The sequence below is a fragment of the Nicrophorus vespilloides genome, unplaced genomic scaffold (assembly GCF_001412225.1).
Source record: "Nicrophorus vespilloides isolate i.1.1-1 unplaced genomic scaffold, Nicve_v1.0, whole genome shotgun sequence".
Classification (NCBI taxonomy): Eukaryota; Metazoa; Arthropoda; class Insecta; order Coleoptera; family Silphidae; genus Nicrophorus; species Nicrophorus vespilloides.
In genome coordinates, this window is record NW_017096647.1 from 21,346 (window position 1) to 93,434 (window position 72,089).

At 31.1% G+C, this 72,089-nt stretch overlaps 1 protein-coding gene across 1 annotated transcript; it reads right to left on the reverse strand.

Moving 5' to 3' along the window:
* Nucleotides 1-11,761: 11,761 nt before the first annotated feature.
* Nucleotides 11,762-52,500, reverse strand: LOC108557763 (hemicentin-1). Its single transcript, XM_017914416.1, has 10 exons — nt 51,904-52,500; nt 20,124-20,301; nt 18,934-19,208; nt 17,824-18,006; nt 16,226-17,380; nt 15,350-15,918; nt 14,851-15,268; nt 14,410-14,784; nt 13,997-14,347; nt 11,762-12,959 (listed from the first exon to the last, which is right to left on the reverse strand). Exons 1-10 carry the CDS (start codon nt 51,947-51,949, stop codon nt 12,793-12,795), a joined length of 3,717 nt encoding a protein of 1,238 aa, XP_017769905.1. The 5' UTR covers nt 51,950-52,500; the 3' UTR covers nt 11,762-12,792.
* Between the last annotated feature and the right edge of the window lie 19,589 nt (nt 52,501-72,089).

Genomic DNA, 72,089 nt, shown 5'->3' on the forward strand with positions numbered 1-72,089 from the left:
CATATTTCGCAGCATGAAAAGAATTAAAAGAAATAAAAAGTTTCATTGTTAAGTTTTCATTTTGCGGGGTAATTGTGGAATTGCTTCGATACAAATTTTAATTAAAAACCGCAAAAAAAACCGTTTTTTAGTTCTCATTTAATTTAGTGTATTTGCTCTCTTTCGTTCTCTATAACTATGTATGTCTCTATTATTCAAGTGTTCTTGTAACGCTGAGAGCTTTATGGATGTTTGCTGCAAACGTTGAACAAAAGACACATAATGCTATTGAATGTGTGCAACGTAGTCTAAATTTTGCAATGCTTTGTCGGAATTGTCTATTTGTTTGGTAATTCCGTTACACAGGATATTACGTGTAACGGACCCGGCGCATCCGCCGATGTTGTATTAGTTTCTGGATTAGCTCGGACGTTTATTCGGTTTGTGCTTTAACGGACCGATGTTTATTCAGATACACATCCTAACTGATCATTATTTACTCAGAGAATGAATCTTTACATATTTAAACAATAATTACACATTTTTTAACCGAAAATCTCCATAGTCAAACATTAATATTAAACAAATTTAATACTACTTCTATTAGTAAAGATTTTTTGCTCTGAGTAAATTGAATTTCATTTATCCATTAATTAAAAAAAAAACATATTTATTTGTCCACTTAAATAATAGAATATTCTCATTAAAGACAAAATAATCAATAAAATGTAGTATTTTTCATTTTTTTTATTTGATTTTTTTTTGAAAAATTTATTTCATTATTACATACTTATTAGTAGATTTTCTTTTAAATTAGATATTACTATGGTTATAAAGTACACTTTATAATTGTAACAAATTCAATAAATAATATATAGTATTGATGTTTTTTGTTATACAATTATGTTTAAAAAAAAACTGTATTTATTACAAATTTTCTTTACTTACATCATAGAATTCGCCAGGTTATGACTTAATAAGGGGAAAACTATTGAAAGAACTCACATTGAAAGAAATTATTTTGATCACTCGAATATTTAATACTATACTATGTACAGGTTACTAAACCAGGAAAACTTGTCGAAGAAATCAAGTCGTACAAACCCATAAGTCTTCTACCGATATTATCAAAAGTTTTCGAAAAACTTCTTGCTAACTGATTGCAACCTATTATAGCGTCAAATAAGCTGATACCAGATACCATCAGATTGGATTTCGTTGCAAACATGGCACAATAGTGCAAGTAAACGGATTAGTAAATATCATCTACCAAGACCTGGAAAGTAAAAGATACTGCTCGGCTGCCTTTTTAGACATAACGCAAGCTTTTGACAAAGTTTGGCATCACGGACTACAATACAAAATAAAAGGTTCCAATCAAAATGCATAAGAAAAATTATTAGGGCTCCATGGTTCGTCAGGAATAAACAAATACACGAAGATCTTCATATAGATATGGTCGAGGATACAATAGCAACATTTAGTAGTAGATACCAAGAAAGACTGGAATCACATACTAATGTTCTGGCTATTGGCCTATTCGACAACAGTGAAATCACAAACAGGCTGAAGCGTTGCATACCACTAGATTTAGTATATAGATTTAAGTAATTATTAATGTTTAAATCATCATAATGGTAACTATCCACTATGTCAACCGCAATGTTAAATTTACTCAATGTTCACATTGATCTGCTACAATTGTGAGATTTCTATTTTGTTATGAAATTAGTTTACAATGTTCAAAAATGTATTACAATATATTTCATAGTAATTTTTTTTGTAACTTATATATCAGTAGAGTTTTAATTTACACTTTTAGAATATAAAAAGTTCAAACAATAATACTAATTGGTATTCATGTATTTTTCTAATTGTTTGCGATTCCACTATTTCATTTTACTGTGAATTTGCTACTATCCTTGACATTGTCATTGTCCATCGACTTGGCTGAAGGTCCATATGCTGAACCTCATTCATTTCACTGTCCATCTGTGATGAACGATTGCCCTATTGCTGCAAGCACCAAGAGGGCTCATAAAGGGCCTGGCTTTTGATCAGGATTTGAACCTATGACCATTGGCACGTGGGTAGGGCGCCCTTCTTTCTTTTTCAAATGTCTAAAAAAATAATTATTTTTCTAAAAAAAATATATTTATCACAAATATTCTTTAATTAGATCATACAATGAAAAATAAATCAATGTAGTATCCAATAAGTCTACTGCCAGATTTGTGCAAATATTTAATTGTTTGCTAGAATATTTTAGAAAATTACATAATTATAGCTATTTTAATCTTCATCATTTCATAAAACAAGTTCATTAAGTAATATTAATTAATAATGGTGATTTTTCTCTTTTTTTTGCAATTTTTATGGTATTTCTTAAAAAAATAAACTTTTACATTTTATTTTCCATTTGCTATAAATTCAATAAAAAATCCAAATTATTGTAATAATTTTATTATTATTTTTATTATATAATTTAGTTTATGCAATAAATTTAAACTAGATTATAAAGATAATTCGCATCAAGTTTTCCTGATGTTAATTACAAAACTATTTGTTTTGTTTATGCGATTGCGGTGATAAATTGCATGAGAAAATCTGGCTGCAGAAAGCACGAACAAAGATTACGTTTAAAGCAGTTTCGCTCCAACTAAAACTCTGCCACCGGCTAATTCCGACGCTTCTGAGACTAATCCAAAATAATTACATGAACTTAAACGTTTCACTTTAAGAACACAAGAAATAAACTTATTATATGTACACATACTCATTTATTAAAATGTAAATATATTAATAAAAATATTATTTTTTTTACAAAATAAATGTTTAGTTATTATAATAATTATATAATTACTTACATAATTACAGGAAAAAATATATAAGAAAATAATTAACATCAATATGTTTTTCTTAGACTCTTTTCCTATGAGTAATAATAATCATTACAATTTGTAATTCAATAATAACAAATTTATAGAAAAAAATCACAGGAAAAATTATACAATTATATAAAAACAATCAGTCAAGATAAATGAGAGAAATATTTTTCTTAACATTCATTTTATTAGACACTATATACGGTTTGAATTAATGAGAATTGTTTAGTAATGAAATTGATTACACAATTGCATTATTTGTTTAAATGAAAGTAAATGTGAAAACTTGTTGCTATATTTACACTATTTCCTATATTTTTTTTAATAGGATTTTATTTGAGTTAATTTTTTGATAAATTGACAATAATTATTTAATAATTCAACTATTATATAATTACATAAAAACAATATGAATAGAAAATAATTGTTTACTAATGGTATAATTGCATAATAACATATATTTTTATAAAATTTTAATTAATTTTAGACTTTTTTTGTTAATTAGATAAATTAATAATAATTGTTTAGTTAAATTGAAAAGTTTTTTATTAATACATTTGTTTAGAGGCTTTAATATATTTCAAACAGCGAATTGATAATAATCATCTAGTAATGGTAGAATTACACAATTTCCTTTATTTTATTTTCAAATTTGATTTAATTTTAGACGTTTTTTTTGTTCATTAACAATAATTGTTTAATAATTCAACTATTATATAAATTTAAGAAAAATCAATATTAATAGATGTTAAGATCCAAAAAAATGTTTAGTTTTTACAACAATTATATAATTACTTACATAATTACAGGTAAATATATAAGAAAACACTTAATATCAATATGTTTTTGTTAACAAATATTTTTCTTTAACTCTTTTCCTATGTGTAATAATAATCATTACAATTTGTAATTCAATAATAACAAATTTATAGAATCACATGAAAAATTATACAAGTATATAGATAAAATCAGTCAAGAAAAATGAGAGAAATATTTTTCTTAACATTTATTTTATTAGACACTATATACGGTTTGAATTAATGAGAATTGTTTAGTAATGAAATTGATTACACAATTACATTATTTGTTTAAATGAAAGTAAATGTGAAAACTTGTTGGTATATTTACACTATTTCCTATATTTTTTTTATAGGATTTGATTTCAGTTAATTTTAGACGTTATTTTTTGATAAATTGACAATAATTACTCAATAATTCAACTTTTATATAAATGAAACAATATGAATAGATGAGAAAAACCTCTAAATAAACTAAATAATAATAGTTAAGTTAATGGAAAAAGTTCGTTATTTATACATTTTTTTAGAGGCTCTAATATATTTCAATAAGTGAATAGATAATAATTGTTTACTAATGGTATAATTGCATAATTACATACATTTTTATAAAATTTTAATTAATTTTAGATTTTTTTTGTTAATTAGATAAATTAATAATAAATTTTTAGTTAAATTGAAAAGTTTTTTATTTATACATTTGTTTAGAGGCTTTAATATATTTCAATGAGCGAATTGTTAATAATTATCTAGTAATGGTAGAATTACACAATTTCCTTCATTTTTTTTTCAAATTTGATTTAATTTTAGACGTTTTTTTTGTTCATTAACAATAATTGTTTAATAATTCAACTATTATATAAATTTAAGAAAAATCAATATTAATAGATGTTAAGATCTATTGTTTTAGTATTTGATGAAATTTTGATTAATTTAGGGCGTCTATGGAGTGCTCGCAAATTAATATGCATCGTCGTAGGAGGCGATGCACCCGGCGCATCCACCAAAATTCCGAAATTAGTTTTGACGTATCCTCGAGAAGTTTCTAGCAATGAGAGGGAACACGTGAGGGGATGAAGTTCTGATGAGGTTAAGACCGACGGACGATTGAATTTCAATAATGCAGCGTGGTGTGTGTTGTTTGCGTGCAGACGTAGAGGGGTTGTTGTATGAAGAGGGAGAGTTGGGTCCAGTGTTATGAATAGAATGTAATTTGATTAAACAATGGAATTGGCTGCGGAACGCGAACGCAACTACATTAAGACCATTTATCCGTGAAACCACTTTATTAGCAAACGCTGGTTTTCATTCCCATTACCGGAACACCGTTTCCGTTTGGGGGGTTGGAGGTTTCCAAGTGGAGTTTCCAAAGCTCACTGATAACAAAACAATTAGATGATTAATAAATAAACAGAGGGTGAGATATGCCGGAGGTTGGAGAGGAAGAAGCGATTACTTGATGCTAATAAGCGACAGAGATTGCAGCGTTAATGCGTATATACACAAAGATTAATATGCAATTTAGAGTCTCTCTCTCGATACCATCATCATCATCATCAGTAGCAACAGCAGCATCATCATCATTATCATCGGCAGATGCGCGCAACATCGTGATCTCGAGTGCAGGACACGTCGACCTCATCAATTATTATTGTTGTGCCATCGCCGCCGCCGCCGCTTAAATAATTGATCCGTAATTGATCACATCTGGAGGATGCGGATTATTTATCTGGGCGCACGGTGTCGGGGCCTAATTAACATTGCAATTTGATTCGGCGACCGGATATCCGTTATCTGGACACGCCGTTAACAAATAACTTTAACTAAATACAACCATCAAACATCCTTCCTCTGATTCATTGCTCTCATACGCATTGGACGCTGTATTTATCCACTGTATTTTCAACTATTTTTGAGCATCAGAACTACTACTGCATAGAACATATGTATTAAAGATTTGGAGGTAATTTTCTTTAATTATAAAATGTTGTAACATTAATTGTATGTTAACTAAATAATAACATATAATAATCATATATCCTCTAATTCATTACATCGAGCTATACTCATTACTGCAATTTGAACTAATTTTGAATATCAGAACTACTGCTGCATCAAAATTTTACAATAAGCGAATAATTTTTTTCTAATGATCAAATTATGAAATATTTTAATATTAATTGAATGTTAACTTCATCCTCTGATTCATTACATCCATTCACATCGAGCTATATTCATCACTGCAATTTGAACTAATTTTAAACATCAGAAATACAGCATAAATATTTTACAATAAACGATTTTTTTTAAATTATCAAAATATGTAATATTAATATTGTAATATTAATTGAATGTTAACCCTTGTGGACGCGCGCGAATTCTTATTACATGAAGACTCGCGCGCGTCCACACGGGTTAACTAAATACTAAAACAGGATGTTCAAAAGAACATCAGACTACAGTATTAAAATTTTACAAAAAACGAATACAACAAATTTTTTAATTAGCAAAATATGAAATATTTTAATATTAATTGCATATTAACCAAATATTACAACACATACAATTATTTGTCTTTATACTCCTATACCTTCTGATTCATTATATTCATTGACATTGAAACTGCATTGACTTAGAACTACTGCATGAAAATTTTACTAAAAGTGAATAAAAGACATTTTTATAATTAGCAAAATATGAAATGTTTTAATATGTAATTGCATATTAACTAAATATTACAACACATCTAATTAGTTGTCCGTCTTACTCCTATATCCTATATCATTGAAATTTGAACTAATTTTGAACATCATAAGTACTGCATGAAAATTTTACTAAAAGCGAATATAAGAAATTTTGTAATTACCAAAACATGAAATGTTGTAATTTTAATTGAATGTTAACTAAAACATCAGGATGATTTGATGTCTTTTTATACTCTTACATCATCTGATTCAAACATACATACGTCGAGCTATATTCATCACGGTAATTTGAACTTATTATGAATATCAGAACTACTGCATGAAAATTTTACTAAAAGTCGAATATAAGAAATTTAGTAATTAACAAAACATGAAATGTTGTAATTTTAATTGAATGTTAACTAAAAATCAGGATGATTTGATGTCTTTTTATACTCCTACATCATCTGATAGATGAATATAGCTCGAGGTGGATGTATGACATCGAGCTATATTCATCACTGCAATTTGAACTAATTTTGAACATCAGAACTACTGCATAAAGATGCGAATAAAAATATATATAAAAATAACAATATTTGTTTTCAATGTACAAATTGTTCAAACAAACCTAGTTAAACCTAATCAATAGGTTTAAATAATATTCAGAAACGTATACCAAAGAAAAATCTAAAAAATGAACACAATTACTCTTTTTACTTGAAAAAAATGTACTTAAGCTAATGAATATAATAAATTATAAAGTGTATTGTGTGAAGAATACTATGAATGCTGTATTGAAGTTATGCATCATGTGATTAGTTAACTTAGTATCACTTACCTTTTAAAATGTCAATGTCAAACTAACAAATAATTTTGTAACAAATTAGTTCATTCACACATAGCAATGTATCATAAGATATATTGATAAGATTTCATTAATTAGTAGTTTTAATCATTTAATTTGAAATATTTTCATATGAAAAATAAGTACTTTTCATCTTGATAAGTAACAATAAACTAAAGTGAAATACTGTGACAGTTAATTTGCACCTTTCAATCTGTTACCTTTTGACGGTTATTGCTTAACTTTGTAAAACCTCAACGTTAACAAAAAAAAACATTTTTATTAGCAAAATATGAATTGTTGCAACTAAATATATTATAACCAATGTTGTCGTTTCTCGCACATCTTCATACTTTGATTCATTGAAAGCAAACGTTACAAGCATTCTATTTGTTATAAACTTTTGAACTAATTTTAAACAACTAAACTACTCGTAGATACGAATACTATGAATGTTTGTTGTAATTCCATTTTATTCTTTTTCAGATAGTTTTAGCTCTTTCAAACCATGTTACAAGCTTGTAATCCTTGAATTTTGAAATAATTATGAGAATCGGAACTTATACAAAAAATTACCTTCATTTCCCAATATAAATATAATATTTTATTACGTTAATTTTAATTATTTATGTAAATGTTGTAATAAATATTTTGATGAGGAAATTACACAAAATATTCTAATTATAATTGTTTTGTAAATGAACTGTGTGTTTGTGCATCTGTATTTTCGTCGGTGTCGCGTTCGTTTAGTCGAAGGGGAGCGACGAACAATGAATGAGGCGGAGGGAGAAAGTTGCTGAGAAAATTTTGTAATTAGAAACTTTAAAAAAGAATTTAATTAATGTTTGCCTCTTAAATTACCCGAAGGATGTAGAAGAAGTAGTAGTAAGAGGAAGAGGAGGATGGAGAGAAACGATCCGAAACACCTGAGGACCTAAATAAATAATGGAACTCGATGAATGCAACTGGAGGGAATGCATACACTTTTCTGTTATGCGTCTCATTAAAATACGTTTTCCGCTCCGAGGAAAACGTCTTGAAATCTTGTTAAGTATCTTTAAACACTAATCATTCCTTTTTCTCAAATGTACACTTTTATTTCAATATTATTTTTTTAATTTAACCAAATTTTATTGGAATTTCTCAAGATCTTCTTCTTAAAATTATTTTTTTTTTTGCTTTAAGTTAATAAGATTTATTATATTAACTCATAAAGTATCGAATGCGTTCAATTTTCTGTTGCATAAAGCCATAAGAATAATTGACATATGGAAATTTTACAATCTATTGTCACGTCTTCACGTTTTATTTAATTACTCGATAACCACGTACTCTAATTAGAACATTGAATATACAAATTTAAGAAAAAACTATGGTCTTTCCAATGAGCCTACTTCCAGATGCGTGGTATTTAGTGTTCTTTTATAGTGAGCTGTCAAATTGGAAAATGCGCAGTCTTCACGTTTTATTTAATTATTCGATAATCACGCTTGTCAATTACATCATCAAATAAGAATATTATAAATTAAACTACAATTTTTTCAATGTAGCTACTGAAAAGTATGAGTCTTCTTCCAGATATGTGGTATTTAGTGTTTTTTGTAGTGAGCTGTGAATTTGGAAAATGCGCAGTCTTCACGTTTTATTTAATTATTTGATAACCACGCTTGTCAATTACATCATCAAATAAGAATATTGTAAATTAAACTATAATCTTTTCAACGTAGCTACTGAAAAGTATGAGCCTACTTCCAGATATGTGGTATTTAGTGTTCTTTGTAGTGAGTTGTCAAATTGGAAAATGCGCTGTCTTCACGTTTCATTTAATTATTTGATAACCACGCTTGTCAATTACATCATCAAATAAGAATGTAAATTAAACTATAATCTTTTCAACGTAGCTACTGAAAAGTATGAGCCTACTTCCAGATGTGTGGTATTTAGTGTTTTTTGTAGTGAGCTGTCAAATTGGAAAATGCGCAGTCTTCACGTTTTATTTAATTATTTTTAGATAACCACGCTTGTCAATTACATCATCAAATAAGAATATTGTAAATTAAACTATAATCTTTTCAACTCAGCTACTGGAAAGTATGAGTCTACTTCTAGATCTGTGGTATTTAGTGTTCTTTTATAGTGAGCTGTCAAATTGGAAAATGCGCAGTCTTCACGTTTTATTTAATTATTTGATAACCACGCATGTCAATTACATCATCAAATAAGAATATTGTAAATTAAACTATAATATTTTCAACGCAGCTACTGAAAAGTATGATCCTACTTCCAGATGTGTGATATTTAGTGTTATTTAATTATTTGATAACCACGCATGTCCATTACATCATCAAATAAGAATAATGTAGATTAAACTATAATCTTTTCAACTCAGCTACTGGAAAGTATGAGTCTACTTCTAGATCTGTGGTATTTAGTGTTATTTGTAGTGAGATGTCATATTGGAAAATGCGCAGTGTTCACGTTTTATTTAATTCTTTGATAACCACGCATGTCAATGACATCATCAAATATGAATATTGTAAATTAAACTATAATCTTTTCAACTCAGCTACTGGAAAATATGAGTCTACTTCCAGATCTGTGGTATTTAGTGTTATTTGTAGTGAGATGTCAAATTGGAAAATGCACAGTCTTCACGTTTTATTTAATTATTTGATAACCACGCTTATTAATTACATCCTCAAATATGAATATTGTAAATTAAACTATAATCTTTTCAACGAAGCTATTGGCATGTATGTGGTACTTTCCACTATCTTGCAATAAACTGTTGAAATAAAGATATTTTTTGCAACCTCAGACTAAAAAAAAAAGTTAGTTCCGTGTCAATATCGTGATAAATTTAAATACAGGAAATAGTTGAATTCAATTTGGGAACTTATCGAGAGATTGGGGTGGAGAGTTGGGTGGAGGTGACACGAGAATTCCGCATATTGTTTCTCGCCAAAATTGGAATCGTGGAATCCCCAATTAGTTCCGCTTTGTACGTTCGCATCTAATTTCTTGGGTCCGAGCCGAGTAGTTCAAATTGCAGCAGACACAATACCTGCGCTACGTACAAGTAAAACCACCGAAATCCTCAGGAAGGAGATAGGTGAAAATTTAACGTTCCGAGCGAAAATCTCGCCTAATCCAGGATTTGCGTTACGTAATGCCAAGATACAATGCCCCCTCTATACACACACATAGAGAGAGAGAGTTTAATCCTTGTCTTTGTATGCAGAATGAAAATTTCGAACAACTCTTTATAAGTTTGCATAAATAATTTGCGGAATAAGTGAAATAAGGAGATTTTCAAGTTCACTTTGCGGCGCTTTATCGGACATGCTTTATATTCCGTTCCGTCGTTCGTTACGTGCCGGAAGCGGAGCAATAAATAATCCCCCCACAGTTACATATTTATGTTGCCAAAAAAGAGCGGAAAATAGAAGAAAAACAACGAACAGGGGGTGATGGGGGATGAAGCAGAGAAGCAATGAAACATCCCTTAGCAAAAAAAAAACGGGCCATCGCTTCGCACGCGACCGTCCTCAATCCGACAAAGAGATATGAACAAGACCATTTGATATTTATATTCCGCTCTCTTCCTGCAGACATTCCATTACATCTTCTTAATTAAAACACGTCCATCCATCCAAATTAACCCTCGCACGATCAATCATCGTCAACTTGAGTCTCCCTTATTTTCAATATTTACCTTAACCGAAAAGTTGTATTCAACTTCTCACAGTTTTATCTTTCACATAATTTATCCAATTTTTTTTTCTATAGTTTCAAGGGAAATGTTTCAAATAAAATCTCAAAAAAATAAGTTAAGTTTGTTCATATTAATTAATAATTTTTTTTTTAATAAACGTACATTTATTTACAAAAATCAAATACAATAAAAATCGATATTCGTTTATAATATATTATTTACAACATATATAATATAGAAATTAATGTTATCCATTTTCTTTATTATTTTTTTTTTTCATATACTTATCTCGAAAAAACTTACGCTTAAGTCTCCTAACTATACAAAAATAATAGAAATTAACCATAGTAAAAGTAGTATAGTCTTATTCGATTGATGTTCGGTTGTTTTCCTCTTCATTCCCTCTTGGAGAAACAAAGAAGGACAAAATATTGTTTTAAAAAAAAAATAGAAATTGAAAAGAATTTCCGCTTGGAAAATGCTATGTACAGAAAACAATTATTATACACGTTCAAATAACTAATAATAATAATAATAATATTTATATAATAAAAAAAAATAATTCATCATTATTTCTTCCTTTCAATTCTGTTTTTTTTGTCATTTGTTTATTATATTTAATTAAAAAAATATATTTAAAAAAAAACAGCGGTGTTCTATTCTTGTTTTTTTTATCTTGTATTCTTTTGTTTTAATTGTTTTGAGATCATTCGTATTGAATATTGTTTGATGCGTTCAATCAATAAAAAAAAAGTTTGTTACTGTTTAAAAAAAAAAACAAAGAGTGACGCGAATAAAATAAAAACAAAAAAATAATGGCAGTCCAAGAGGTTTTTGTTTTGTTTTGTTTTTTCTTCTTCTTTAACATTTCCTCTTCTTCGTATGAGACGGAAACGATTCGAAACACGCATTTAAGTACTCAATGCGAAGGAGGGAACGACTCGTCCGGTCCGGAGTTTTGGCACGAAAATAAAAAAAAAAGTTGAACTAAAATCGAACTGTCGAATTTTCGGAATCCTGCGACGCGGATTCGGCGTCGCAGGATTCCTGAAAATCGTTTGGATTTGGAACCGCTCGAGCCGTTCGTCCTTCGAATTAAACATAATAATATTATATATATATATATAAAAACCAAGACAACGATTGGTTTCTATACAACAAATTACTTATTGCAAGTATAATCACATTTCCATGGAAACAAAAATTAATAAACAATTGTTCGTATTGCTATGTAATTGTTCGAGCTCGCTCCACGTTACACGATTCATTTATATAAATTGATAATAGTTATAATAAAACATACAAAAATTCTCACACTCTTTCGGACGAATCGAGCAATGGCAAAAACATCCTTTTTTCCTTTCACATTCTTCATTCACCTCGCGTATTATTACAGGTATATCACTCACAAAATGGCGCTCCGAAACAACAAAAAAAAACAACTTCCATTCGAACAGAGAACATAATAAACATCCATTAAAAGAAATAATAATAAAACAAACAAATAAATAATATAAGTGGTTCCCTCAGGTACACGTGAAGAGAAATCAATTTTTATCCTTATGTTTTTTTTTATCTTGCAATTTTTTTCCCGTCCGCCGAAAAAATCTCCACTTTTCTTTCTCGGAAAGCACTGTCTCTCTCGCTCTTAGGATCCTACACGATATTTTCATAGTAATTAATACAAATTAGTTAGAAAATGAAACGTCCGTTTGGTCGTCTTCTCCTATCCACGCTGATATTACATATCTATACATATATATTCTTTATTCCTTTTCCTCGTTACTTCTGCATCTTTTTTTTCCGTCTTCTTCTACCACGTCTTCTTCGTTCTGTTTATTGTTAAGTGTGATGGTCTTCCTTCCGCCTTGAGCAGTTCGCGGATTTAGACGATTATTTCTCGGATGACCCTCCTCGTCCTCGAGTTGGGGGTGGAATATCCGCTCTCCAAACTTTCCTCGTAGTTCAGGGACATGTGCTGAGGTGGCTTTTCATCCTCCAATTGCTCCAAGTAGGGATCGGGCAGGCCGCTGACATCGTGATACGGCGAATCTGCAATTTAAAGTCCCGAATAAAATTAACATGTTTTCTTCTTCAGTTTTCTTTTCTCTCTTCCAGATAGAAATATATATAGAGAGAGAATCCTGCAGCTCGTGTGTGCGCGCAATTATGCACCATGCACGGAAGGATACGGGTGGCTCAGGTTTTCAGCCTTTGAAAACTCCCGTATTACAAATTGTAATGCAGAAAAAGCAATGTTCTTGTATTCTTTGCCGCGGTATGTTGAAATATATAAGTTTTCTATATTTTTTTTTGCCGACTTTGAAACCAGATCGCATTTTTATATAACTTCATCTCAAAACCTGCTGCTGCCGCTTCTTTTCATCATTTTATCCTCGGGTTTTACAAAATGCAGTTTTATACTAATGTAATTGAATGGTTGTTTTTTTTTGTCGGTTTTGTTATTATTTATAATTACTAGTAAAAGCTTTCACCCTGAGCTCTAGTATTACATGGAATTACGGCCGCATTGGGAATTTAACAAAAAAAAAAAAAAATAAATGTAAATAAAAATAATGCAGGAAAATGCGGAGCAGCGCGCAAATGGAGAAATGCAAAACAGGAAAACCGTTTGCATATATATTTAACGAGATTAATTCTACGTTATTGAAATTATTGCAAACGATTTTAGCATTTTATAGATTCGTTAATCCTGATTAAACATTGAAAATATACAACAACAAAAAAATTAAACAGCATAGAATTTGCAAATAGGGGGAATTGATTTAACGGGAGTTTACATTTAGCAAAGTTTGTAAAATATTTGAATGCACTAGATGCATACGTTCCAAGTGCAAAATCGTGTTATGTGAAGTGACTAAGATTTAATTGAGAGTTACGTTATAAAGTTGTTAACTAATTGACAGTTTAGTTGTTACCATATTGATTTATACTTAAGTTTTGTTTTTAATTCAGTATTTAATTAGTGTTTTAGATGATATTAAGGATTATTGAACTATTTTAGTTAATTGCAAAATTAGTTGTAAAACTCGTATAAAGATTGAGTATTTCATGATTGTTGAACTTACCGATATGCTGTTCAATGCGTTTCTTGGGTTTGTGGACGGCGGCGTAGGGATCACTGCAGTAATCCTGTCTGGATGGATTGTTGCTGTTCCTCATGTACTCATCACCGTGGTTGCTCTGCGTCGTGATGTGCGGATAGGGAGCGTAATCGTCGACGGCGCCGTAACCACCGTGGGTGATGGGATCGTATCCGTAGGAATTCTGACGATCCACGTTCATGTGCGGTGGCAATTGGTTGACGGAATTGTTTGCGGCTGCGGCCATCTTCATCTGCCACAGGGAATCTTGAGAGTTGACGCTGCCGCCGTTGTTCGAGTTGGAGTAGCTGTTTTCCAGATAGCCCATGTTCGCCCCTGCAGAAGTAAAAGAAAATTACATGAATTGTTTGGAAATCAATGGATGGGAGTGCACGTACAATCGCCGTTATTGATGTTTTGTCTGCCTTGGATGTCGGGATTGGCGACGTGATAACCATATCCGTTCTGCGTGGCGTACACGCTCTTCTGATCCTCCATGGTTAAGGCCAAATCGAGTGAATGCTCGAGCGCTTTGTTCTCCATTCCCGTTGAGGGATAGTACGGTGGAGGCGCCTGGTTCTGTTGGGTCATCGTCGGTCGGACGGAGTCCATCTCGTAGTCCTTGCTCTGGGTCTTCTTGGTTTGATTACGTTTGCATCTGCAGAACATCAGAAGGAGTCCTACAAAGAGAACGAAGACTATGCACGAGACGACTATGGCTATTAAGGTTGGTGTAGCTAGAGCTGAGGCTTCCTTGATGTAAGCGTGACCGACTGTAATTAAAAAATAAAATTGTTAAATTCTGATTCATCTTCGATGATCTGCTTTAAAGAACTTACGTTCTGCGTCCACGAAATTGCCGCAATGTTCGTCGTGCGTCCTCAAGCAGAACTTGACGCGGATCTTGGATGAGTAATCGTCGTTGACGCCGATGGGTTCGTCCGCAAGAGATCTTCCGCTGACTTTGTAACTTCTCGCGATGAGCTGCTCCAGGTTGGCTTCCTTATAAGTCGGCGTGAGTCCGGATACTTGTAAGGGAAGAGTATCGATGACCTGCCACGAGGGTATTGGCAAATCGTGTCCAAGGGATTCGACAACGGCGACTAATGGAAGGCAAGTTATCGGAATGTTAATGGACAAAGCGTGTGTGGCCGGGTCATAGGCCACTCGATCCGGCAGCGGGATCCGGTCCACTCGGGTCGTCGCGCTGATTTCCTGCGAGTTCTCGCTCTGCCCTTGCGTGTTCAAAGCTTTCACCTGGGAGAAAAGGAGCAAACGAAAAAAGAAAAAAAATGTAATGTAATCGAGTTAATAGGACGCACGTGGCTCGCAAAATACCTTAAAAATGTAGCTCTGATGTTGATCTAAATGGGACACGTTGCACGGGACATTCTGGTGGCAATCCGCCTCCGACCAATCCGCAGCCTTCGTGATCGTTCCGCAACCCTCCACGATGATGTTATCATTTCCGGGCACCTTCTTGTACGAGACAAAGTATTTGGTGTTCGCAATGCCTCCGTTGAATCCGGGCTCCCAATTCAGTGTAACGAAATTATGTCCGACGTGGACTGCAGTCACCTGCGTCGGTTTCTCCGGCGCGCCCTTCTTCTGCAGACGAATCCTGGCGTCGATGCTGCCCAGATCGTTCACCACTTGGCAATTGTATTCGCCGTAATTGTGGTTCTTTATGTCGGATATCTTGAGGACACTCGTGTACACGTCATTGGCATCGATCGAATTGCTGATCACGTAATTGCCCTCGGAGGACGTGGTCAGTGGGTACTTGTTGGAACCGTAGTACCATTTGAATTCGGGTTTCGGGTATGCCTGAATCTTGCACACGACCTCAGCCGTCTCCCTTACATCGTAAGCCACTTTGTTGTATTGATGAAGGATTATCGGTTTATCTGAAATCCAATTACCGTTGCAATTACTACGTTTAGATTACATGCCTAATCAACAATAAGCAAAACATCTTAACTAATTGCATCTGAATTAAAGTACAATTAAATTCTTATAAAATTTTCAAACTTTTAAACAATTTCAATTAATTATATTTAAAAAACTAATAGATTCTTAATGGAAATTTAAAAGAAAATAATATTGTGGAAAGTTTAAACTAACATTATGTTTTGAGATAGAAGCAATTTCAGTGAGTTGAAATACGGGAGGAAATAAAATGAGTGGCAATATATAAATGTGTGTTTGACTTACGTTCGATTCTCAAGTGCATTGTGGATTCGGTCTTCTTGACTTCGTTCTCGAAGGAGCAGGAGTACGCTCCGCGATCGGATGGAAGCAGTTCGTTTCCGCCCGGCCGCGCTTTTCCTCTGAACTTCAAGATGCTCTGCACGCTGACCGCTCCGTTGCTGGACTCGGTGAGTTCGGGGATGACCTCGTAAAGATTGGTGTCCGCAGTTAATTCTTCACCGTCTTTCAGCCACTTGACGAATGGTTTCGGTTTGCCTTTAGCGCTGCAGGCGATGGAGAAGTTCTGGTCGCCGACTCGTTTCGTTTCGGATGGTTTCAGCTTGAATTTGAAACTCGGTGGTTGGTAAACTTCGAGGCTGATGGAAGAGATCTCGCCGGGTCCGAGCTCGTTGGTGGCTTGACAGTGGTAGGTGCCTTCGTTGGAGATCTGAGCGTTGGAGATGGTGTATTGAGATCTGGTGCTGAGAACGGTCATCTGTCCGTCGTTGTTGGCGCGCATCCAACGGTACTGAGGTTTCGGCCATCCTGGAGGAGTCGCGGTGCAGCTGAGAGTTACGGGTGATCCTTCCGTCGTGACAGGTTTGTCGGGTGTTATCCTGGCTTTCCCCGGCTTGTGGCGGATGAGTAAAGCTATAGATTCGTTGGTGACTTTCTCGGTTCTTCTGGTCGGGAAAGCGCTGGGCGTGATGACGTTGACGGCGCGACAGATGTAGGTGCCGGCGTGGTCTGCGGTCACGCTGTTCAGATGCAGAGTGTCTCCGGATTGCCGGAAATCCGGTTTTCCTTCGAGCACCCATTCGACGGTCGTCGGTAAGGGATTCGCGGTCACGTTGCATTTAATCGTCACGGCTTCACCCTCTTCCGCCTCCTTGGTCTTCGCCTCCAGAGTGATGATGGGAGCGAACAGCACGTCCAACTCGATCTCCCTCTCACCGATCTTCCCCAAGTTATTGTCCGCGCTGCACGTGTATTTACCCGCATCCTGAATGCTGACCCTGTGCAGGGCGTGTGTGTACGAAGTGCTGATGACGCGTCCGTTCCTGGTCCAACGAACATCCGATACCTTTGGTTTAGCATCGACGGTGCACTGAAGCGTCGTCGGAGAGTCCCTTTCCACTCTCAGAGGATTCTCGGGTCCGACCTCGACGCGCGGAAAATCTGAAGAAAACAGTTTATTTTAACTCTAAAATATCAGAACAGAGTGCGATGAGTTAATGAACTGCACACACGGCAGTGAATTCTCCGCAGCCTGCGAAAACAAACAGTCACGAACAAGACGCATCCGGTTTTCGGCGACGGGCCGAGAGAATTCGCCAGATGTTGGATAAAGAAGGCGCACAAATCAAAAATAACTTCTTCAGAAATAGATTCAATTACCAGCCAGAAAGAGAGAGAGATATATATAGAGAGTGTGCAGGTTCATTAATTGAACTGTATAAAATCTCGGCGGAAATATCCAGAAACGCGCGCTCCATAAATCATGGATTTTAATGCGTTTCGAATGAGAGAAGGAGAGAGAGAAATAGGCAAAAACGGAAGAGAAGGAAACGGTTAATGATGGCGTTGGGAGAGTTCCTAAAGATACTTTTGGGTTGACTTACAATTGACGCTCAGCGTGACGTTCGTCCTGAACTTATTCCCTTCGGGCATTGCCCTGTTCCACACCTCGCACCGAAAAACTGCATCATCGTCCTCCTTTGTGGGCATTATAGACAGAGTGGCCGTCGTCGGATGGTCCCTAGATCCTCCATTCTTTAACGATGACTCCAAGGGATACGTCGATCCTAACGGAAACAATTCAAAAAATATTCAATATGAATTAATACATTCACAAAAACACAAACTTAATAATTATAAGATAATATCATTAAATTCAATTACAGGACATTTTTATCACAATTAGCAATAAATTAAATCTATGTGGCAAGTCAGAAATGTTACGCTTTTTATGTTTGTGTTGGATTATTTGGATGTGATTGTAGTCTTCCTTAGTACCTTTCCTATTCAGGACAACTAATAATAATTGCATACATAAAAGATATACACAATGGGCATTGACAAAAATAAATTAATTACTTGAATGTGAGGAAATTTTCAAGGACGCAACATTTTATGTTGTCATCACTCCGTTTCCCATATTCAAATTTATGTAAACCAGCTTAATCCTCGATGCCCGGCTTAGGCTGTGGAAGGAGGAGGACCTTTCCTCTTCCACACATGGTAATTAAATGAATGTCACATGCAAATGTCAATTAGCTAGGAAAATTTCACCGCTTCGTTCTCGCACACTATTTACAATTTGCATTTTCGGTTAAGTTTCGATCGGAACGCGTAAACCATCCAACCAATTCCCGTGGAAAGGGCTCGGTTAGATGGATGGAAAATATTTGATTGGGAAAGTTTTCCGGCAGCTGAACTCCATTTTCTTCCTCTCGTTTTTTTTTTACTTACTTTCAAACACAAAGACGCCAGACGAAGGGAAAGCGCGAGAGCAAAAAAAAATAAAAATGTATGGAAAAACTTTGACGAGTGCAACAAGTTCGACATGTTAAATTTACGAAATGAATTACGTGGAGACATGAATACAAAGACTGTGAGGGAGGGTTGAAACAATTATTATGCCGGAATTAAAAGTTATTAATTCCGTGGAAGTTCTGCCATTATAGAAAAAAAAGAATGTGATTGGAAAAGTTTTTGGGATTTTGGCTTACCTTCTCTGTACCATCTGACTACTGGGTCCGGGGAACCGCCGATGCTCGAGCACGTCAACTCCATCTTCTTGCCTTCGGTGGAGGTCACGTAAGTGCCCGGGGTCACGGTGGGAATCTGGGGTGCTGTGAGCACGGTGAGGGTGTAGTTTTGGGCGTGAAGATTCGCGCCGGAACCGCCCGCCTTCACTTTGCATTCGAACTCGCCGTTGTCGCGATCGTAGCTGGTGTTGGATATCAGTAAATCGTAGATACCCTTTTCAGGCTGAAAGTTCAATCTGCAAAGAAACAAAACAAATGCATTCTTTAATACAATATTAACATTGATTTGTTTTATAAAAAATAATTGGATCTTGTCTGTTGATCTCTGTCTTCGTTTTTAAAGATTAATCGGCTTTTCTCGTGAAACTACCAGCAGCATCTTCGAAGAAATAGGATCCAATTAAGCCTCTGGACCAAATTCCTAAACTCTACCATCATCATTCTGCAAGATTCTTAAACTTATTTATGAATCATTTATAAGATTTATAAAATTAATTGCTCATTTATGAATAAATTGAAAACTATTTTTTGTCAAAATTGAATGAAAATAAGTACATTTTCATTAATCTTAATTAATTGCTCTTTAAGAATGATGCAACGTTTATAACATACTAAACTTTCTCAATCTAATATTCAATGAACATAAATCTTCTCAAAGTTGACAGGATGATGCGAATCTCGAGTGGAGTGAATAGAAGTTTCTTAATAAAAGGGCAGTTGTACAGAGTCGAGGCTGTGATTAATTCATTTGCGCCAGGAAAGATCAAGAAAAAAATTATTTATTTATCCGTCTGCAGACGGGCAACATCCGTTTCCCACGACCATTCTCTCTCTATCTTCTGGTCTTAAGAAACAATGGGCGACGTGAGATCTGGAAGAATTCGTCTTTAAACTGACTTTTTTTCTTCTCTCTGTTTGTACTTTAAATATTCGGAAAACGTTCGGTCGATTGTTTATTCAGAGGATAAGCGAAGGCAGGATGAAAAAAAAAAGAGTATATATTGTACACGTTGTAATGTAATTGTGAAAAGCGGAGGGAGAAGTGTATCGCGTTTCACACGGCCTTTTTGAATACTGATATTCTATACGGAATGTGTGTGTGTGCGCTAAAATGGAATAAAAATGAACGTGAGGAGCGAATTTTAAAATACCTGTAGTTGTTATCCAGTGGAACCTTCTCGATTGCGACGTTGTCGTAGACCTGTTTGATCGTCCTCGCCCAATAGTAAGTCACCTTTCCGGTCTGGGGCGTCGGAAATCGACACTCCAGAGTCACATCCTCGCCCTCCCTCGTATCCTTTATGTTCACGGTAAACGCAACAAGGACATCTGCAATAAGAAAAAGAGAAAACGTTAATCACTGTTCTTATTATTATTGCCAACAAACTAATTTTACTAATTTTGACGTTTGGTGACAGTTGCTACAAGTTTTGGTTTAAAGCTCCATCTATAAAACAGCTTGAAACTTGATGAAATATGATAGCAGTTGGTGCACCTGAGTGGCAAATATCAAGGATGCAGCAAACAAGATGCAAACAGTTATTTGGTTATAGTTGCTACAAGTATTGGTTTAAAACTAGATCTATAAAACATCATGAATTGTGCGAGCTAAGTTATATAACTTCCTTTCACTCGTTTCGGAGTGGAAGGAATAGAACAGAAAACATCATGAAACCATGTGTACAGAGTAATTGATTAGTCTGAAAGGCGTCCATGTCAAAAATACCAAGGATGCTACAAGATTTGGTTTAAAGCTCCATCTACAAAACATCTTGAAACCTGATATAATATGACATGTGTACATAGCAGTTGCTATACTTGAGGGTTTGGGTTAAATATCAAGGATACAGGAAGAAAAATGAGCAAAACTTTAAAACGTTAATTGGTTACAGTTGCTACAAGTTTTGGTTTAAAGCTCCATCTATAAAACATCTTGAAACCTGATGAAATATGACATGTGTACACAGCAGTTGGTGCACCTGAGTGGCGTTCATGACAAATATCAAGGAGGCAGCAATCAAGATGAGCACAGATTCGAACCGTTAATTGGTTACAGTTGCTACAAGTTTTGGTTTAAAGCTCCATCTATCCAACATCATGAAACCTGATGAAATATAACATGTGTACACAGCAGTTGGTACACCTGAGAGGCGTTCATGACAAATATCAAGGAGGCAGCAATCAAGATGAGCAAAAGTTTAAACCGTTAATTGGTTACAGTTGCTACAAGTTTTTGTTTAAAGCTCCATCTATCAAACATCATGAAACTTGATGAAATATGACATGTGTCAGAGCAGTTGGTGCACCTGAGTGGTAAATATCAAGGATGCAGCAAACAAGATGAGCACAGATTCGAACAGTTATTTGGTTACAGTTGCTACAGCTATTATTTTAAAACTACATGTATAAAACATCATGAATTGTGCGAGCTAAGTTACATACTTCATGAAAACATTAAGAAATCTGATGAAATATGACATGTGTAAAGAGTAATTGATTCGCCTGAAAGGCGTCCATGTCAAAAATATCAAGGATGCTACAAGTTTTGGTTTATACTTCCATCATGTATCCTGATGTAATATGACATGTGTACATGGCAGTTGCTATACTTGAGAGGGTTTTAGTTAAAACATCAAGGATACAGGAAGCAAAATGAGCAAAAGTTCATTAATCCGTTAATTGGTTACAGTTGCTACAAGTTTTGGTTTAAAGCTCCATCTATCAAACATCATGAAACCTTACAAAATATGACATGTGTACAGTTGGTACACTTGAGAGGCGTTCATGTCAAATATCAAGGATGCAGCAAACAAGATGAGCAAAAAAAAATCGAACCGTTATTTGCTTATCCAATTTAGCAGATAGAAAAAAAAAACATAGAAAATAAAAGAAGGGCGCTTCGTTACCGAGTGTACCCTTCCGTTCATTCCATCCCAATACGGCTTAATTGGAGCATGAGGTTTTTAATTCCTTTCGCTCGCCTCCATTTCGATCCGTGCTTTAGTTTTTACTACTATTTTTTTTTGTCCAACTCTCTTTTGGTGACCACTTTTTGTATCCAATAGACTTTTGTTTCTTTTTTTTTGTTTCGTTCGAGGATGCGGATGGCACGGGTATTATTCATTTTGCGCTTCGATTGCCATCACCATCCATGCACATCGTTGTAATAATCATGAACACGCGCAAACAATAAGCAATGAAGAAACGAGAAGAAGAAAAAAAAATAAGAGTAGATGTAGCAGTTATTGTGGTGGAGCGAAGATTCAGCAAATGCCAAAAGGAAAAAAGAAATAGTACGGAATATGGAAGAGGCATGAACACAGACAGAGGGGGAGTGTAATGAATCAAAAACCCGACCACAAATTTCACACACCGCCAATTCCGAATGGCGATTCGCGTTGCACTTTCACATCGTGAAATGCACATCATAAATATGTATGATCGTATTGATATTTAAAGTAAACGACGTAAAAAATAGGAAAAAGAAGTAGTTTCTGGTGCTTTGGAAATCCTCTTCATGATCCATTGGAGATGCGCGAGTCGCTCTACTTGAACTCAATCTCATATTAGATGCATATGGAACAATGCATTGAACCTATGCATCTTTTATAAGCTTTCAACGTCACTATGAAAAAAATTGACAACCAGAATCCATTAATATTGAAATCACTTGATATTAGTTCAATTTACAACTTAAATCCAAATTACCAGTATAAATAATATAAAGATTCCATCCGAAAAGCAAATTATATTTGTATTTTTGATATTAGATCACTTGAAGACAACTTAAATTCAAATTACAAATTCCATCAAATAGTGATCAAATTATATTTGTATATACATTTATCTGGTATTTTTCTATCAAGATCATACATTTAATAGATCAAACTAGTTCTGCGATTTGAATAATCTCAAGGCTCGGAGGAATTGGATTCGAATTAATTAACGCAAGAATCCGAAGGTCTCTCTCTACTCTCGTCAACGTAACTGTAAAATAAACTGGGAGCCGTTTCTGAAGAGTTGCGTACAACGAAGTGGATGAATATTAATTCGTGTTTTTTTTTTATTTTCGGGACGCGATGCATTATGCAACGCCACCGCGTCCAGAAAACTATTTAATATTCCCGCGTCAAAACCCGATCTTACATAAAGAACGCATCGGAATAAATAAATAACAACAGCAACAGAAAACAAAAATCCATTCCGAAAATTTGTAAACGTCCGAAACGTCAGCTCAGAATACTCAATTTACTAATAAATAAACTTTCGTTACCTAAGCAACATAATGAAATGGTTCAATTACGAAATACCAACTTAGTAATACGTTGTTTGCATAGCAACATAATAAAATTTTGTTACCTAATCGCTAAGCAATGGAATAAAATGGTTGAAGTTGTTGCTAAGGAATTAGGCCCTTTGTATTATTGAGTCGCTTCGCATACAAAAGCATACATTTACCTTCCTCAATGTATGCGAAAAGTTTTCTTGTTGGAAAGAATAATAATAATAGAAAGAGAACTGTTACAACGCAAGAATGGGGGAGAATCCAACTTCCGGTCTGTTTATTCAGCGGGTGAAGGAAAAGCCCCCACATCTACCTTCTTCTTCTGTATACATATATTTTTGGTTGTTGTTTCGCATCAAGTTTGGGAATAAATAAATAACGAGAGAATCGCAAATGGTATTTGCAGAAGATATGTAAGAACAAAGACGCGGATTTGACGAGGCTTCAGGAGCATCCGATATCGGGATATGAGATTCTACTTGTATTTTTCTTTTTCTTGTGGTAATTCTCCTCATGAGCATCGTTTCCGGAACAGTTCGGGGGGGAAAAAGGCAATTTCTTTTCGAAGGATTGAATATTTCAATGCTCCAACAAATCGTGTTGTTTTGCACAACAACGACATCAAAAAAACCTCGAACGATTTACATTCAAGGACTTGCGTTATCTGACGTAATCCGTAACATTTAATACAAAATGTATCGAGCTTGTGATTTAGATTATTCGGGTAATTAATCGCTTTGTAAATGGTCGAGAGATTGCGAGGTAATCAAAGAAAATGCAACAGGTTCCAATTAGAAACGTTTGAAGCCGTTAGTCGACCTGCGGAGTCCGGCAATATCCTCAAGATTCCGAACGAATTATTTAAAAAAAAAAATCATTAGTTAAATGATGAATTAATTTTGTTTTGCATCAAACTTGTTTCGATGTTTCCAACCAAAAACGAAATCGTTTTTGTTTGATTGGATTCACGAAAATCGTGAATAATGTATCAAAAATCATAGCAGTCCGGAAAATATACACCGGGTAAAACGTGATTTATTTGCGGACAAATTGGATTTACGTTTAGTTCGAACTGTTTTATTGACGTTTCAGTTGTTGCAACGAATTTTATAATGAAGTAATTTAATTAAACAAAAAAAAATTACTGTAAGAAAATGCACTTAAACACTCCAAATACTTAAGAGCTATGATTATCATTATGAAACCATTAGTTTAATTATGATTGAATTAGATTGAAATGTAGAAGAGTTTTTTTTTTCTATATATTTATATAAAGAATTTTCGTTTCGCTATGTGAAACTGCGAGGGAAGGCTAATGAAAGGAAATGAGAAATCGAATCCAAGGATTTGCGTTTTTCATCCGATTTCCACTCGGCAATCTCTACATCGCGTCTTGCATGCACTTCTTTTCGCTCATTCTTTTCGTTTCGTACGGGTAACATCAGCAGTAGCAACATCTATTCGGAAAATGTAATTTTGTACATCCATGTGGATGTGTGTAATAAGAGAGATTTCAACGGTCGCAGCAGCGAGGCACAAGCTGCCGTCAGTCGCCTCCGGTTGGTTTAACGTCACAACCGGTTTCTTCCTCGAAGGATAAAAATGCACACCGGGAGAAGGACGTAGAGGAGGAAGGAGGGGAGGCGGTCGTCCGGTGTTGCCGTCTCTTCGACTATAAAGACACCTGCTCGGTGCGTTTCAGGATGCGATGATTTAAAAACGGTTTCGCCATTTAAAGGGGGACCGACCGACAGCAGATGATCAAAAAAAATGAAGCTATACATATACAGATTTACAGCATGCACTTATATAGTTTGATTTATTCAGCAATAAATATGTGTAATTTTTAAAGATTTTGTTCATACTGCATAAATACACCTGTTTTTTTTTTGTTTAATTGCAAACGAGCTACAAATTAATCTATTTTTAGAAGTGAAATTGGATTATAAGATTTAACATGCTTAATTAATCCTACAAATATATATTTTAAAACAATTTAACAGACATTTAAATCTACATGAATCTTTAATTGAAATTATGGTTAAATTATTCAACATTGTTGAATTGTTGATGAAGACTTTTAAATGTTTGTCTTGTAAATTGTATTTGGTTTAAATTGGTCAAGGCGATGTGTAATAGTCAAGGTTTATTTGTTATTGAAAAGTATATTAAAGTTATGTTAAAAGTTTCGAGACGAGAAATCAATTTTAGGGGTTCAAAAAAAATGAAATTTGATCTCTCGTGTGCAGCTGCAAAACTGGGAATGGAAAAAATCTTCGGTGGGCAGACAAGAAAAACAGGCTGCTGAGTACGACCATCATGGTTCAATGGTACCTTCTGCCGTTGGTGGCCTTTTAAAGAGATCTCTTCGGCAACGTCGCCGCAAACTTGTAACACAGGGTCAGGTCAACAGACGCAGTTGATTGAGGCTTCTCTCTCCAAAGATATTTTCTTCTACTATACATCGCATCTAGAGAGTCGCCGTGCGTCTTTTTTCCCTCTTCCACCTTCGTTCCATCTTCTTCAAGTTTATTTTATACCTTTTCAATTCGACTCTCATTTCTTGCTTCGCTTTTTTTTTATTACATTCAATCCCCACCTTCATCATTATTATGATCATCATCATCATCATCTTCGAAGATTTATATTCAGGTTCGGCTTCCGAGTTGAAGCCTCTCGCTTTGTTAATCATCTACATTCTTCTTCTCGCTCAAAATCCATTCGTTCTTCTCACTCAAACTCATTATTTTATATATTTTGTACGCGTACGCAATCATTCTTATTCGATATCCTTTGTTCTTCTCACACAAAATTCATCAAGCTTCTTCTCCTATCCAACTATTATTATACTCTTATCCGGTCGAAGCAGACATATTTACGTGCTAAATTAATTCTAAAAGCTTTTTCAATGTAAATTTTTAATCAAATTTAATGCAGATAGCTTCAAGTAGATCCACGAAACATTATTAAAATACCTTTTATAAAACATTTCAACTATTTAAGTTAACTTTAATTCAATTTTTCTTTCGTTAAAAACTTTCCTTTAAATTTCATTATTTTTCACCTCTCTCTGTTCGATAATTAAAAAGGATATTTAACTCAGATATTTATATCATTTTAATGCATCTGTACAATTTTTTAACTAATTCTTAAGTACCTTTTATAAAACATTTCAACTATTTAAGTTAACTTTAATTCAATTTTTCTTACGTTAAAAACTTTACTTTAAATTTCATTATTTTTCACCTCTCGTTGTTCGATAATTAAAAAGGATATTTAACTCAGATATTTATATCATTTTAAAGCATCTGTACAATTTTTTTTAACTAATTCTTAAATACCTTTTATAAAACATTTCAACTATTTAAGTTAACTTTAAACTTTCCTTTAAATTTCATTATTTTTCACCTCTCTCTGTTTAATAATTAAAAAGGATATTTAACTCAGATATTTATATAATTTTAATGCATTTGTACAATTTTTTAACTAATTCTTCTATTAAATAAATATGGTAAAAAAGATACAAAATTTTAACTATTTAATTTAATTTCAAATCCAAATTTTAAAAAATTCGATATTTTTGGAAAGTTTGTTTTAATGATATTCGAAATACTATAAACCGTCTATAAAATAAAACTTATATATCTTAATCCATTCTTCTATTCAATTCACGATTTTCCCACTTTAAAACTTTTCTTTAAAGATTCGCGCGTTCTTTCATTTTTTTTTTTCTGTTGTGCTGTTACTCTTTCTTTGTTGAGAAATTAAAAGGGCATTTGATTCCAATCATTGTTGTCGTCTTTAATGCGTTTCTATTCCCTTTTTGTTGCTTTGTGTGAGCAAAGTTCAAAAGTGCTGTATTTTTTTTACCCGCTCGCTCTGAACTTCAGTTTCGTGGCTTTCTCGCCTTCGGATTTAAATTGCTTTTCTTCTTGTGTTGTTCTCTCCATAGTCGGCGTCGCGGTTAATTGCCGGAGAGGCAATCACGCAAGTGCAGTGATTAGATTTTAAGTGGCAACAACAACAGGCAAAAAAAAAGATAAAATATAGCAGAAGAGAGGGAAAAAAAGTGTAATCACGTCGGTCCCCATTGTTGAGACTTGGTTGCAACGAAGACAGCTGGATTTTCGGGCAGGTGAACCAACTAATTAACATTTCTACCTGACCGTAACTAACTAACGAATTCCTGTTGTTTGAGGACGAAGGGGGAGGATTGAAGAGAGAGAAAAAGGGAGGAGGATTATAATAATAATAATATACAAAGAACGTATTCCTTATGGAACGCCAGTTGGCCTTTGGGGACTTATACTTTGTTAGATTCCGTTAAAGGTCCGTGCAGGTATTATAAATAAAGGTGATAGGGATCTTGGAGAGAAATTCCCTTATATATTTTATATATAAATTCGAAATAATAACGCGTCGGGTCCCATTGAATAGGAATGTACCATTTTTTTTTTCCTTCTTCATTCCAACGCCCACCCTAAAAACAACCCCTGTAACGCATTTGTCGTCTATTTGTTAAGGCCTCAGGATTATTTCGCTCCCTGAAACCTCACCCTACACCTCTCTACCAAACGAAGGAAACGCGAGCAGAAGAAAAATTGTATATAAACACAATGCGTTATTGTGTTTCTCTTTCTGTGTTTGTGTATACGTATTTGCCTGCAGCCGCAAAGGGAGGCGAAAATTTCGTTATTTTCTTTTTGGTTATGCTTATACATACTTTTTTTTTTGTAGTTATGTTATATAAGTGAAGTTATGCATACACGCACACCTCAAGACTTTTATTAACTTTCTTCTTGTCGCTTTTTTTTCTTATTCACCTCTCAACTTGAAGAAGAAAAGTGAATAATACAAATGGAAAAAAACTTCTAAAGGCATCAATAGAAAGGAATTAACTTTTAGTCCAATTTTGTTTTATTATCAAAATGAACTGATCTTTTTTTTCCCAATAAATGAACCAATGAACTTCTATACGCATCATTATAAAGAAATTAATTTTTATTCCAATTTTTGTTTGTTAGAAAAATGAACTAATCATTTTTTTTTTCCAATACATGAACTAATGAAGTATACGCATCAATATAAAAAAATAACTTTAATTCCCATTTTATTTTTTGTTAGCAAAATGAACTAATTTTGATTTTCGAATAAATGAACTAATGAACTTCTTCCATATGAATCAATATAAAGGAATTAACTTTTATTCCAATTTATGTTTTTTAGTAAAATGAACTACTTTTTATGTTTCAATAAAAGAACTAATGAACTTTCTATACGCATCATAATAAAGACATTAATTTTAATTTTTGTTAGCAAAATGAACTAATTTTGATTTTCCAATAAATGAACTAATGAACTTCTAAACGCACCAATATAAAGAATTAACTTTTGTTATAATTTTTAATGTTAGCAAAATGAACTAATTTTTTGTTTCAATAAAAGGAGTAATGATTATTAAAACGCATTATTATAAAGGAATTAACTTTTATTCATTTTTTTTGTGAGCAAAATGAACTATTTTTTTTTGTTTAAATAAAAGAACTAATGAACTTCTAAACGCATCAATATAAAGAAATTAACTTTTAGTCCAATTTTTTGTTAGCAAAATGAACTAATTTTTATGTTTAAATAAAAGAACTAATGAACTTCTATACGCATCAATATATAAAGGAATTAACTTTTATTCCAATTTTTGTTTGTTAGCAAAATGAACTAATTTTTATGTTTCAATAAATGAACTAATGAACTTCTATACGCATCAATATAAAGGAATTAAGTTTTGTTACAATTTTTAATGTTAGCAAAATGAACTAAGTTTTTGTTTCAATAATAGAAGTAATGATTATCAAAACGCATTATTATAAAGGAATTAACTTTTATTCAATTTTTTTTTGTGAGCAAAATGAACTAATTTTTTTGTTTAAATAAAAGAACTAATAAACTTCTAAGCATCAATATAAAGAAATTAACTTTAATTTCATTTTTCTTTGAACTAATGAACAAAATTAACTAATTTTTATGTTTCAAGAAATGAACTAATGAACTTCTAAACGCATCAATATAAAGAAATTAACTTTTATTCCAATTTTTATGTTAGCAAAATGAACTAATCCTTTTTTTCCCAATAAATGAACTAATCAACTTCTATACGCATCATCATAAAGAAAATTAACTTTAATTTCAATATTCTTTTTGTTAGCAAAATGAACTAATTTTGATTTTCCAATAAATGAACTAATGAACTTCTAAACGCATCAATATAAAGAAATTTTCATTCAAATTAGTTTGTAAGAAAAATGAACTAATTTTTCAATAAATGAACTTCTAAATATATCAATATAAAGAAATTAACTTTTTTTTGTTAGCAAAATGAACTAATTTTTATTTTCCAATAAAAGAACTTTTTTTTTTGTTCATTTTTTTTTTTTATATTTTAATGCAATGATTTTTTTTTTAATTTAATAATGTTAGTAAAATTAACTAAACTTCTCTATTTATTTATTGAAATTCGTAAAATGTTATTGGAGCTGCTCGTTTCGGACCGTTAACATTTATTAGCTCATGTTCAATTGGGTCGGTATTAAATGTGTCAACATATGCGTTCGAAATTATCCACGTGAAGTGTATGCGTTTTATACATATTTATATATATATAGTTTTATATTCACACATATATAAATAAAACAACATTTGGTCGCCATTTGCTGGTGCACAAAAGTCTAATTGAATTCAGTTCTCGAATTATTCACAGCCGTGCATTTTTTCCCAAAGCTAAAAATACATACATACAAAATTAAATTTTAAATAAAAATATATATAGAGAAAAAAAAACAAACAGTGATGAACACATTTCGTTGAGTAAACAGAAAAAAATTACTAATTAAATATCGTATTTAATTTTTTTCCCACATTTCACAAGCGCTCTGTGTATGTGTGTGAACTGAGACAAAAGACGTTCGATGGAAACAGCTTTCTATGTGGGCGGATGGGAAATCTTTTGATTTCAGAAGAAAAAAAACTAGTTCTCATGACTTTTTTTTAACTATTGTTTCTATTTTGAATGCAATTTTAATGGAATTCAAATATTAAATGATTATTTGGAAATATTTGTAGTACTTTTCAATATCTTAATTATCTGCGTTTCTCAACATTTATGTCTTGATATTTGCTGTTGTTCAAAACATATTTTTTTGACGTTTTGACATAAGGTGACAGCTGTCAAAAATATTAATAGTTTTTGTATTCATAGTAATCTTGTGATGATTATTTTGATACATTCTTCATACGAATTACCATCGACAAATATTTGTAGTAATAATGATCAAAAACTTAATGATCTATATTAGTGTCTCTATACTTTTGTGTCGCGCATCTCAACATATTTGCTGCAATCCAATTGTTTATTTGACGTTTCGAGTCAAGGTGACAGCTGTCAAAAAAATAAACAATTCTTGCATTCACAGTAATCTTGTGATTATATTGGTATGTATTTGGAAACATTCTTTATACAACTGTAATTATCACCATCATCAAATATTTGTAGTAATTTCAGTATCTTAATTATCTAATTCATCGTTTCTCAATATTTGCTGCAATCCAAATGTTTAAAACATAGATTTTTTGACAGCTGTCAAATAACCATGTTTATACAATGCAACCCAATTGTTTAAAACATAATTTTTTTGACATCTGTCAAAAAATAATCAATTCTTGCATTTTCAGTAAACTTGTGATGATTATTTGGAAACATTCTTGATACAACTGCAGTTACCATCATCATCATGAAATATTTGTACTAATTTTTAGTATCTTAATGATCCAAATCATCGTTTCTCAATATTTGCTGCAACCCAAATGTTTAAAACATACATTTATTGACAGCTGTCAAAAAATAACCATGTTTTTATACTGCAACACAATTGTTTAAAACATATATTTTTTGACAACTGTCAAAAAAAATAATCAATTCTTCCATTTTCAGTAATCTTGTGATGATTATTTGGAAACATTATTAATACAACTGCAGTTACCATCATCATCATCAAATGTTTGTAGTATTTTTTAGTATCTTAATGATCTAAATCATCGTTTCTCAATATTTGCTGCAACCCAAATGTTTAAAACATACATTTTTTGACAGCTGTCAAAAAAAATAAACATGCTTCTATACTGCAACCCAATTGTTTAAAACATACATTTTTTGAAAACTGTCAAAAAAATAATCAATTCTTCCATTTTCAGTAATCTTGAGATGATTATTTGGAAACATTATTAATACAACTGCAGGTACCATCATCATCATCAAATATTTGTAGTAATTTTTAGTATCTTTATCATCGTTTCTCAATATTTGCTGCAACCCAAATGTTTAAAACATACAAACAGTTCTTGCATTGACAGTAAACGTATGATCATGTTGTAATTAAATTAGAATTTGTTGCAATGTTCAAACACACAAAATAGATGCATCAAAGCTAATTAACATGTGCAAAGGGGAGTTGGAAAAATAATACAAACAAGACTATTAATTGCACTAATCCATAATTAAAGCAGCGGCGATTCATTATTTATTTATTACTACACGGTTTACAGCCGAAATCGATTTGGGTATAATTGGCAATCAGTTTCGATATTCATAAAAACATCAACAATTCATACAGAGCTCCAAAAAAAAAATAATTTGTAGTGTTTATTTCGTTGCCACAATTAATTAATTTAAACATAAATAAGTTAAATAAAATGATGAAGATCCCAATTTTTTTTTGTAATTAATCATCACGAATTAAATAAACGTGCTTTGAAGATAAAGGCTCGAGGGAAAAGGTGTTAATTGTGAGGGAATTAGCGTCAACTTCGGAGAGATTAACTTGACAATTCTTAAAATGCGTTTATCTCCTCGTACTTTTTTTTTCTTTCTTTCGTTTCATCCACCGGAGCTGCTAATGGCCAGACACATTAAGAATGGTTAAAAGGGAGATAGTAATTTGAGGTTTTGTCTCCCTCAGGGTGTTTACTTTTTTCTTCCGTGTATTTTTTTGCTTTTTAACCATTAGGGATTCAACGCGAACTCGGATACAATACGTTTTGTATCAAATTCTATCGAAAATGGTGATGATGATGATGTGTTTTTTTTTCAACCTCTTTATAATATTCAACGGTGATTTAATAGGTGTAATGCGGAGCGTAATCTGGGCAGGTTTTAGTGGAGATAAGCCCTTTGTGTGTTCACTCTCTGGGCAAATAAAAGATGTTCGTTTCGGTTCATGTAGGAGGTTAATGCGGTTTTGTCTAACAAACAGTGGAGATTTATATTAATTTGAGGAGGGCTTCTGCTGTAAAGCAGGATTACGTATAACGCGCGAGGCCTAAAACCTAGGCATTTCTTCATCACAGATTCCTGTTTTGCTCTAGCCTCGATAATAAGCGAGTTGTAAGCGTGGTAGAGTCGTAGCAAGATCAACAACAACAGCAGCAGCCAACTACAACTAGTAGTAAAGTAAGTAAAACTAACGAGATAGATAGAGAAAGAGAAAAGGCAATTTCCATGCCGAGATACTGGTTCTTGGGTGTGTCCCGTTCTGGAGAATGTTAACAACTATGAAATAAGACCAATTCGGATAAAAAAGACATGCCAGTTTCTCAACTCTCTCTCTATCTCTTTCTCTAAGTAATTTCGCTTCACTTCACTTCGACTAGAAAAGCCATTTCTAGATCACTTTATTTATATCTATTTACACAAACACCAGGAGTTCCGTTTCCTGTGGTTTACTTTTCCTTCTGCAAAAAAACATATAAAACACTTCACCTTTTACCAAACTGATATACTTTTCCAAATAAATAAACATTTCCATTGTGAAATTCACGAAAATTTTAGTAAATGAATAAATAAAACTCTCAATTTGGACAACTTTCCAAACTACAAATAAGTTTTCTAATTATTCTTACATCACCACAGCAAAGTCTCAATTAATTTAATAGTTTTATAACTTTCCTTGTTAGTGTTATAAGATGTGATATATACATTTTTGAAAAAAAGAAACTTTTTTGCTCAATTTCTGTAACTTTTGTAATTACTTTTACATCAATGCGAAATTTAAATTATTTTATTAGATTTACATCTTTCTAACATTTCTAAAAAAAATGTTAAAATGATTACATTGAGAAACTGGTATAATTTTAACTATTGTTATAAAACTATGATGTATAATTTTCTTTTAAATATACGTTTTTGTTCAATTTCTGTAACTTTTCTAACGTTTCTAAAAATTGAAAAACTAGTAAAAATAACACTTTTATTCAATTTGTGTTATTTTTCTTGAGCACGAGAGAAACAGTAATTATTAACTATTACTGCAGATGCGAGGTGATTATTGAGGAAATTTAAGCAAATGAATCAATAAAACTCTTGAACAACTTTCCAAATTACAAATAACTTTTCTAATTATTCTTACATCACCACAGAAAAGTCTCAATTAATTTAATAGTTTTATAACTTTCCTTGTTAGTGTTATAAGATATGATATATACATTTTTTAAAAAAATAAACTTTTTCGTTCAATTTCTGTAACTTTTGTAATTACTTTTACATCAATGCGAAGTTTAAATTATTTTAATAGATTTACATCTTTCTAACATTTCTAAAAAAAAATGTTAAAATGCTTACATTGAGAAACTGGTAAAATTTTAACTATTGTTATAAAACTATGATGTATAATTTTATTTTAAATATACGTTTTTGTTCAATTTCTGTAACTTTTCTAACGTTTTAAAAAAATGAGAAACTAGTAAAAGTAACATTTTTATTCAATTTGTGTTATTTTTCTTGAGCACGAGAGAAACAGTAATTATTAACTATTACTGCAGATGCGAGGTGATAGTTGAAATAATGCAGTTTGCAAAACCAAAAACATTTCCATTGTGTTTCACGAAATTCACGAACATTTAAGTAAATGAATCAATAAAACTCTCAATTTGGACAACTTTCCAAACTACAAATGACTTTTCTAATTATTCTTACATCATCACAGCAAAGTCTCAATTAATTTAATAGTTTTATAACTTTCCTTGTTAGTGTTATAAGATGTGATATATACATTTTTGAAAAAAAGAAACTTTTTTGTTCAATTTCTGTAACTTTTGTAATTACTTTTACATCAATGCGAAGTTTAAATTATTTAAAAAAAAAATTTAAAATGATTACATTACATTAAAATTTTAACTATTATTATAAAACTATGATGTATAATTTTCTTTTAAATATACGTTTTTGTTCAATTTCTGTAACTTTCCTAACGTTTCTAAAAATTGAAAAACTAGTAAAAATAACACTTTTATTCAATTTGTGTTATTTTTCTTGAGCACGAGAGAAACAGTAATTATTAACTATTACAGCAGATGCGAGTTGAAATAATGCAGTTTGCGGGGATCAAGGAGAGTTGTGTGTGTAAAACCAAAAAAAAAAATGAAATGAAGAAGAAACTTAAAGCATTAGAGTGGAAGTTTCGTGGAAGACTCTAAATAATGATTGCATTTTTCATCCTTAGATAAAGTATTTTGTGCGGACGGTAATTTAGTATGTGACACGGCGAGGATGAAAAAGTTGTAAATAAATGTGGACTGTTTCGTGTCTCCTTCGAGTTGAGGAAGAGAACAACACAAAAAAAAAGATGGTGAAGAAGAAGGAAAGAGAGAGAGAGGTGGAGCATCGCGTGGAATTGTTTCGTTTTATAATTGCGAGAGCAGCGCGAGAAGTTTTCTAGAGATGAAATAAACTAAAAATAAAAAATAAAGTTTATATACGAAAGGATAACGAAATAAAAAGGAAAAAAAGAGTGCATGTATTGCGTGGAAACGAAACCAGATCCGATACATATTTCATCTGGGTTTGAATATAATGAAGCGTTGTTTCTCACCAGACTGGAAAAGAAACAAAACAAGAGTGTTGAAGCAGAAGGATGGTGGGATGAAGAAGGAGGGGGAATCAGGATCATATTTATTTCCTCCCCCTTGCGCCATGCACCATAATAAATAACATATTTCTTCTGCAAATCCTTTTATTATGTTTCTTTTCCGTCGGCCTTCAATTAAACTGGATGATATGTTTGTCGGGTCTTTGTTACGTCTTTCGGGTGGATGGATGGTATCGATTTGGAAGTGTTGTCTCGCTTCCATTTCTAATCCCAAATACACACACGAACAAGAGCAAAAATTTGGAGCAAAGCGAACGAAAGAGAAGTACAAAGAACACGAGCAGATAAAACTAAAAAAAAAAAAAATATATATATAAAGGAACGACTTTGTTACGACGGTAATAATGTTATCATGAATGGCCACCCACACCATCATCGATACAATCGCCAATCCGACTTTGGTCACGACTTTTAACCGCAATTCCGGCGCGCCTTCATCCCTCTCTCTCTCACTCACTTACTTACTCCCTCGCATGGCACACCTCCAAAAGTAAAATAAAATAAGAGAAGTAAAGCGAACTTAATCCCATTCTCTTTCCATCCGAGAGCAAACAGCGCGTAAAGAATTACAAGTACTCTGATTTTTTTCCTTCATTTCCTTTGGTTTCTTAAGGGAGAACAACTTTAATTATAAACTAACACCGATTCCTCTTTTTTTTCTTTTTTTTGCAAACAAACTAAGAGAACAAGCAGAAGGATAAATAAAAATAAAAAAATAAACAACTTCAGCAAATCTTTGACCTCCCCCCTTCGGCGATTCGAAAGTTCCCTTTTCTTGACCTCAGCACGATCCATTGGACAACGAGAATTCACTTTCATCCAGTCTCCGACACGATTTATTTATACCACCGAAACCGATTTCAACTGAGATCTTAAGAGTCGCTTTTCAAAAATCATCAAACGAAACGTTCCGTTTCACCATTCAATTCTCTATCGAGAAACAAAAAGTAATGTCGAAATATTCGGTTAAAGCTTTTAAAGTTTAAAATTAAAATTCTGAAATACTATTTGCAATTTGCCACCTAATTCCGAGCGTTCCTTTCTTCTGGCCGCGGCCAATTAAATTTTACGACGAATCGATGCAAAATTTCCGCTCGGCAAAAGATTATTATGCAATTTCCAGCTTTCCGCTTTGTTCTGTTTTATTTTTGTGTTGCTTTTCACCTATTTGCAGGAGAAAATCTAGGCCGGATTCGGGAAAGAGGAAATTAGGTTTGTGTCCTCTCTTCCCCTCCTCATGTATATATCTCTTTGCACCGAAACTTTTCCATTAGCGGAGAGACAATTAAACGCCATTAGCGCTTCTGCCTTTAAATGAACACCTAGTATACAGAGTTCGTAGTTGTGTTTATTTCTACATTTACATTGAAAGTAAATAAATAATGTTACCAGTGATTTCTAAAAGATTTCTGTCCAAAAATAAGAGTTCCATTTTAATTTGTCCAGTGTTATTCGAGACTAAGGAATAATGCTGGAGATTGAAGGACATTAAAAACAAACTTTTACTGACCATTAATTGCAAAAAAAACTAAAACTTTATTACTTACATAATTACTTAATTTATTCATTTTGAAGGAATATTGTCTCTTGTGAACATTTCATAGATATTGGCAAGTTTGATTTTTTTCTAAGTTTTTATGTGTTTAATCACAGATTAGGACAAAGGGAGAATTTATTATAAATTATTGAAATTGTTGTTGGATTTGAGTTTAATTGAATTAGGTGATGGGTATTGATCGGATTTAAGCTGACATGAGGATAAGTGCATTGAAACTGAAAGCATTGTAAGAGTTCGTGGATTTGATGGAAATCGCAGTAAATATTCAATAACGAGAAGGGTTTTAATTGATTGTTTGAATGGCAAAAAGGAATCGATTGCAGTGGAAACGTTGATTCCTGTTTGTTTTTCCCTTTTTTTCTTCCTTTTTATTTTATTTTTATGGAGAGCGTGAATTGAAGGGATGAAAGTCTCTCCCCTGTTTAGGCGCAGATAGATACAGAATCAATTCGAGATGATTGGGAATCAATTTACAACAAATTCCGATTATATTGAGGGTTGAAAGAAGCCCTAAAAGCTGATGACCGGGCATGGGACTATTTGTCTCCGACTCCGATTCGCAGGGAGGCCATTCACAAAGGACCCCTCAGAAAAAAAAAAGGGACAAAAAGGGAGAATCCTGAAAAGCCCGCAGCATTTATTCGCCCGAGTGTGCATTTTATTCGGGCAACGTGTGGGACGACAACTCTCCCCGACGCACCCGGTTTTATCGCGCGAAAACAGGATAATGAACGATGAATACTTTCATCCCTTCGATGTATCCATATCTTGATGGTGTAAATATCAACCCTCCTCTTTTCCCATCCTCCTCCGGAGGAGGGATTTCCTTACGTCCATGAGTTATTGCTTCCTTGAATAATATCGGTAAGTGCTTATTATTAAGAGGGAGGCGTTTAAATTTTCGCAAAAAGGGATTAGGGCTTTTGATCCATGTACACTCGCACCTAGGGACTCGGATCCCACGCCACATGATTCATGGATCGTCGGGGGCGCATCTTGTTCCGTTTCCGCTTTTCGAAACTCCCGACGGCACGAAACAATTCTCTTTTACTCTTCGTTTCACCTCTTCCACCCTTACATCAACCAAATCGTTCGTTAAATACCGCAAAACGATATCATATTTTGTAAAAACGTTTAATCATAAATAAACTTAGATAAAGCAGACACAACGAATAAAATAGAAAGAAAATCGTAGCAGTTTTCGTTATCTAAACGTAATTTACGTAAACGGAATTTTATGTTTCTCGGTAAATTGAAGATACAGCATTTGACCAGAAGGCAAATGTCCTCGATTTGTTGTTGCATCGAGCACACGAAATTGATTCTCCTCATCTCTTTTCGCGAGATGCGTCTTCCGTGGAAGAGGCCAACCTAACGGTGCTTTTTCCCCTCTCTCTCTCTCTCGCCCCGCACAAAATCGAATGCGTTATGATGGCTTCTTTCCTCATTATTATTACTCTTTTACTTCTTGCAGAGCTGTTAAAGGTCTGCAACGGTACATCTGGATGCGAGCCACGAAACCGGAATTATTATTTCTTTTTTTTTATATATATAAAGGCTCACTGGGATTGGGAGCTCACACACAAAGGATCATCATCCCGGACTTATTACATTAGGGTCTTCGGCTTTGATGGAGCCTTTCCATTGTGTCCAATATACGCGCATTCACCTCATCATCATCAGCATCATCGCTGCACCAAAATTATGAAGATTACATTCGATTTACCCGAACTTTTAACATGCAAATCCTCTCCTTTTTACATTAACACCGAACGCTTTGAACTACTCCACAACATTGTTTTTCCCCCCTATCCACCATATTTATTTGAAACGCTTTCTATTTTTTTTTTGTTGCTTCACGCGAGAATTTGGTGGGCTTCAAAGTTAATACGAGTAAATCCACGAGGAAGACCTAGCAATGGCTTTAAACTCTACTTAACCCTAAAAGTACAAAAAAAATGATGAAAATATTTAAATTCTTTACTTTATACAAGTTTCCGTTTGATGCGAGTCTGTTTATTGTTTTTTGCACTCCACTAATAACGCACATGTAAACATTAGCATCAATTTACTTGCATGAATTTACCTCTCAAATATTAATTTATTTACACCATAAATAATAAATGTTGTTTGCTCAACGTGTTTGTGCGTTTAATCTATAATTAATGAATAATTATTAACAACATTTATTTATTTATAAAATTAAATAATAAATAGAACATTTACCAACATTCTACATTTTTAATTAACTTTTGTTTATTACATAATAACAAAATATTTGTCAAGCAATATTGATAATATTACAGAAAATTCTATATCAGCGTTCCTCAAACTATGCATTAAATGACAGCTGTCATTACCCTATTGACGGCTGTCATTTCGCAACCTATTTGACAGCTGTCATTTTACGTCAAAACGTCAAAAATTGTATGTTATAAACTATAGCGCCGCAGTACAACTACAAACAAAGAATTCTTATTTTAATTCTTATATCAACGTTCCTCAAACTATGCATTAAATGACAGCTGTCATTTCGCAACCCAATTGACAGCTGTCATTTTACGTCAAAAATTGTATGTTATAAAATATAGCGCCGCAGTACAACTACAAACAAAGAATGTAGATTTATATGATTTTATTTAATTTAAACTCAGTATTTGCAAAATTTTAATAATTTTTGATGTAATTATTACAAAATACTTCAATATAAAAGTCAATTTATTTTGACAGTATAAATTAGTTACAAATTGTGTGAATAAAGTTGCCTAAACAGAAAAGTTTCTTGTTTCACTTTCCCGATTGAAGTTGCATAACAAAAGGCACATCAATTTTCCTTTGACCAAACTTTGTGAGAGAATCGAATTTTTTCCGCTTTTCCTGCGATGGAAACAGTTCAAATTTGGAATCCTAATCTAATTTCGATGTTATCTTTTGCGACCCCAAGAGGGTTGCGATTTATATGTATTTATTTTTTCGATCTCTTTAACCCTCCGGTGTTTTCCGGTCCTTGTTTTCTTTTTTCTCCAAATGGAGATGCGAGATGGGGAAAGTTGTTTCGATTCCCTACTTTTTCTCCCTCAAGTGAAAATCGTCAATTGCGTACGTGGTAAGAAAAAGAAAAACAATTTAAGTTTATTAAATTGAGGGAAAGAAAATGTCTGTTGGTGCGAGTTTAAAAAGAAAACAATTAGTTTAGATTCTTTGAATCGGCCATAATTGTGTTTATAGGCAGACAATGCGTTGTTAAAGAAAACAATGAGGAAGGAAGTTTTGGTGGGAAGGCCCCCATTGTTGGAGAGGAGTTTAAAGTTTAGAAGCGTTTCGGGCTAATGCGACGACTACTACGATGATGATGATGATGGAATGCTTTGGACCTCCTTTTTTTTATTTCTGTTTCTGTAATGCTTCACTCGATACAAACAGGCATCACCACTACCGGAGTACGAAGCCTTTGTGTGCGCTCCTATCGTAGGTCCTTTGATCGAAAGACATTTTTCATTCTCTTTCCCTCACTCACTAGAAACGCATTTCTTTGTTGCAGTTAAGTGTATTGAAATGTCCCCTTTATGGAATTGCCGACAATAACAACTTCCCTAATTACCAGAAGCGTCACATAAAGCCCCTTTCCAAACCATACCAAAGCCGCAATTGGATTTTCGCGAAAACTGGATCGGAGTCGAGATAAAACGGACTGCAATCACCGGATTTTAATCGTCCATTGGATACACGTACAAAATCCCATTTTCCTGCGAGCTTTCCCTTCCTGCAGACTTTCTACGAATTACACATGTCTATGTTTTTTTTTCCCCCATCAATTATTTTTATTGATCTCCAGTAGAAATCCACTTCTTCACACTTCATTTCACGCGCTCATTAAGTTCTGAATCACACTTCTTCCAAAATCGATTTCGTTACCGAAAATTACCAATTTTCGAAACATTCTCAACGTAATGCGTTTATTAATAACTTTGCTTTTTTTCTGATTCATCTTTTACCAAGATTTTCCATTAATTCTATAAAAATCCTTGATTTTACTAAAGTTTATATCAAAATTATTAAATGGAATGAGTCAATTATTGCACTGCTTTATATCAACTTTCACGATTGTGTGTATTTCCCGTGTGATTCATGTAACAACTATCTCGTTTTCTTTGAGATTTCTTCGCTGCAGAGGAATTATTACAGAAGTTTCGCTCCGCGCAACAAAAATTCAATTACATTTATTCTCGTTGCGTTGAAACGAAATCCGATACTTCACGCTTCAAAAAATTTGTTGCTTATTTAAAGAGAAAGAAATTAAATTTACATTTAACGACATTTTCCAAATCATTAAAATACAACCTTCGAAACTATCGATTTCTTGGAACAACTTTCGAAAAAAAAAAACAAATTATAAATTTTTTGTAATTATACAAAAAAATATAATAATTGTAAATTGTTATATTTGATCTATTGATGGATTTAAATTGCTGAAATTATAAATTATCTGACTTTAAATCGACTTTCTATATTTCATCTGATTCATAATTCGAAGACTTTAAGATTTCTTCGATTCGGAGAATTATTGATAAAGTTTTACTACATCTTCTATAAAGGACATAACTTTATAATAAATATAGCTTGAAATAAAGTATTTCTGTTTTAATAACATTCTTGTTTCCACAGTTCGTCACGATTTAGCCTTGAAATTATTTTTTCAATTTCATAACATGTACATTAATCATCATAAAATCAAATTTAATAATAATAATAATTACATAAATTGTTACAAGTTTTCTATTTCAATGTTTTACTTCATTTTTAAGGTAAAATAATGCAACAAAAACTGTATTTAATTACATAATTTGTTAATTACAATAATGCGTGTATTATTTAATACAAATCTATAAATTTTCACAGTATAAAAGATTGCTTTTGTGTGTGTTCAGTGCATCGTGAAGGAAAAGCTAATAGAGGCGAAAATTGGGGAAGGTTTCCGCCCGGAAAAGCGTTAATTAGTCGACGGATCGGAAAATCGGTTGCGCGATAAATTCGGTTTCAATTAAAAGTAAATTATTCATTCTCCAGGTGTGTGTGTGTGGAAATGAGATAGAAAAAAAAATGTGTATGTGGAAAAAAATGTATATGCACATTTCCTGATTTATTTTGTGCGTCGGATTGGGGTTAATCTCTGTTCGGGTGTTATGTTTTTCGGCTCGTATTAATTGCGCTGCGTTTCGGATTAAGCTAATGTTTATTTGAGCCTAAATTTCCAGTCGGCTGTAGTATTTCTCGGTCGAAATGTTATGAAAACGGCAATTACATGCACGTACTCTCTCTCTCTACTTGCATGCATGTATGTGTATACATTGGGAATGTAAACAGAAAGTTGGATATACGTGTAAAGTAACTAGAGAGAGAGATGTTATTAATGCATTTGAGGGAAGTTGTGTGTATGTGTAAAGTTGATGAAGTCTTTGGTGGACTCGGAAGACTCACAAACACATCGAGATCTTGCGATAATTGCGTGCGCTTTTCAAAGTCTATTTGTTTCATTTAGTTTTAATTTTTTTGCTCTACGGATCGAAATCCCGACAAACATAATCCCGACAACATAAAAATCCCATACTAAACCTTAACAATAAGAAATAATCTAAAATACAAGATTATTAATTGTTATTAATAATAATAATAAATCAATTTTCATTTCTTAATTTTAAGGTTGTCGGGATTTTGATACTGTCGGGATTTCGGTTGTCGGGATTTCGATATAGACCTAATTTTTTGATCTTCTAACTCTTGTTGTTTAGACACGTGTAGCTTATTGTGTTTTTTTTTTAGTTTCGAAAATGCTCCCCTCCGGAGGGAATTAATTCGTGGGGAATTTCGGTTAATTATTTTGTGTGTCGTGGCACGCAACGGCCATCGCCTCTGGACATCAGCACCGCTACGTGACCTCCGAGTAGGACTCGACCTCCTTCAGAATCATCTCCTCCTCTTCCTCCTCTCACGTTCATCGCCTTTCTTCGATTAGCTCTTAGTTTTATTTTTATGTTGTTGTTGTTGCTTTTTTTTGGGTACTATTGGCCCGCGTTCCCATTACCTGAATTAACGATCTTCTGCATACTCTGATGAGGAAAGAACAAGAACAATCCGAAACGATACGAATCTTCCTCATCCCCTATTTCAACTACATCTCATTGTTGTCCCTAAGTACCAAATTCGATTACAATTATAGATACGTTCCTTCCAGCTGCGATTCCTAGTAGTGAAAAGGGCGCACATCAATTCGCGCCCCCGTTGTTTCAACGTCTCGCGCAGCAGAAGCAATTACAGAGAAATAAATAAATTTTACGAATTGCTTCATTCCAAAGTTTAGATTGATTTCGAGACAAAAAAAAAATATTATATAAATCGCGCGCAATTGCAATTTGTTGGTCATCCCTTGTTTTTCGGCGCCATAAATTAAAAAAAAAAATAAACGCAGTGGGTTACGTAACGTATCGTGATCGGAAATAATTGAAAGCTCGACGGATGGAAGAGAGATATTGCATTCAGAGAGAGAGAATTCAGTTTTATTTTTATGTCCGCCCTTGGTGATGGAACGGAATAGGTGAAGGTTTTCATTTGGATAAAAAAACACACATAGTGAGAGAGAATTGAAGGCACTGGAGCATAATTAATGCAACCCTTTTCTCATCGATGCAAGCAAAGTCACTGGAAAAGCAGGAAAATCCCTTTTCATTACCAACCCTCGCAGGGATGAAAAAAAATAACTAACTGGCCGAGCAAATACATAAATCCCATTTGATTCTCTTGACAGCCATTTGTATCCGTTCATTCATAAACTTGCTGATTCTATTATTTAATAGACGACTATTAATAAATTTAGTGACAAGCCGTTAACTTTTGCATTTTTTTCTTCATCTTCTTCATATTTGTTTGCATATTTATACTAAAACCATTTATATTCATGCATTCTCAATCGCACTGATTCTATTATTATACAACTACTAATACATTTAGTAACAAGCCGTTAACTTTTGAATATAATAGCTTTTATTTCACTTAGTAATCTGACATATAAATCAACCAACTGCCAAGTTAGCTTTTGTTTATAAAAAAAAAGCTTTTTTTCTCATATTTACTTCTATTTATATCCATTAGTACACAAAAGTATTGATTAAATTATTGAATACGTTTAGTAACAAGCCGTTAACTTTTACTCATAACATTTGTTGTAGCATTTCTTTCACTGGTATATTTAGTATTGATCTGATATATAAATCAATCAACTGTCAAGTTAGATTTTGTTTATACAATAACTTAAAGCTCATATTTACTTCCATTTATATCCATTAGTACACAAAAGTATTGATTAAATTATTGATTACATTTAGTAACAAGCTGTTAACTTTTGCTTATAATGTGTGCCACTTATATTTTTAGTATTGATTTGACATATAAATGGACCAACTGTCAAGTTAACTTTTGTTTACAAAATATGTAAAAGCTTTGTTGTTCATATTTACTTGCATTTATATATCCACGAATTCTCAAAAGTATAGATTAACTTTAGTAACAAGCCGTTAACTTTTACTTATACCATTTGTTGAAGCACTTTTTTCATTTAATTTTTTATCATAAATCTGACATATAAATCGATCAACTGTCAAGTTTACTTTTGTTTACTAAATTAGTTAAAGCTTTTTTCTCATATTTGCTTCCATTTATATCCATTAGTACACAAAAGTATTGATTAAATTATTGATTACATTTAGTAACAAGCCGTTAACTTTTAGTTATAACATTTGTTGTGGCATTTCTTTCAGTGGTTAATTTGACTTATATTAACTTTTGTTTACAACAAACCGTTAACTTTTACTTCTAACATTATTAGTTTACTATTGATTTGACACATAAATCAACCTACATCCAAAACCTCTCTTTTTTTTTAAATAAAATTGATCGACTCATGTTTTTTTTCAATACTTGCATTTATTAGTATTGTATTGACATGTACATCAGCCTACTGAATTCATGAATCACCTGTTCGCGTTTTGGTTTTGTTTCACCAAAAAAAAAACAACAATCTATATATATTTGTCCACCCATCAAACCCACTGCTAAAAAGCCTACACGATGCTTTAACTGTGTTTTTTATTTCATTTGTTTCAAATAAAATTTGTTTTCGAATAACAGTTGTTTTCAATATTCGTTTATATTATTACAAATCGATTTTTCATTCATAGCAAATTACAATTTTTATTTTTGTTTTTCCCATAATTAAATTTACAATTTGAATGGTTAATATTGTTATAATTTTTTTGTTGAATGAACGAATGATTTTATTTGTTATAAAAGTATGAAAATTTCGTATTTAAAAACTTAATTGTCATGTTAAAACGTTGATGAATTTTTGAATTATTAAATATTATATGGAATTAAATATTTTTATGTAGTAATTTTATGTGTAAAGTTAGAACAAGTCTCGTTCGTGAACTTTAAATTATAAACTTATATTTCCGTCTTCGCCGTTTCGTCCGTTCATCCAGTTCTAATTCTATCCTCATGCTGCTATATCTATGTCTCTAAGTATATTTAATCTTCCGATTCAATTTGGTAGCATTCCAAATGGCGAAGCGTCTACCTAAAAGCTTAAGAGTTTTAGCTTAATTCACACTAAAAATAAAAGCTGCATACAGATTTACAACAACAATCTCAGTTAAATCTGTACTTATCTCCAATCTCTTCACACTCTCAATTAAAGACAAATGCAATTATTATTGCTAAATTTAATTTAATTTTTTGTAATAAAAAAACATAATTTACATTCAGATTTGCATCAATTCAATGAAATAGTTAAAAAAATATTTACTTTTTCTTCAGATTCTTAATTAATTACAAATATTATTATTTTTGTTCAGTTTAGATTAATTTCTTAATAAAAACATAAAATTTACATTAACATTTGCACCAATTCAATAAAATATTTATCTTTTCTTCATTTCCTCAATTAATTTATGTTACCTTAATTTCTTCACTTTTCTTATTAATAATTCTTTAATTTAGCTTGATTTCTTGATAACAAAATAAATATGCATTTAGATTCAACGAAATAATTAGAAAATATTTACTTTTATTCTTGTTTTTAATTAAAGACAAATTATTTTCTTATTGATTTTTTCCTACCTAAAAGCTTAAAAATTCTATCTTAATTGAAACATTTGAATCTTAATTTCTTGCTAAAACCGTATCTAAATTAAGTTTTACAGCATTTTCAATTATATTTAACTTAATTCTCAATCAAAATTGAATTGTATTTGAAATTCAAAGATTTTATAAAAAGTGATAACAATTTACACAGCGTGAATCTTTCATTGTTTCTGCGCCTACACCAAAAATTGGTGTAATTTTGGCGAATCGTTTTGTGCAAATTGTTTCGATTCGATTCAATTGAATTCAGTTTTTGGGTCATTTAATTTATTCTTCACAATGAACAATATATAGATAGATTTTTTTATTGTGTTCCGAACATTTTATAATAAATGGTCGAACCGGTTCGTTCCATACAACCGTGTACGTCCGTTTTTACATCGAACGCATTACTATACCATTTTAGTGCGAGGATGTTAAATTTGCCGTGGAATTTGTTGAACTACCCTTGCAATACAATACCGGTTTTTTTTTGGTTGTTTTGTGTTCTATTATATATTTTTTTTATTTCGCAATTCGAGCAGCGAAATTTAATGAACATTTGTCGAGCCAATAAAAAAAAAACGGATAAACAATTTGCGTTACTATACAATATTGTATAGGAAATGGTTAAAAATTGAAAAAAAAGAAGAAATTTAGATAATTTGTAAAAGTTTCTAAATTTTGCAACTAAAATAATTATATTTAAGAAATTATTATAAATTGAATTATTCTTTGCATTTAGTTAATAAAAGTTAATAAATATTAGAAAGTTTGAATTTACAAAGATTAGTTTAAAAATAAATAAAATAGAAGAAAATATAGTAAAACAAATTGTGAATTTCAAAGAAAAAATTCTGAAAATTTTGAACTAAATTTTCATTCCCAATTCATTACTTCTAATATTTCTTCATTTTCTTACTTCGATTAACTTAGAAACTTTGAAAATTTCGCAAGTTTTCTTGTTTTAAACTAAATTTTGTGAATTTCTACTTTCCAATTTATAATTTCTCTAACGTGTATTAACTGATAAGTTCTAAATCCAAGGAATATAGTTAAAATTTTGTAAATTGTGAAACTTATACAACTAATTATATTCAGTCTGCACAAGTTTCAGCATTACAACAACATTATTACCATACATAATCCTGAAATAACTGAAATACTTCTTGCTTTATAATTTTTTCGGTTATTTTCTTTCCACACTGAACTGATTACATATTCTCGTTTCGAGTCGCGCTCCGCCGCTCATTTCGCCGTCAGCGTTATGACTGACTGACGTATTGGCGCGAAATTCGAATTTAATATCGCCGCTGCCAAAGATATTTACTTACGGATTTTCCATCGTGAAAATAAGCAGAGTAGAGAGAAAGATCATTTTTCGTCTTGATGTATCGGAAATTATGCGCACCAGAGATTCTTAAATATATACAAAAAATGTTGCTCAAAATATATTTGAGACGTTTTAAGTCTATGCTTGTATACTTTATAGTGAAGACGGTGTAGTATATAGATATGTATTTTGACGGTGCTGTTTATTTACTTTATCATATCTGGCGCACATCACCTGCACACGAGCGTTCAGCCTCGAAGAAGAGAAGAGATAGCAACATAAAAATCCTTGAATAATATACTTTCCGCAGCAGCGAAAAAGGACCTAAAAAGTGTACGTATAATACACATATAAAGACGGGTTTAAAGGGGCAATTTATTGGAGAAGCATATTCATAAAAAAAAAACTGAATAAATAAACAAATATATAAGTAAATATACGCGATGTAGTTATGTATTTCTTCTGTAAATGATTTACGCAAATATTTGCTATTTTGCAAGGACGATAATTTAGGATTATCCGAGGACGTGGCGAAACGATAACAGATGGAAATCATTGCAGTTTTCTTGTTTTCCATTTATATTTTTCGGGTTTCGAATGAGAGAGGCAAATGCAGCGCGAAATAACAAAAAAAAAGGATGTAGCGAAAAGGATAATGCAAAAACAGCGACGACAACGCGCATAAATCATATTAATAACTAATGAATATAAACGTTGCTGCGTCGTCGTTTCGTTTCACTTTTTTTTGGGGGGAGGAAAAATTAAATCCTTTTCCCTGTGAATTATTATTATTTTTTTTGCTGTTGTTGTATTCTTCGGCTTTTCTGTTTATAGGCATGTCGCACTAATATCCAAATAAATTAAGGTTGACCCAACGATCATCCATCAAGGAACCGTCAGCAAAAGTCTTATCTTATCGGTCCTGTTTATATTCCAACACTTTTTTTTTTCTTTACTCGTATTCCTAACGCTTTTTTTTTTTCTTCGGCGTTGAAGTAAACGCAAATTATGTACGCACACCTGGCCTTTTTATATGTTTTTTTTCGGGGAGGGATGAGGTTTCAACTCCCCCTGTAGACTTAGACTATGTAGAGAGAGTGGAAAAAAGGAGATGGAGCGAGGCCAGACCATTGATTTTTCATTTCGGAAATATGCTCAAACAGCTGGCATAATTATAGACCACAATTCCTATGGCTGAACCAACACATGAACCCTCATCCCCTTATATAATAATAATACCCTCACTATTTCACTCAACGCAAAACCCATGTTTTTTTCTTCTTCTATTATATTTATTTTTAACTTAATTTATTATTTCTTAAACTTTGTTAACTGATAAATTCAATACACAAAATCTAGTTTAAACATAAAAATAATAATAAAATATATTAAAACTAGGCGAAGAAAAACGTTGGATTTTCATTTTTTTCATTTAATAAAATTGAAGAAAATGTAATAAAACTTGTAAAATTTTCTCAATTTAGAAACTATTTCATAGTGTTTCGTACATACAACTATATATTTTATAAATTTGAAGCGAGAAAATTCTGAAAAAACTTTGGATTTAAGAAATTCCTTGGAATTATAAAAAAGTAAGAAAATCTAGTAAATCTTGTGAAAGTTTCTCAATTTTGAAAATATTCAGTAGTGTTTGGTATACTCATCTAAATATATTCTAAATTTGAAGCGACAAAATGGTGAAAAAAACATTGGATTTAAGAAAAAATGAAGAAAATGTAGTAAAAGTTTCTCAATTTACAAAATATTTCATAGTATTTCATGCATACAACTAAATATATTCAAAATTGGTAAATTTGAAGCGAGATAATGATGAAGAAACATTGGATTAAAAAAAATAAGAAAATCTAGTAAAACTTGTAAAAGTTTCTCAATTTAGAAAATATTTGGTAGTGTTTTGTATACTCAACTAAATATATTCTAAATTTTAAAAGTTGAAGCGAGAAAATGGTAAAAAATATTGGATTTAAGAGAAAATGAAGAAAATGTAATAAAACTTGTAAAAGTTTCTCAATTTAGAAAATATTTGGTAGTGTTTCGTATACACAACTAAATATATTTAAAATTGGAAAATTTAAAGCGAGAAAATGACTGAGAAAACGTGGTATTTAAGAAATGATTTCCATTTAAGAAAATTTGATGAAAACATAGTAAAACTTGTGAAAGTTTCGCAATATAAAAAATATTTAGTAGTGTTTTATACATACAACTATATATATATTCTAAATTGGAAAATATGAAGCGACAAAATGGTGAAAAAAGTTTGGATTTAAGAAAAAAATGAAGAAAATGTAATAAAACTTGTGAAAGTTTCTCAATTTAGAAAATATTTGGTATTGTTTCGTATATTTTCTAAATTTGTAAAGTTGAAGCGAGAAATTGATGGATTTAAGAAATTCTTCGGTTTTCTGATAAATAAAACAATGTTAAAAGCTCAACTTTGAATTGTAAAGAAATTCTTTTAGGAATCGAATAATGACAATGTAGGAATACAATTTGGTAGCAGGTAGATAATACTACATAAAAGACGTTTTCCCAGAAAAAAAAGTACCTTCAACACCTGCTCTTCGCACCGTAAAACTACCGAATTTTTCAGGTAACAAAAATTTCTTTCTCTCTTCACATTGAAAATCTTCCACTAAAAGTATACATAATGTGTAAATAATTGAATATATTTCCAGGTAGACCGAAAAAAAAAATATAATAAAGAATTTCGTTTAAAAATGATTTTTTCTTTCTTAATAACGAAATGGAAATAAAAACACGAAATAAATTAAAAATAATCAATTATAAATATTTCCTTTAATCTTTACGCGTTTCTGATTTGAGAGAGAAAACAAAAATAAATAACGCCGATTGGATGAAAAAAAAGAACAAAAGGAGACAAATGGCTTTGGGCATGGGCAACAATTAATCAGGGCCTTCTTTTCTCTTTCGGCAGATAACGTTTACTTCATTATCAATTTCGAAAATGGAAAGGCCGTAGGAGATATAAAAGGATTCGAAGATGAAGTGGATGAAAAAAAAAAAATAACGAAAGAGCGAGAACAGAAATATCTTAATTATTTCCAGCTTGTAATTAATAAGTCACTTAAGATAAACGTTGCTTTAATAACGGTTTTTTCTTTTAACTTATTTGAAGAGAAACGTTTCATATTCTGGACGAGAGAATTAATTAAAGATGTTTTCTCAATAATTCGAAAAGTAATTTTTTTGTATATATAAAAGTAAATTGAATTAATAGGCAGAGATTAACTGTCCTTTCAAGCGAACTTTCACCAATAAAACTAAATGGCATAGGCAACTAAAATTTTAGAAAGTCCACTAATTATACCGAAGAAGAAAAAAAAACAAGACAAGACAGCAAGCAGCAAGCAAAACTGAACGCTTGAAACGTTAATTAAAGGAAACAAAGCAGTTTGTGTGAGCGAAATGTTAAATGATACAATTTGCGATCAAAAAGTTATTAAATGGCGAGGCCGAAATGTGCGGAGCCGCGCCTAAAAAACCTCTCCACTCAATAAATGATTGGATTATTATCCTTTTCTGCTGCGTTCTTATCCTTCTTTACACCTTATGGTTGCGCAGAGGGTGAGTATTGCAACGGACTATAAAAGTTTGCGGCAAACCGGAGGAATCATCGGGCGTGAAATGTTAAAAAAGATGTTTTTTTTCTTCTTCGAACATCCGGCCGGAAAGTGTTCGTAAGGGGGAAGAAAACGCGTGTGAAAAAAAATGTATGTTAAGAATATAAATAGAAGCATTCAAAGAAGAAAACCGAAGGACTTCGAAGACGGTTAATTTTACAAATTTCAGATTGGAATTTCCAGAAAATTCATTTGAATTTATCATTTCGTTAAAATTCGCTTAATTTAATTTCGTAATTGCATGAGACTCGAGTAAAAGTATAAAGAAAGCGTACTAAAACGCATTTTTTTTATAAATTAAAGTAATAATTAATTTGAAATATAAAGTTAGATAATGAATTTAAAAGAGTGTAGAAGTAAATAGAAATGTACAGTTTCAGTAGTTAAAAGAACTACGCTAAATTGTGTAATAATTGTATTACATTTAAATGGAATTAAAGTTGGTAAGTTTAAATTTAGCGCGCTTTGTTAAACGTGCACAGAAACAATTGTGTACGAATTGTATTTCCACTAACATTCTCTGTTTTTTTTTGTGCAAAACAGGAAATTCATTAAAAAAATTAATTAAGAATACATTTAGATAAAATAAATATACACAGTTGATAATTATGTTTAAAAATTATAAACGAAAATTAAATTTTTACGCTTTTTTTATGTAGTGAAGAAAGCGCAATAATTAAATTTTATGTTATAACAATAACTTGTAAATAATTGTATTCAATTAGTTAATTACAGCAAATTGAAACAAAACAAATTTTTTTTTCAAAAAATAATTTGTGAAAAATTTAAATTTCTTTGGATTTTTTTTTTCCGATGAAATTTGTTAAGTCTAAATTAAGTTTTATTTATAACTAAGGGCGCATTTTAAATAAAACTAAAACTATTTTTTTTTGTAATTAATAACTAATTTTTTCAATAATTGTGAATATGTGGAAAACACTTACGTAATGCGAGGAGCGCGAAGGAAATCCTTGCTAATTCCGTCATCATTTTTGTTGGGCCGATCGAACACTTTCTCGTTTAATTTTTTTTTTTTTTTTTTGTGATCAAGTTTTGTATTTGTCGCTTTTTATCCGGAAATCACGAAATAATCCAAAACAGAAGAACGCAAACTAAAAAAAAAAGAAAGAACAACAAACACTGTCGAGGTGGAAGTTTCACTAATGAATTGTCATGGCATCTTTTCGTGCACTTTTATAAACGAAGCACCAAAACGTTCCTTAAGAACTTCAGTTGGAACAAAAGTTTTCGAACACTTTTGTAGTTTCTGTTGTATCAGAATAAGAAGCACTTTTCACTTAAGTTTAGTGTCATGTTGTTGCACTGGTTAATCCTTGTTCGGGGCGGGAGAGGGGTGAAAAAGTTGGTAAACTTTTAACCCCGTTTCGTTTATTTTTTTTTTTTTCGAAAGTTTCGTGTATAATGCGCGTATTATTCGAGGATTCGTGGACTGTGAGACGCACCTAACGACGTCGTGTTTCGGAATGAGAGCGTCCGCGCGATTGCGGTGCGTCCGAACGGTGGCGCGACGATCGCTCCAGGTTTTCAGTTCGAATACCTAGAAGAGGTGGTGCATACAGGGAGGTCACGTGCGGCAGAGAGAGATAGGCTTATGACCATCGGTGATCGGTGATGGCGTGTGGTGGGAGGTCGGGGCGCCAACAAACAATCAACAAGCGAAGCGAAGACGAAGAAGCCCTTCTTCTCTCCTCAACAAACGTATTTCTCTTTTCAACTTCTTCTACCAGGTAAAATGGGAAACAGGTATGCATACATGCATATACCTTTTACGCGTTAGATGCGCAGCAAATGCTTCGAAAGTATTTAATAACTCGGGGAAGCTTCGATCCGGGGACGTCGTCGATCCGAAAATATGAACGTTTTTCAATTAAACGTCGGTGGCGCAACGCGATCGCCGCCCCCGGACCCCTCACGATTATGCCGCAAGCGTTTGTTTGTTTCGTCTGCACGTGAAGCGCCCCGCGGATCAAAAAAAAACAAGTCCACAGGCTTTGCAACAATGATGATATTTTTTTCTTCAGTTGTTTCTATTGCTACTTGATTCGTGTCCTTTACAATAGCAAAATTTACATAAAGATTGATACAATTACATTCTGTCTTACATATTTATTACTTATTAATTAAAATTTCTTAATAAGTGAAAAAAGATTTGGAAAATTGGTTTAAATCAATTTATTCTTATATTAATTAAGCTTGAATTAAAATTGAATAAAATTAGTTCAAAAATTAATTATAAACATATAATATTCAATACTCAATGATTTTTATTAAGCGCCCTACGGATTAAAAATAAACAATGAAAAACAAGTCCTCAGGCTTTGCAACAATGATGATGTTTTTTTCTTCAGTTGTTTCTATTGCTACTTGATTCGTGTCCTTTACATAGAGCTTTATTCAATAGAAAAAATTACATAAAGAATTAATACAATTACATTCTGCCTTATATATTTATTACTCGTTAATTAAAATTTCTTAATAAGTGAAAAAAGATTTGGAAAATTGGTTTAAATCAATTTATTATTGTATTAATTAAGCTTGAATTAAAATTGAATAAAATTAGTTCAAAAGTTAATTTTAACCATATAATATTCAATACTCAATGATTTGTATTAAGCGCCCTACGGATTAAAAATAAACAATGCAAAACAAGTCCTCAGGCTTTGCAACAATAATTATGTTTTTTTTCTTCTTCAGTTGTGTCTATTGCTACTTGATTCGTGTCCTTTACGTAGAGCTTTATTCAATAGCAAAATTTACATTAAGATTGATACAATTACATTCTGCCTTATATATTTATTACTCATTAATTAAAATTTCTTAATAAGTGAAAAAAGATTTAGAAAATTGGTTTAAATCAATTTATTCTTATATTAATTAAGCTTGAATTAAAATTGAATAAAATTAGTTCAAAAGTTAATTTTAAACGTATAATATTCAATACTCAATGATTTTTATTAAGCGCCCTACGGATTAAAAATAAATAATGAAAAACAAGTCCTCATGCTTTGCAACAATGATTATGTTTTTTTTCTTCTTCAGTTGTGTCTATTGCTACTTGATTCGTATCCTTTACATAGAGCTTTATTCAATAGGAAAATTTACATAAAGATTGATACAATTACATTCTGCCTTATATATTTATTACTCATTAATTAAAATTTCTTAATAAGTAAAAAAAGATTTGGAAAATTCTTTTAAATCAATTTATTCTTATATTAATTAAGCTTGAATTAAAATTGAATAAAATTAGTTCAAAAGTTAATTTTAAACATATAATATTCAATACTCAATGATTTTTATTAAGCGCCCTACGGATTAAAAATAAACAATGAAAAACAAGTCCTCAGGCTTTGCAACAATGATGATGTTTTTTTCTTCAGTTGTTTCTATTGCTACTTGATTCGTGTCCTTTACATAGAGCTTTATTTAATAGAAAAATTTACATAAAGAATTAATACAATTACATTCTGTCTTACATATTTATTACTCGATAATTAAAATTTCTTAAAAAGTGAAAAAAGATTTGGAAAATTGGTTTAAATCAATTTATTCTTATATTAATTAAACTTGAATTAAAATTGAATAAAATTAGTTCAAAAGTTAATTTTAAACATATAATATTCAATACTCAATGATTTGTACTAAGCGCCGTACGGATTAAAAATAAACAATGAAAAACAAGTCCTCAGGCTTTGTAACAATGATTATGTTTTTTTTTCTTCAATTGTTTCTATTGCTACTTGATTCGTGTCCTTTACATAGAGCTTTATTCAATAGCAAAATTTACATAATGATTGATACAATTACATTCTGCCTTACATATTTATTACTCATTAATTAAAATTTCTTAATAATTGAAAAAAGATTTGGAAGATTTGGTTTAAATCAATTTATTCTTATATTAATTAAGCTTGAATTAAAATTGAATAAAATTAGTTCGAAAGTTAATTTTAAACATATAATATTCAATACTCAATGATTTGTATTAAGCGCCCTACGGATTAAAAATAAACAATGAAAAACAAGTCCTCAGGCTTTGCAACAATGATTATGTTTTTTACAGAGAGCTTTATTCAATAGCAGAAAAACCATAAAGAATTTCATTATTTATTACTCATTAATTGGAATTTATTCAATAATCCTTAATAAGTGAAAATAAATTTAAAAATATAATCTTATAAAGGATTTAGAAAATTGGTTTAAAATGGTATAAATTTAGTTCAAAATTTCATTTAAAACATAACATTTTCAATACTCATTAATTTTTATTACTACCCTTTCATTTATTTCTTGAAAATCAATGAAATAATCTATTAAATATGTTAAAGAATTGAATTAGTTCAAATTTTAATTAAAAATTAGTTCAAATCATTTTTTGAATTTATTTTCTAATATTGATGGAAATGAAATATATTCAATAATTTATAAATATTCCTGTTAAAAATGTATTAAATTTTGGAAAATTAGTTTTAATCTATAAAATATTATCTAAATAATAGTTGGAATTAAATTAATACAAAAAATAAGTTAAATTAGTCCTTGCAAAGATCATTAATATAGTAAATTAATATATATAATTAGGTTTAGGTTAATTAAATTAGTTAAAATGTTAATTTAAAACGTAAAATTAACAAATTAGTTCTAAAACAAATTGCTTAAAAACTAAATATAAACATGGAAAAAAACTATGCGATTTCGCACGTATATAGAAAGGAAACATATATATTTTGAATCAACTAACAATAATTGAAATATTTATCTAAATCTATGTATAATTATAATAATTACACTCAAATTAAATTAGAATTGAATCAATTAAATATTAAAATGTTTTTAACAAGAAAATAATACTATAGCAGATCTGTACTGATGAAAACCGCACTATGCGAGGTATAGTTGTAACATATTAGTTAGTCTCAAGTTGTAATAGAATTGCATTGATTCAAATGTTAACCACAATAACAATAGAAAATTCGCACTGTGCGAGGTATATCTGTAACATATTACTTGGTCTCAATTTGTAATAGAATTGAATCGGTTAACCACAATAACAATAAGAAATCCGCACTGTGCGAGGTATATCTATAACATATTACCTAAAATGTAATAGAATTGAATTGGTTCAAACGTTAACAACAATAGCAAATCCGCACTGATCAAAACTGTACTAAGCGAAGTATAGCTGCATAATCTCAGGTTGTAATAGAATTGAATTGATTCAAATGTTAACCAAAATAATAATAGTAAATTCGCACTGATTAAATCCGCACTGTGCGAGGTATATCTGTAATATATTGCTTATTCTGAAGTTGTAATATAATTTAATTTGTTCAAACCCCTTAAGTGGTTATGACGTATATAGTCGTCATGGTCTATTGTATTGCTTAGCGCTTATGACGAATATATTCGCAACATGCATATATCTAATACGTTACCACTAGGAAAGTTCATACACTGCATCAAACCGCTTAAGGGGTTAATAAAAACTGTAATATTTCAAAACCATTGTATTTAATTGAACTAAATAATTACTTACATTCTCAGAACGAAAAAAACAAACTTAAACTTAGTTTGAACATAAAGATATTTCTAGTAGAGAAGAAAAACCAAAATTAACAAATTAGATCTAAAACAAATTGCTTAAAAACTACATATAAACATGGAAAAAACTATGGGATCTCGCACGTATATAGAAATGAAACATATATATTTTGAATCAACTAACAATAATTGAAATATTTATCTAAATCTATGAATAATTATAATCAAATTAAATTAGAATTGAATTAATTAAACATTAAAATGTTTCTAATAAGAAACTAATACTATAGCAAATCTGTACTGATGAAAACCGTACTATGCGAGGTATAGCTGTAACATATTACTTACTCTCAAGATAGAATAGAATTGAATTGATTCAAATGTGAACCACAATAACAATAGCAAATCCGCACTGTGCGAGGAATATCTATAACATATTACTTAGTCTCAAGTTATAATAGAATTGAATTGATTCAAACCCCTTAAGTGGTTATGACGTATATATTCGTCATGGTCTATTGTATTGCTTATCACTTATGACGAATATATTCGCATCATGCATATGTGTAATACACTGCATCATACCGCTTAAGGGGTTAATAAAAACGGTAACATTTCAAAACTATTGTATTTAATGGAAGTAAATAATTACTTACATTCTCAGAACGAAAAAAAAAAAACTTAAACTTCTTAATTTGAACATAAAGATATTTCTAGTAGAGAAGAAAAACTGTGCGATTTCTCACGTACCCCTTTGTAAAACGGTCATTAGCGATAGATATTAACTAACGACTATGAAAAATGCGCCCCTTTTCCTAATTGCTCTTTTCCCTAGAAAACCCCCGAAATGACCGTCTAAAGGGATTTTAATGCACCGAACGGATTCGAATCTCAATGTCTCCATCTCTCATCTCTAAATCCATCATTAAAACTTAGACTTAAGCAAAAGTATTGGGGGATGGCGGCAAAGCATAATTAATGAAATGAGTTAATCCGACGCACCCGTCCTCATCGCTCATTAAAATCTCTCGATCGAAGATCGATTAAACTCAATTAAAGAGAAAAATCCGGTAAAGCTAAAATCCTCACTGATTAATTACTTAACATGTATCACCACGATATACGTATTCAATTTTTCAGTGAAAAAAATAATATCGTGGCTTTTTTTTTCTGTGTCAAACGGAAATCTAAATTTTAACCGCAATAAACAAATGACTCAAAATTTCGCTCATTCTAATAACTTAGTTTTTTCTTTATAAAGTAAAAATATAGTTTGGGAATAGTAAAAATATTGATACTACTTTTTATCTTCTATTAAAGTTAATTAAATCCTTGCATTCACTTTATGATCATTCGAGAAACTTCCTTCTCCAATATTACTTCTATTTAATAACGCGGCAATCCAATTTCCTTAATGCGTTTGTTAAGAAAGAAAAAAAAATATTAATAACATTAAGTTCCAACTTTAATTCAATCGCAATTGCAAGTTTTCAGCACAAAATCTCCCAATTACATAATTCCTTTAATTATTTTTTTTTTCATTAATTAAACTTCTTGAGGTTGCCTTTGAGTTTTGAGAACAGAAGCATTTTTTTCTCTCTCTCTCTCTCGTGCACTTCGGGGAATTGCAAACTCTCGTTAATCTATTTGCGTTGCGTAATCGCTCTCCGCAGCACCGGATCACGTAACGCTGCGTTGTGTTGCGTTGCGTCAACGTCCCTAACGATTTATTAGGCAAACATGTTTATTATTGCAAATGCGCTTTCTTTGTTTTCTCTTACGGATGTAAAAGCTATCTTAACGCAAGTTTTTTTGACAAGATTTGCAGGAAATTCTATAATTATATAGATTACATTGATTTGCAAACTAATAAAGTTTTGTAATTCAAGTACATGTAGTCACGACTTTTGGGGTTTTCGGTACTTAAGGAAGCGGCACGTACGCAGAAATTCTTGTTAAAATATTCTTAATCAATGCTAACTGAACTTGAGGAAATTATTCTAAAGAATGTACGTATTATAATTAAGAAGTTTTTGTTCTCACTCACTGTTGGATATTTTGTTGAATATTTCAGTGAAAATTAATGATTTCTAATTAAACTACAAAGTTTACTTTTATTTATTTGAGGAAATTATTGTAAATTAAAGCTTTTGTTTTGTAAAGTTTGATTGAAAATATATCATTTTGTTCAAAAATTTTACTGAAAATTGTTATTTTTCTTCAAAAATTTGATGAAAAAATTAATTATTTTGTTGAAATATTTTTTACTGAAAATTTATTTTGTGATTATGAACTTTTCAAAATTATATTTATCTCAATATGCGTATAAGGATCATTCCGTTTACGTAATGTTCCCATGGATACCATTAAAGATACAATGTATTTGCTGCCTTAAGGTAACTATGGTCGTCTCAATGGAACAAAAGACGCCATATGGTCACTAAGGGTATCGGTATACAAGTTTCTATTCATCAGACCTAAAGTCACTGAATATTGTTGTTACAAGAAGAAAAAAAACTTCTTACAAAGCGAATAATAATGTTTAAAAATATACATTTTATTGTGATCTCAAGTATTAAATTCTTGAGAATTTTATCTAAATGAATATAATAATACAACAATACTAATCCGTACTAATCGAGGACTATAAACTATAGCAAATCAACAATGATCAAAACCGTACTATGCGAGGTATTTCTGTTACAAATTGATGAATCTCAAAGCGAATACTACTATTAAAAAAATTACATTTTATTGTGATCTCAAGTATTGAATTCATTCGATTGAAAGAAACGAAGTTAGATAGAAATAAATTGTAAATAATTGTATTAAATTGTGAAAAAAATGGAATTTTATCTAAATGAATATAATAATACAACAATACTAATCCGTACTAATCGAGCACTATAAACTATAGCAAATCAGAAATGATCAAAACCGTACTATGCGAGGTATTTCTGTTACATATTGATGAACCTCAAAGCGAATACTAATATTTAAAACTTTACATTTTCTTGTGATCTCAAGTATTGAATTCATTTGATTGAAAGAAACAAAATTAGATAGAAATAAATTGTAAATAATTATATTAAATTATGAAAAAAAAAATGTAATTTCATCTAAATGAATATAATAATACAACAATACAAATCCGTACTAATCGAGGACTATAAACTAAAGCAAATCAGCAATGATCATAACCGCACTATGCGAGGTATTTCTGTTACAAATTGATGATTCTCAAAGCGAATAGTAACATTTAAAAATTTACATTTAATTGTGATCTCAAGTATTGAATTCATGCGATTGAAAGAAACAAAATTAGATAGAAATAAATTGTAAATAATTATATTAAATTATGGAAAATACTAATCCGTACTAATGGAGGACTATAAACTATATCAAATCAGCAATGATCAAAACCGCACTATGCGAAGTATTTCTGTTAGATATTGATGAACCTCAAAGCGAATACTAACATTTAAAAATTTACATTTTATTGTGATCTCAAGTATTGAATTAATTAGATTGAAGGAAATGATATTAAAAAATACAGAAAAATATGTATATTTCATAAAATTATTGGAATGTCTTCAAATGTTTGAGGAATTCTTCGAGTAGAGAAGAAAGGCACGCACATCGAAAGGAAGTTCTGAAAATGTAAATTTTTCGAGTGTGTTCTGAATCGAAACTTCAGACGAACGGACACGTTTCATTTGTTTTATTTAAATTTGACGGTTCGATACGTTCCGTGGCTTTAACGATCATCGCGTTATTAAAATACATTACAAGTCTTTCGGTTAATATTGAGATTCGTGTTAAAATTTAACAGTTAAATTTTTATGTTTTTGCATTCATAAAGCGTCAATCAATAAAAGATACGTAGAATTTAGGAGTAGTATGAATTTTTGATAACATTATGTAATATATTACGCATTAATAAGGAATAATACAAAATATGGATTAAGCATTTTCTTATGCATATTTTAATATTATATGTTTATGTTTTTGTTTGTAACTATTGGATATTACTTTTGAGGTTTATACAATACAATTTGAATAGATTTGGCATGTAATCAATAGTCATCAACGCAGTTATTACATAATTACTTATTTCTATTTATTGCAGCTTATGTCGTCAAGTTTCAATCAAATATATTTAGTATTTTATTTCAACATCAAAATACTTATATTTGACATATATTTCTATAAAAATAATCAATTACTATTGGTCATTTTAAATTAATTGACAGCTGTCAACGTTAGTTGACAATTCTGATATACGTCAAAGTAAACAAATGTTTTAAATAAACAATTAAAACAAAAACATTAATCAATTCAGACATTTAATAATTTAATTAGTGAATGATTGAAATGAGATTTAAATGAGTTTAGTTGAATATTGTCAATATTAAGAATTAATATTGACAGATGTCAATTCAAACAAAACTAAATTTGACAGCTGTCAATATTAGTTGCTAATTCTGTCATATGACATCTGTCATAGATGTAAAATTTAACAATTTAAATAAAGACATCAACACAATTTTTGAATATTATTGATTTATTTTTTTTTAATAATTTTTCAATAAAATAAAACTATATTATTGATTTGGTGAAATATTGAATACTTTTTAAATGAATTCTTGCAATTATTTGAAACGCAACTAAATCTGACAGCTGTCAATGTTTGTAATTCTACCATCAGACATCTGTCATAGTTGTAAAATTTAAGTTTCACATTAAAAATAATGAAAGAAAGTGAATTATTACTTGAAATTAACAAATAAATAAACAATTTGGATGAATTATAGCACTTGAAACTCAACTAGATCTGTACATTAGAGTGAAATCTCGGTTCTCGAACATAATTCGTTTGTAAAGTCTGTTTGAAAACCAAATTGTTCGTAAACCGAATCCATTTACACATTAAGAATTAATGTAAAAAGACGCTAATATTAAATACTTTTTGAATGAATTGTAGCAATTAATTGAAAAGTTTCTTGGTGAAACGCAACTAAATCTATACCTTAGAGTGAAACCTCAGTTTCCGAACATAATTCGTTCCTATAGACTGTTTGAAAACCAAATTGTTCGAAAACCGAAACTAATTATTCATTAAGAATTAATGTAAACAGATGCTAATATTAAATACTTTTTGAATGAATCGTAGCAATTAATTGAAAAGTTTTTTGGTGAAACGCAACTAAATCTATGCATTAGAGTGAAAAGTGAGATAGAAAGTGAATTTGTAAAAAATTGGCGGTGAATGAAATGGGCTGTAGTAATTGATGTTATGGGCTGTTTGAAGGTCCTTACATAATGTATACAGGACCGGAAAAGCGTTTTCGGAACAAACCAAAACCGTCGTCGCCTTTATAAAGCCCATAAATTCAGTAGAAGAGAAGACGAAAAAAAGAGTGGAGACGCATTGCACATTTAAGACCACTTCAGTAATGATTAAATAATTCAACGGAATACCGACCATCTCGTATCCTGATCAAATGTAATGAGTTCCTTAGTGAATCAAAGAGTAGGCGTTTTATATTCACGATCGCTATTTAGGTCATGCGTTTACATGGAGGCTTTGATTCTTTTCGGCTCTTACGTGGAAAGGTTTTCGGGGTGGAAAAGGGATGCGATTATTATGCGGCATCAAAAATTGAGCAAGGTTGTTGGCTGTTTGTACAAGGAAGACTCTAGTCTCTTCCTTATTTTCGAGATGGCCATTAAAAATGGAATGGGACCTTCTTCTTTGCAAGGGTCTACAATTTTTATTACATCTGGGACAAGCCTAATCCACCTCCGATGCTTAACACGACCCGCAGTAGGGAAAGAAGGGACGCACCTTCCGCAATAAACAAACTAACTAAGTTCATGTATGTACATAATCCTAGGGCCCAAGTTTTCGATTAACTTGTAGAACCGGAGGTATTGAAGTTCTGCTTTAAACATTCATAACTTCTTTTTTTTTTTTAAAGAAAAAAGGAAACTTGTCTGTCCTTATATGTATAAAGCCATGCTCACGATAATAAAACGAGGCTTGAATCTATCTATCTTGTAATAGAAATAAAGATAAGCTTTAGTGTTCAATTAAATCGATATCTCCCACGCTTCAGAAACACACGCAGAGTCTTTGTCAATCAATATTTTCCATATAAAATTTACTGTAAGAATGTTGGAACAGCAAAACACATGAATAAATTTATTTCTGTAGCAATATTTTGATAAGTTTTTTATAATTTCGATAAAAAGCATTTAGTATACGTATGAAACAATTATGATATGACAGTTTAAATTAATTGACAGCTGTCAATAATTGTTGTTAATTCTATCATATGACATATGTCAAGAATATTACTAATGACAGATGACATATGAGAGATGTCAAGAATGTCATAAAACATGTAACATATAACAGTTATTAAATCAATATATTTTTATTGGTGCATATTACATAATTAATTTGTATATAATATTTAGAAATTAATTATTTATTATATGATTTATTATAAATTCAATTAGCAAAAGTTTTGGTCAATCAATATTTTCCATATAATATTTACTGTAAGAATGTTGGAACATCATTGATAAGTTTCTTTATGTTCTCTAGAATCGTTAAATCATTTCCATCACTATATAACTTTTTTATGTCAATATTAGTTGTTAATTCTATCATATGACATATGTCAAGAATGTTACTCATGACAGATGACATATGACAGATGTCAATAATGTCATAAAACATATAAAATATAACTTTTCATTAAAAATTAATAAAACAAAAGAAATTATTTACTAATTAAATTAATAAAATTACAAATTTAAATTCAGTTATTCAATCAATTTATTTATATTGGTGCATATTACATAATTAATTTGTAATTATTTATTATATGATTTATTATAAATTCAATTAGCAAAAGTTTTGGTCAATCTATATTTTCCATATAAAATTTACTGTAAGAATGTTGGAACATCAAATTTCTTTTTTTGTGGTAATATTTTGATGTTTCTTTATGTTCTCTAGAATCGTTAAATCATTTCCATCACTATATAACTTTTTTATGTAAACGTATGAAACAATTATGAAATGACACTTTCAATTAATTGACAGCTGTCAATATTAGTTGTTAATTCTATCATATGACATATGTCAATAATGTTACTCATGACAGATGTCAATAATGTAATAAAACATGTAACATATTACTTTTCATTAATAATTAATAAAACAAAAGAAATTATTTATTAATTAAATTAAGAATATTACAAATAGAAATTCAGTTATTCAATTAATATATTTATATTGGTGCATATTACATAATTAATTTATATATAATATTTAGAAATTAATTATTTATTATATGATTTATTATAAATTCAATTAGCAAAAGTTTTGGTCAATCAATATTATTCATATAAAATTTACTGTAAGAATGTTGGAACATCAAATTTCTTTGTTGTAGTAATATTTTGATAAGTTTCTTTATGTTCTCTAGAATCGTTAAATCATTTCCATCACTATACAACTTTTTTTTTATGTAAACGTATGAAACAATTATAAAATGACACTTTCAATTAATTGACAGCTGTCAATATTAGTTGTTAATTCTGTCATATGACATATGTCAAGAATGTTACTTATGACACATGTCAATAATGTCATAAAACATGTAAAATATTACTTTTCATTAAAAATTAATAAAACAAAAGAAATTATTTATTAATTAAATTAATAAAATTACAAATATAAATTCAGTTATTCAATCAATATATTTATATTGGTGCATATTACATAAAATAATTTTTATATAACATTTAGAAATTAATTATTTATTATATGATTTATTATAAATTCAATTAGCAAAAGTTTTGGTCAATCAATATTATTCATATAAAATTTACTGTAAGAATGTTGGAACATCAAATTTCTTTGTTGTGGTAATATTTTAATAAGTTTCTTTATGTTCTCTAGAATCGTTAAATCATTTCCATCACTATATAACTTTTTTTATGTAAATGTATGAAACAATTATGAAATGACACTTTCAATTAATTGACAGCTGTCAATATTAGTTGTTAATTCTATCATATGACATATGTCAAGAATTTTACTTATGACAGATGTCAATAATGTCATAAAACATGTAAAATATTACTTTTCATTAAAAATTAATAAAACAATAGAAATTATTTATTAATTAAATTAAGAATATTACAAATATAAATTCAGTTATTCAATCAATATATTTATATTGGTGCATATTACATAAAATAATTTTTATATGACATTTAGAAATTAATTATTATATGATTCATTATAAATTCAATTAGCAAAAGTTTTGGTCAATCAATATTTTTCTTTTTTATGTAGACGTATGAAACAATTTTGAAATGACACTTCTTTCAATTAATTGACAGCTGTCAATAGTTTTTGTTACTCATTATATATGACAGATGTCAATAATGTCATGTGACCTGTAAATTTCCATTAAAAATAAATTAGTTAGTTAATTAAGTAAAAGAATGCACGACCCATAAAATCAAACCTAAATTTATTATTAGCAAAAGAAAAAGAAAAATTCTTTGCATCTTTCAGTGAATATATTTATATTGGTTTGCCTCGGGTTTCCTAGTAAATTAATGAAGGAAAAAGATGGAAGGAAGGCGTCGCCGGTTTCCAAAACAAAAGAGTGCCGAAATTAGATTCTGCCCATTTATCCAAAATTAGATTCGTTTTCGGGGTGTGACCCCAATCTCACGAACGTTTCGAAATTAGAAAAAAATAAATCTTAAAAGATAGGACAACTTCTCTACCTACCTGACTTCTCCAAACAATAACCGAACATCCTGATTGATATTCAAAGTTCCTTAATTGGGATTGGGATGAGGATTTTTTCTCTTTGCTTTTTCTTTAGATATTAAACTGTGCAAAAGTTTATGCGACATCCTTAATCTTTATTAGTCGCCGCCTTAGCGTTTCAGTTTAACTCCGCTAATTATCGAGGATAAAACTTATAATCGTGTGTGCAAAAAAAAGAAACTAATCATAATTTATAATATTTAAAAGTGAAGAAGAAAAATTTTTTATTTTTGGCTCGTGTCTGCTTTGGAAGAAGTCAAGAAACCTGTTATACAACGTCTGCTCCGATTAACACTTTCTTCCCCAAAAGCACGGCAAGAGGATAACAGATTATGTATATAAAAAAAAAAATTGGAAAGAGAGTTACAGAAAAAAAAATCTTAAGCGTTCGTGAGCAACCTGTTTTGGAGATTGCACCTGCCTTTTGGTCGAGGTTTCAGGTATACCAGATCTCTTTTTGGGTCCTCGTCGACTAGACCATGTTTATTTTGGCGAACCGCAGCCTTCGGATCGTGGCACCTGCCTCCTGCAATATAATATGAATCGAGGTTCTCGAGAAAAGCAATTTTGCTGAAATCATTGCATTTGTGCAGGTATGTATGGCTGGAGCCGGTGGCAGTAAAGAAAGTTTCGGTCTGTTAGTAAATCTATTAGACTTATGTTTCCTATGATAGTAAAATTTCATCACGATTTCGATTATAATAAAACCCGAGTGGCACATGGAAACAGGAAAACGAAAATCCAACACCCCCAAACCTCCAACAAGCGCGACGTAAGTTTAACGGCTCATAGATTTATTACTTCATAGGTGAGAATTTACGCGTATTGCGGAATTATGTGAGATATGGCTCAACGAAGGTATTATTCTTATGTAAGAGATATGGAGAGAAAACAATGAAATTTCTAATCGAAAATACTCACTTTACAAATCCATTGTTAATATACTGATCATTAAATGTTACTTATAAACAATCACATTAAATGCATAAGTTACTTAAGAAATACTTAACAATATTAACAAACTTGATTCACTTTTTTTTTACATTGAAATTTCAGTTATTAAACCAAATTGTTAGGAAAACTGAAATCATATTCCCACTAAGTTTTCATTAATTCAAACAACTTAACAATTATTTATAAAAAAGACAATTCATTATTTTGATTTCCTTAAATTTTTCTGCTAAAATTATTATTTATATGATAAATTTTTGTATAATTATTTTTTGAATAATGTTTAAAAATACTTGTTTTCTTTTATATTTCTATAACAAGAGATAAAAGTGTAAAATAAGATTATACAATAAATAATAAAACCTCGTTTCTCGAACATTATTTGTTTGAAAACCGAATTATTTTGATTACCTTTTTTCTCAAATTTTTCTGCTAAAATTATTATTTAAATGATAAATTTTTGTATAATTATTTTTTGAATAATGTTTAAAAATACTTGTTTTCTTTTATATTTCTATAACAAGAGAAAAAAGTGTGAAATAAGTATATACAATAAATAATAAAAACATAATTCGTTCTTGAAAGCTGTTTGAAAACCAAATTGTTCGAAAACCGAATCCATTTTTATGTAAAAAATATTCTTTTCTTTATTTATAATTTTGTAAAAGTGGGAAATGAAAAAGTTTGGAAATGACTGGAGAATAATAATTTCTTATACATTATATGCAATTAATAAGAATTAATCAAAGAAGGATTTTGAATTGTGTAAATTTTGTTGTAATCATTGAAAACTGCTTGTAGAATAATTGATGTATAGGATTTCATTAACAAAAGGTTGAAAAAATGTGTAAGCAAATATTTTTATTGCTTCGAAGGATCGGGATTTTTTACATTATACAGTGAAATTTCAGTTCTTAAACCAAATTATTAGAAAAACTGAAATCATATTCACACGAAGTTTGCATTAATTCAAACTTAACAATTATTTATAAAAAAGACAATAAATTGTTTTGATTTCCTTTCGGCTCAAATTTTTCTGCTAAAATTATTATTTAAATGATAAATTTTTGTATCATTATTTTTTGAATAATGTTTAAAAATAATTATATATTTCTAGAACAAGAGAAAAAAGAGTGAAATAAGTATATACAATAAATAATAAAACCTCGTTTCTCGAACATAATTTGTTCTTGAAAGCTGTTTGAAAACCAAATTGTTCGAAAACCGAATCCATTTCTTTATTTATAATTCTGTAAAAGTGGGAAATGAAAAGTTTGGAAATGACTGAAGAACAATAATTTCTTATATATTATATGGTAAAAATTAATAAGCATTAATCAAATAAGGATTTTGAATTGTGTAAATTTTGTTGTAATCATTGAAAACTGCTTGTAGAATAATTGATGTATTGGATTTCATTGACAAAAGGTTGAAAAAATGTGTAAGCAAATATTGTTATTGCTTCGAAGGATCGGGATTTTTTACATTATACAGTGAAATTTCAGTTCTTAAACCAAATTGTTAGAAAAACTGAAATCATATTCACACTAAGTTTGCATTAATTCAAACTTAACAATTATTTATAAAAAAGACAATAAATTATTTTGATTTCCTTCTGGCTCAAATTTTTCTGCTAAAATTATTATTTAAATGATAATTTTTTGTATAATTATTTTTTGAATAATGTTTAAAAATAATTGTTTTCTTTTATATTTCTATAACAAGAGAAAAAAAGTGTGAAATAAGTATATACAATAAATAATAAAACCTCGTTTCTCAAACATAATTTGTTCTTGAAAACCAAATTGTTCGAAAATCGAATCCATTTTTATGTAAATATAATTCTTCTCTTTATTTATAATTCTGTAAAAGTGGGAAATGACTGAAGAACAATCATTTCTTATATATTATATGGTAAAAATTAATAAGCATTAATCAAAGAAGGATTTTGAATTGTGTAAATTTTGTTGTAATCATTGAAAACTGCTTGTAGAATAATTGATGTATAGGATTTCATTGACAAAAGGTTGAAAAAATGTATAAACAAATATTGTTATTGCTTTGAAGGATCGGGAATAGGGAAAATAATTCAAGCAAAATTCTTGTGAGTATTGTGAATATTTCCTTTTACGAATTGTATTATTATCGTCCGATTTCCTGGCCGACTTTGACAATTAGAAATGTCGAATGTGGGCATCAATCAAGCGTGCTGTTGATGAGGGACCGTGTGACGTTTTTTCCCCCAGAAAGTAGAAGACACAATGGTCGAGATGAGGAGGGAAAATCGTGGGATGAAACTGGATCCCACATCATGTGGGGTTCAATAGTCCCATTTTTCTGTTTCCAGGTAGACCAACCCCAGGGATGGTCACGATTTCGTTCTTCCGCTCTGGAAACCGAAGGCATCTCATCAGGATGTTACTTGAATAATCTCGAGTGGATTAATAAAACGCTTCTACTGCTACTACTGCTGTACGTGTTGCAATTTACTTGTAATACATATTAAGAATCAAAAGAAGTGAGCATAATATTGTAACGTGTGGAGCGAGGAGGCGAAAGAACACGACTCGAATTCCGTGCACGTATCGACTTTATTACAGTGTTTATATTAAAATCGTTTGTTCTCGTTAATTTCATAACATCGACTCGAGCAAATGCAGCAGCAGCAGCAACGAAATGTAATGAAATGAAATGAGGAAAAGCAAGCATATATCGAAATACCGACAACTAAAATCTCAACATTGTGAAAATACAGACAACCATAATCTCGACAGTGTTAAAATCCTGACACTGAAACTATCAAAATCTCGACAGTATCTTTTATTATTTGATATAGATGTGAAACAAATGAATTTAAATATGAGCGTTATTACTTACTACGTGAATAAAAAAGAACATCGATATTTTATTGTCTAGATCAGCGGTCGGAGAACCGGGGTAAATTACCCAAAATGGGGTAAAAATTTCTTACCAAACTCAGAGAGCGGTTCTCTGACTACTTTTCAGATCTTGATGGAAAAACTGTGAATTGGGTTGTAGATGCTTTTAAATGTGAAATTACTAACATACCAGAAGAACCAGGTTTGGCAGAGGCAATTCTTCCATCCAATACTGTATTCAATTTGAGACCAAAGCAAAACTGTCGTATTTTTGGTTGTCAAAGGCTGCAAAGGCTTTCAAAATTGCACATGAGGAGGCGGTAAAAAAATTGCTGCCATTTGCAACAACCTACCTTTGTGAACAAGGCTTTTCCACTCTAATGAACATCAAAACGAAAAACAGAAATCGATTAAACGCCGAAGACTATATTCAAATTGCTCTTACATCAAAAAGTCCCAATTTTAAAGTAATTATATCAAACATGAAGCAATATCATGTTTCCAAAACCTGAAGGGGGAAAGTTTTCAATTAATTTTTGTTTGTTCCAATTTAAGAATTTTATTTTGTTTGTCTATTACTATTTGTTACTATTGTCATGTAACTTTTTTTTTATAAATATGTAAATGCAAATTAATTCAATAAATAAAGTTTATTTAAAATTTACGTTGATTGTTTTATGAATTCAGAATGGGGGGGTAATATCGACTTACGCAATAATATTTGGGGTAATGGTTAAAAAAGTTCCCCGACCGCTGGTCTAGATTAATACCTTGCTTTTTACCTACATTACCTTAAAACTATCTAGTCTAGTCATTGACAAAGTTGGATTACCAAAAACGAAATTATGATTGTCGGGATTTTGACTATGTCGGGATTTCGAATGTCGGGATTTCGATATATACGATGTAAGCATACACTTTGGTACTCCATTGGCTCCGGTAATTACGTAAGCTACGTTCATTTCTAGAGGCGATTTGATTAAGTGTCCGGATTTATTGCGCTTAATGAAATAAGATAGATATGTAAATTTCGATAAGAGAGAGAGCGGACGCCCGGTCGCAGGACCTCGGACCAATTTAAATGTTAATTTCCTGGTTTAGAAAACGGACTCGGTGGCCCTATAAATATATTTGTCTGGACGAGAACGAGAGGGAAACGAATCTCATCCTCATCCTCTTCGTCGAGGAGGCGGTGGAAGAGCGTTTCGGGACTTCCCTCACCCCCATCAATTTTGAATCCTCGCCGGAATATACTCACTTTCCTTGACCACACGACCGTTGATCCATCTGTGGTCGATAATGGAAACAATTACTGCGACGGAAACAACATACAAAAAAAATACAGAAACAAATGCAAGCAGTATTTCGTTTTGTTTTACCCCATTTGCTTCGAACTGCAGCTCTCTCTTCGTTTTTTTTTTATTTATTTTTTGTTTTTTTCAAATCGAATACGGCTATTTATAGCGATTCCATCAATAGTGAATTACGGTTTTACTCTTCTTTCCAATCTAAAGAACATTTAGTTCGCAACGATTCCAATAATTCCCCGAAACATTTGTAACCATTTCCAGAATCAATATTACAATAGATTTCAGTTCACTTTGATTCTCATTAATTTTTTTTAACACAAATTCCAAAAAAATAAAACGATTTATCAATAATAAATAGTTTTATTTTTAGTAATTTATTAAACTAAATTGTAAAAAAGTAATAAGAAATAGTTTGATTTTGATGAAAACTAAACAAAAATTGTGATGTCGAATGTTAAGATGCTGGCCTTGGCACGTTTAGATTATGCAAACTCAATCTTGCCAATAGACCAATCAAAATTCAAAGATGTATAGGGGACAAACGGTGCCTGCATATAAATTGGCTTCAGAGATACATAATATTATCTATGATTCAACCAAAATGCATACCTTGTATTAAATCAACTATGAACTTAATATAATCAAGAAGATGATCAACGGTTACAACTTACTACACTAATGCTAATATTATACACAACGCAAATTATTCTAATACTATTCAGACTATCTCTCATCGTTACTCAATCTTATGTAGTTGTACAACGACCCAATTGCTAAATGTATTTCACCAATTCCTAGCTTTGACACTACGTGACAGATGACAGTTATTACATTGTATCAACTATGAACAGTTATAACTTACTGTAATAGTGCTAATATTGTACACATCACAAATAATTCTAATGCTATTCCGACTATCTTTCAGTTTTTCTGAATCTTTTTACTGCACGACGCAACATATTTGATTGTATTTGTACACCGACTCAATTCCTAACTTTGACACTTTTGACAGATGACAGCTGTCACATTGTATCATGTATAAACATTATACAATTGATAAAATAATTATCAATTACAACTTACTGTAGTAATGCTAACTTACTGTAATACATTACAATTTATTCTACCTTCTTTGTAGTAGACACATCGTCTCAATTGCTAAGTGTATTTGCCAATTCCTAGTTTTTACACAAAGTGACAGTTGACAGTTTTTGCTCGCTTTGACACAAGGTGACAGCTGTCATAGTTGTACACCGACTCAATTCCTAACTTTGACACTTTTGACAGATGACAGCTGTCACATTGTATCTACTATGAACATTACACAATTCAGAAAATGATTATCTATTACAACTTACTGTAGTAATGCTAATATTGTACACATCACAATTTATTCTACCTTGTTTGTAGTAGACACATCGTCTCAATTGCTAAGTGTATTTGCCAATTCTTAATTTTGACACAAGGTGACAGCTGTCATAGTTGTACACCGACTCAATTCTTAACTTTGACACTTTTGACAGATGACAGTTGTTACATTGTATGAACTATGAACATTACAC

Coding starts and splice junctions, on each gene's coding strand:
- LOC108557763 (XM_017914416.1), bottom strand. CDS start 51,949: ATGATGACGGAATTAGCAAGGATTTCCTTCGCGCTCCTCGCATTAC. Junction 19,209..20,123: donor CCACTGGATAACAACTACAG/GTATTTTAAAAT, acceptor GTTTCTTTGCAG/ATTGAACTTTCAGCCTGAAA. Junction 14,785..14,850: donor CAATTTCGTGGACGCAGAAC/GTAAGTTCTTTA, acceptor TTTTAATTACAG/TCGGTCACGCTTACATCAAG.